Source organism: Chanos chanos, chromosome 4 (genome assembly GCF_902362185.1).
Source record: "Chanos chanos chromosome 4, fChaCha1.1, whole genome shotgun sequence".
NCBI lineage: Eukaryota > Metazoa > Chordata > Actinopteri > Gonorynchiformes > Chanidae > Chanos > Chanos chanos.
In genome coordinates, this window is record NC_044498.1 from 14,232,973 (window position 1) to 14,293,271 (window position 60,299).

At 41.2% G+C, this 60,299-nt stretch overlaps 1 protein-coding gene across 1 annotated transcript; it reads right to left on the reverse strand.

Moving 5' to 3' along the window:
- Window positions 1-24,416: 24,416 nt before the first annotated feature.
- On the reverse strand, window positions 24,417-49,654 carry sipa1l2 (signal-induced proliferation-associated 1 like 2). Its single transcript, XM_030772095.1, has 21 exons — window positions 48,304-49,654; window positions 47,470-47,597; window positions 46,294-46,482; window positions 44,453-44,627; window positions 44,009-44,112; window positions 42,726-42,883; window positions 41,486-42,071; window positions 39,945-40,219; window positions 37,981-38,220; window positions 35,842-35,979; window positions 35,049-35,143; window positions 34,842-34,948; window positions 33,049-33,470; window positions 31,739-31,957; window positions 31,137-31,190; window positions 30,697-30,826; window positions 29,056-29,275; window positions 27,705-27,836; window positions 25,487-25,607; window positions 25,022-25,103; window positions 24,417-24,563 (listed from the first exon to the last, which is right to left on the reverse strand). The coding sequence occupies exons 1-21, from the start codon at window positions 49,652-49,654 to the stop codon at window positions 24,417-24,419; spliced, it is 5,073 nt and encodes a 1,690-aa protein (XP_030627955.1).
- Between the last annotated feature and the right edge of the window lie 10,645 nt (window positions 49,655-60,299).

A 60,299-nucleotide genomic window follows, 5' to 3' on the forward strand; every position in this document is an offset into this window, starting at 1 on the left:
TCCATGGCCCATTCGGCCCACATTCAGTCTTATTGGTTCTTCCAGGGAAAGAGGGGGCATGCAGGTCAGCTTGTCTCCGGCTATGCTGACCCATTGTTGTTTCCCGGTACCGACCCTGGAAGAGGGCAGTTGCCTGTGCACTGTTGTCGCAGGTGTCCAAGCTCCCCACAGGCCCAGCACTGCTTTGGCTCCCTTGGGCATGCAGCACTCACTACGGGGTTGCCCACTGGTATCTCGGCTGCTGCTCTCACCACAGGATGACGCATGGTTGGCTCGTTGAACCGCTGTTGTAGGGCTGCCACCATCTCAGCATAAGAGACCTCTTCTCAGTGGCTAGTGTCCAGCAAGGCTTGGCGAGCCGGCCCCTCCAGTGCTGTCGCTAAACTAGCTGCTTTCTGAGAATCAGTCCATCTTGCAGCAGCTGCCACAAGATTAAACTGAAAAAGGTATGCCTCCCAGCTGCTAGTACCATCATACCGCCCCAGTTTCGGAACTGCTGTTGTTGGCTTTTCAGGATACCTCTGGCTGGGGTTCACTGTGTGGTCTGGTGGCTGCATGAGGCGTGGGAGAGCGTGCTCCATTTTGTTAATCTGCTGCTGTAGGTGTTGAACCATCTCCGCTTAGTGCTGGAGCACCGGGTCCCCCTGGCCGCTGGCACGCACCGCCCTCCTCCGTCCCATGCTGCTTTCACTGCCTCTAACACCTCCACTTTCCTTGCCAGCTCCTGGAGGTTTTAAGCCACAATTCCCCACTGCTGTCTTTTCTCTAACTAGTAAGTTGAACAGTGCTGTTTCCACTAGGTTGCCATTCTTCAAACTTCAATGCTTGCAGCTGATGTGCAGGAGAGATCTTTGATCTCCTAACATCAGCCCTCACTGTAATTCTTCTCCTATTTAATCTTGCTTTAGGATCACAGGGAGTCACATATCAAATTCAGCTGCATTTTCCATTTCATTTCCAATACCAATGTAACACATTCTATTTTGTTGAAGGTCAATCATTAAACAAATAATTTACCAACATTTGGTATTTTAAGCATGAGATCATTTTTTTACACCACTGCTATATACCCACGTACTCTAGTTATTACCAGATCTCTGTTACAGTACATTTGTGCTACTGCCCTCTGGTGGATAAGATAGTGAGTGCAGACTGTGACCTCTGTTTCGCTTTATGTGACCAGTTGGTCTTCCTCATGGGTACAATTTGGGGCATCTAGCTCGCTAACAAACCTAACCTACAGTTTTAGTTCTGTCACACTCCTGAATAAAAGTGATTGAGATGTCATCAGAAGTCAACCTCTCTATATGTAGTTCAATGTATGTGAAACCCATAGTACTCAAAACATCCTGAGAATAGCAGGGCAGACTAGTTTGTAAAACTGTGTTTTGTGTGTATGGTTCCTGTTTTCTGATGAGTCATTCTGTATGAGTCTGACGTGTTGTAATGTATCCTTGGTTAGACAGAGGGATCCTTAAAAGCTAAGCGCTAGATGTTCCATCACCCTACATGTAGGTTATTTACGTCAGCCTACATTTCCCTATGTTCATTTATAAAATGCCTAAATGCAAACTTAAAATGGTGCACTCTGGGAAATGCCTCGGAACCCCTTTTTACTTTTAAATGGAGGTGCTTTCATTAAATCTAAAAGGCACATGAACTTATTTATTTCTGGGGTTTTTTCTTCTTTCCTATATTACAGTGTATATTGTTAACTGTAAAGAACACTATAGCTTAATTAGTATGTCCCAGAAAAGACTGAAATAACTGAAGTGTGAAGAGTAAAAGGCTTTTAATGAAAACTTGTCCTGGCCCTTCCAGCACATTTGTCTCCAGTTAAGTACAAATGTGAGGTGAAGCAGACACTTGGTCCTCTATGAATATTCATGTGTGGCTTCCTGCCTCCTATTTTTCAGGATTCAGGAAAGCTTCCCCAGGCTCCACACAGACACACACACACCCTAACCCTCAAGAGTTCTTCCTCAAGAGAAACAGTTTCTCAGAAACTGTAGTTTTGCATTCCCATATGAAAGTATTTTTTATAGCATTTTTCAAAATCAACAGCAGAAATAAGAGTGATACAAAACAATTATACACCCTAAACATTCAAAGACAGTTGTCAGATTGCTTGCATGTGCAATCCGAGGTTTTTCTCTTTAATTGTCTAGCCGTTCTTCATCTCTCCTGTGTTCAGTGTATGAAGCATGATATATTTCAAGTTTCAAGTTTCAAGTTTAGTTAGAGCCCAATATCATTGTTTACAGTCTCAAAGAACTTTACATTCCACAACAATCAAACTCAAAACAGGACGGCGCCCCCTGACTTAATCCTCATGGTGGGCAAGAAAAAACTCCCCAAAAATCCAGGTGTAACAGGAATATCAGGGAAAAATGGGAGAAATCTTGAGAAGGACCACAGAGAGAGGAGACCCCTTCTTGTCCAGACAGGTGTGCAATAGGTGCCGACCCAGCGGGCAATTACAATTTCAAGTAAATACAGAACACAAACAAAGGGGATGGCAATGCTGACAGGAGGCTGACAGGGGGCTGAAAGATTGTAACACCAGGATGGATCTGTCTGGAGGGCAGGAGGAGTCAGGATCAGCATGGCTACGGACATGAGGGCACTCTGGGACACAAGGCGGCCACCCACTCCACCATCAACAAACCTGAACGTTTTGGGGGAGGGGGGAGGGGGTGGGTGACAGCATCCAAACATCCCAGTTCACCAAACACTCTATGCCCGAGAACCCTCCCGATCTGCTCCCTTTACCTAGTAAAGAGCTATTAGCAAAAGGCTTGGCTAAACAGATACGCTTTCGGCAATGACTTAAACATAGAGACTGTGTCTGAGTATCAAACACTAATTGGGAGGCAGTTCCATAACTGTGGGGCTCTGTAAGAGAAGGCTCTGCCCCCTGCTGTAGCCTTCACAATTTGAGGTACCAGCAAATGGCCTGCACCCTTAGATCTAGTAGGCGTGGCGGATCGTAAAAGACCAGAAGTTCATTCAGGTACTGTGGCGCAAGACCATTTAGTGCTTTATAGGTTAATAGAAAGATTTTATTATCAATGCGAGATTTAATTGGGAGCCAGTGCAGTGTGGATAAAATAGAAGTGATGTGGTCATATCTTTTGTTTCTAGTAAGAACTCTGGCTGCTGCACTCTGGACTAACTACAGCTTATTTATACACCTATAAGAACATCCAGACAGCAGGGCATTACAATAGTCTAACCTAGAGGTAATGGAAGCATGAATTAGTTTTTCTGCATCATGAAATAACATTGCATTTCTTATCTTGTTAATATTTCTGAGATGAAACAAGGCTATCCTGGTAATATTTCATTCTTACTTTGCTGTTTTCCTTATGCTTTATGTATGTGCATATAGCAAGGTGAGAAAAAGTCAAAGTTTTGTTCCACTACTCAAAAACATCTTATTGTCACATCCCTACCTTTCAGAGCTGTTCACATATTTAAGGGGCATGGTCAGTAACCAGATCTGTGTAAAATGACTGTGTGTGGGAGGTAATTCTGCTTCACGGTTAGAGATGCAGGAGATGTGGTGCTCAGTGAAATTTGATGGAGGTGATTGAACTTTCATCTGTGTGAAAGGATTCTAATCTTGACTTTTAGCTGCAATGACGTGGCCTTTGTGACAAGGGTCCTTTCCTTCCACTTGACATTTCCATCATTGTGTGCATGTGTGTGTGTGTGTGTGTCTGTGTGTCTGTGTACGTATGCGTGCGTATGTGTATGTGTGTGTGTGCGCGCGTGCGTGCCTGCGTGCGTGTGTGTATCGTGTTGGAGAGGAGCAGAGACTTGTGACTGTTCAGAGAGGTGACAGCAGCTTATTGCGCGGAAGGGGATCAGTGTTGAATGTCTCCTGTGCCAGGACGGGGGAACAGACTCAGCCTTTTTGGCTGCCAACACTGTGGTCTGATGTGTGAATGTATGAGTACCTTTATTGGGCTTATACATGTGATTTTGATTTCACAGGACATTGCCTCTTTAGCAATGTGTGTGTATATATATGTGTGTGTGTGTGTGTGTGTGTGTGTGCGCGCGTGTGCACCCGTGTTTGAGTGTGTGTATCTGTCTGTCTATCTGTGTGGTGGATTCTCATGCATGGTTAATGAGGCCTTGTTAACCATGTCAACCTAGTACCAATTAACACAGTGATACCAGACCAAGGGTCAAAAGCATTTCATATGCAGGGCTGCTGTTGTCACGCGATGCATCACTGCAGTCATGCCCATTTTGAGCAGGAGGGGCATGAGTGCTTGTGTGCGCATACATATGTGTCTGTGCAGGCTTTTGTATATGTGTGTGTGTGTGTGTGTGTGTGTGTGAACGTGTGCACTTTAATAAAAAAGAGAGGATGAAAGACCGTGTACTAATCTGAGACTAGTTGTAAATCATGAAAGCTCCAAAAATATCATTTGATGCATGAGATGCTTGTAATGCATTCCAACAATCAGGTTCTGTACTGTCACATTCTATACTGTTAAGAATTGTTACATTAAAGGTGTTTGATGGCAGACAGAACATATTCATGATTGAGATATACGAATACTCTGTTGTGCTACATTTGCCATAATGTTCAAATGAAAAAATGTCATAATGAAACACATGAAAAGTTGCACAAATGTGTACAATAACCCAGAGGGTTAAAATAGCACCTACAGATTCCCAAAAAACTTTTTACATTTCAGTGACAGGAACAGACTGGCAACTTAAACTTTGTTTTTCTTTCATTGCACTAGATTAATTGCTTCATTTTTCTGTTATTTTAACCTGTAAAAAGTGAAATAGCCTTAGAGCAATCTAATATGTGCTGATTAACAGCCTAGTTATTTTTTCAGCTTTTGCAGAGAAATAGCTTTCACAGTGATGGAAGACATCTAGACAGACATTTGGCTGATCACGCAATATGTTTGTGTACTGACTGCAAGCTTTAACTCAAAGACTCAGCAGAAATGTCTGCAAGATTTAGAAATAAACAGGCACCTTTGAAGACTGAAAATTACTTCTCCTTGTGTGTTTTTTCTCATCGTTTTAAGCAGGTGGATGGAAGAAGAACTGGTATTGTCCATTAAGCAGTGCAGAAAGCACTTGGTGCGGTTTATTTCTATCGTCCTGTTGGCGTTAATTGTTCCCACACATGGCTGCTGATGGCAGTGATTGACAACTTCCCACTGCGCCCTTAGATCCATCCCAGCTTACAGTACAGTGGGAGGCAGTCAGCCTATTAATTATCTCTGTTTGACTCAGCCACAATTTGTGTTGTCTTAGTCCTGATGAAATCAAGTAGGTGACAAGAAGATGGGTTCACCGTACAGAAGTGTTTTGCTGTGTCACCTCACACACCCATCCTCTAGCTTTATGCGACGTATCGACAAGTGTCACAACATTGGCGATATTGGTCAATGTGCCACAAGAATCTCAGCCAATGGGGGTTTAAGTAAGAGGAGTAGGGGAGGGGCAAGCTTTAATTTAAAATGCCAATTAAACTGTTCTGTTAGATAACAAGACAGGAGAAGTGTACTCAGCCTTGTGTTTTCATGAGCGACACAAAGGATTCAGGAGCAGGTAACAAAATTCAAGCTCTACTCTTCAAGAGTCAGTGGTTGTGCATCATTCATTGAATCTATTACTATGTGATATTTGTCTGCTGGGAAAAAAACCTGGTTGAAGAGGATGGACTGTCAGCCATTAATATCTGAGCAGCAAGATCAAAAGGAGAGGGCTCACAGTTTTTTTTTTTTTAATCTCTCTTAAGACATACTATTCTGACTCACATTAATTTAATACGCAATGACACACACAAAGATCTGACCCGGGCATGTCACTGGATGAGTGGTGATATGACAGTCATGGTCACACTTATAAAAACATTCAAACATGGCTGTCACATACTACTCTGAGAGGGTCAGCAAACTATTTCTATAGCGAAGATGATGTCATCTTTGGTGGGTGCCATTTTAAGGTCTTTTTTTCCCCGAAGCAACAGTAGCGCCCTGAGGTAATGTTTGCTGAGTGCGTGGAAACAGAATTTTCATGCTCCAGTTTCACCAGAGATCATTAAGAAGAGTAAACTCTACCTAATTAGGTACATTTGTGGTCGCCCTCCATGAAAACTGGGCAAACTCGTATTGGATATGAGATACAGATACAAAACACACCACGACTGTTATTTAAATCAGTCGGTTTTTTTTACAGCACGCTTCAGTGCTCTAAATTTGTATGTTCAATCATAACAAAATGAGGAACAGAACGAGACATGCAATAAGATGTTGGACCTCACTGAGAGTTTAATCGTCAAGGTCATCAATAAGTAAATTAGGTCACTGGACATGTCATACTGCCCACATTGTGGTGTTACCAGGCTAATTCTATATGCACAGCATAATGTGGAGCAGAGGAATGCATAAATGTCATATGATATCTCATCTACACACAGAGGCTGTTCATGCTGATGTGGGGGGAGTGCTGACCAGTATTCTGGTCCACTGCAGTCCAACGTGCTGCGTGAGCTGGCCGTTACAGCGCACTGGACTTTGGACATAACCAGTCCTGGCATTTGGCTTCCTCCGTGCCCATGGATCTGCTTCTGGCCCTGGGCTCATATTTACCCTCTGCTGCAGAGCTGCTGTCATCCCCTGGTCCTCCCTCCATACCGAATCTGATGTCTTAGGCTGTCCGAACGCTGGCCACCGGCTAGATTAACTCATGCTCGCTGGCAAACAACTCATGTTAGAATACAGTGTATACATTAGGCGCTGCTTGAATAAAATTTTCATCCTTCTGCTAGTTCCAGATTGTGATATATGCTGGGAGCAGTGCTGATACAGCAGAGCAGAAAGTGTACTTAAAAGTATCTGTGCATAAGAATGTGGCTCTGTCGAAAGGGGTTCAGGTGTTTTTACTGTGTGAATAGCTATGCATTAATTAACGGTGAGGAGCAGGCGTATCAGGGAATCACACCTACTGAACTCGTGTTAAACACCAAATCAGAATGACATCATCATACCTAAGTCAGTTTTCACTTCTGCCCTTGGTGTATTACAAGACTTTACGCGCCTCTCTGCCCAATCTATTTATGTCTGGTACATAGACATTGAAATGTACGGTGAAATGTGGCATTCTTCATGTTTCAGTTGACTGTTCCCATAACTGGACTGCCTGATGGTGATTGGCTTAAAAAGACTCCAGTGGATTATTATGGTCATGTCTGAAAGCCACTAATATGTTTTTATGCTTGCGCAGAACACTCTGTCTTTGAAGATGTTCCATGACACAAACTTCGTGATGAAAATAAGTTGTGATGTTAAACTGGCCCCGGTCTCATTAAGCCAAATTAATTCAATGTTCTTTAACATGAGTGTATAGAGTGGGCCACACTGAGTAAATGTTTCTAACAGTCAGGATTTCACGCATTGGTACTTCTGTTCCTAAAACCAGTTCTGTTTGTAAGATGACCCAGTTACACACACAGCTTTCCTGGGACAAGACCCCACCGGCACCCCCTTTTAATACAATATACATACTATGTATGTTTGCAAAATCCATGCTCAGTAAATTTATTCTTCCACTCTCTTTCATGGCTCTTTGTGCCATTTCCCATCTGAATAATTGAAACAATCCAGCTGTAGTCAGCTTGGAGACCTAAGCACACACTGAAGTTTGAGCTGTTGGTTCCCATGATGATGTGGGTTTGCTGCTGAGGATTTTGGAAAGACTTAAAGGCATAGTTTCATCATAGAGCCAAGGATCATCCCACCCCCATTGCTTTTATTCTGTGCCATTGTTTATTTGGATGGATGCTCTTGATAATATTCTTTTATGGAGATAAATTAAGAAACGAAACAGGTAAAACCAGGTTTCTGCCACACTCTTCCATACAGGAATGCAGTTACTGGTTTTATTATTTGTTAACTGATGTACACAGCACGCGTATGGCTTGCCTTCCTTTAGCTGTCTGTCAAAGTGCTGGTTAATTAGGAAAAGCTAAAGTGAAAAGCAGGGTTTCATTCACACTCACCCTCAAACCCTCAGAGGAATGAATTCCGTATAACGTCAGACCTTCTGTAGAAACCATGAATGATAGAAAGACTCATGATAACCAGTGCTGATACGGGGCACCGACTACAGGAATCATAACATTACATCATTTTTTTTTTTTTTTTATGGTTACGTCTTCGAGTCCGTTCTCGTAAGCAGAGAAACACTTTGGCAGCACCTGTTGTGTTTGTGTTCTCTGGGGAAGCATAGCAAACTCCAATGTGTTAATTTGATCACACTCGTGCCACTGTCGGTCTGACGCTCTCACATTTCACACTTAAGTGCAGCGTTCACTCTTCACACACTCACACTTATCAACACCCTACCAAGAGCTGCTATGGAAACCAAATTAGATCAAAAACTTGCTTCCACAATAGGTGTGAACTGCTGCTGAGCATTATGATATAGAGACCAACCCTTTGGATTTTTACTCTTATTTTGTTTTGATGGGGGCATTTATAAGAGCAGTTCAGATTACTACGGACATGAAATAGGTTCTTATGTTAAAACAGGAAACTAACATTTAATTTCAGCTCTTTCAGCCACCATGAAAGAAATATGTTCATGTTCTTGAGAAAAAAGACAAGAAAAGAAAAGAAAAGAAAAGGTCTCATCCTGGCTTACGAAACTGTTGAAAACAAGAAAGAAGTACACAGTCACTTTAACTGCTAAACATGTCTTAATGTATTTTTTCATCCTTCATAATACATAGGAGTGCTTGTGAGCTGCTGAAAGGTTTTTGCATTGAGATGCTATGTAGTCTGAATAAATTACAGCTCAGTTTCTAAGGCTGTGAAGACATTAACCTTGCTTCAGCTTGGCGAATACAGACGGCTTTTATCACTTCTCCTCTAGGTCACTCGGGTCAAACTGCGGATTAAAGTCTCAAAGATTTATATTTAATTTGGCTCTTAAACTCAATCTCATTACAGCCTCCAGACTCAGATACCACTTTTCATCCTGTTTTAAGACCACGACAGCATTGCTCGTTTTTTTGGATTTTTACCATGTTAACCAAAACATCAACCAGATTACCCCTGTTTTCATCGCAAATATTTATCTTAAAAAAAAAGAGGACCAAACAGCTGAAAACACTTAGTCTGACATGTATAAATCTATCAACATGTAATTATTTAGCGAAATTGTGAATCATACATAATTACAAGTAAATGCCAAAATAAATGAAACACAAAAACACAAAGTCTCTTAATAAGGCGTCAGACCACCACAAGCCACCAGAGCAGTGTCAGCGTACCCTGGCGTAGATTTTCCCAAGTGTCTCTAAGGATTGAGTGGACCTCAATCATGTCAGGAAAAGGCGTCCCACACTATAACAGGGCCACCGTGGGAAACAAACCCGTGGGCGTTTAGGTTTGTGTTGGCATGCGCCCCACACGCACTCATGTGCTTATAAACAGGGCGAAAGATGACTCAACTGACCATGTGACCTTTTCCCCCACTGCTCAGCAGACTGCTACTTCTGTTTTTCAAACCACTGTTCACATAAACACACGCATTTAGTTGGAATAAGTAGTTTATGCTCTCCAGCAAGACCAACGTGTCCTCCCTATGAAATTCTCAATGGACTGTTTTTGATGAAAGTGTGTGCTCTCGCACTAGAATGATATTTGCTGTCAACCAGTTCAGTGTGGCATGTCTTTTTTGCCTCGTATCGGGGAGTGTGAAATGATGACCACAGCTGAACCATAGCTGATGATGTCTTTCCCACAGACTTACCTATCCCACCTTAGCCATTGCTTATCATGAAACATACGCATGTTGAGCAGTCTTCTTTTGTATTGAAGCTCCTGATAAATGTGCCATAAAACCATCCTTGTTTCAAACTCACTGATCTGTTGCTCTAGCTATGGTAACCAGGAGAATGTGACTAGATCAGCCCAGCATTTTCCTAGGCATGATGTATGAGTTAACCACGAAGTACACTCAGGTGGCACTTGTTTTCAATATGGTTTGTATTCTTTATTTTCTCAAATGAGTGATATCAGGCTATTGCCTGTGGATTGCTAATAGGACACAGTCTATCTGAGTCATACTGTGTGAGGCACTGTCACTCTGGGCTCTCTAGATTACAAGGCCAATGTTTCCACATGGACAGCCTACGCTGACAGGCGAACCAGTGAAATGAACAGCCACTTGAAATAAAAATTGTTTATGTAATTCTTTTGAAGCGTTGTCATTTCCACACCAATCCAATACAGCAGTAATGCGATGCCTGTAATGAATTAAAACCGCGTTACCAATATACATTTTTTTCTTATAGCACGCTGAATGCATGTGTATTTTCCATATAAGAAACTGAAATCACTTACTACATGTTTAAATCAATGTCAGAGCAATAACCTGTAGCCTCTTAATAGATTTTACTGTTGTTTGGTGATAAAGATTGTTAGAAAATAAACTAAGCAACTTTTCTCTTGAGGTTTCTTCTCTCTCAGTGAGCTGCAGTGTGAATTTATGGTCTTTAACAGGTAGACCTGTTTTACATGAATGGTCCCCTTCAGGGTTTTTTTGTCCCTATTCAGTTAAACCGATCAAACTCAGGTAGCAGCTGTAAATAAATGTAACTGCTATTCCCAGCTGAGGGATATGTGGCACTGATATTAAGATGATCACGTCATACTTGGTAAAGTGATGCTGTCGTCTTTTGTTCAACACTTTTATCTGATCATTGCATTATTAAAACTAACCATCCCAGTTCAAGATGTCAGGGTTGTGTTTTACATAGTAGTAAATTTGCATTGATAAATATAAATTTTACTGTGTGGTTACCTTAAGACTTACTCATTTGCATTTGCAAATGCATTTGTGGTACACATTTTGAGCGAATGCTGAGCCTGTCAATTCAAGAATTTATTGACAGTGAATCAAGTTTGCCAATGTGTCGTTAGTACATTTTTGAAAAATGAGAAATTTGCTATGAGGGTCCAGTAATTTGTCTGATGGGAATATGATTATTCTAAAACCTATGTACTATCCAACCATCTATTTTAAGAATGTGATTGTAGATGTACCTTACATAAAGCGGCAAAACCTCATATTGATGTGTCGGTGAAGAGACATGTACCCCAGACAGACTCAGTCAGTATACCATGTACAAACACTGTAAAGGGGGTCATTCTACAGACATGGCAGTGGGTCTTGCCCTGAGATGATGACTTGGTGAACAGCTAACATATATTCTTTGGTTCAGCCATAAAAATAGTTTGTTTCCTCTACTGTCCTCCCATTGGTCTGAGTGAATCACGATTGCACATGAATTCTGTTTGACAGTGGTTTCTCTCTACACAATCAGGGCAGCTGAGGGTCAAACATGTTTGCGTGTTACAGTTTTATTTATTCTTTTATTTTGACTGCTGCTATCCAGTTCAATGTCATCAAATCTTTTGAAAAACGTTGGTTATTCTTTCTTTAAATATTTAAAAAAAAAATTCAATAAGACTATTCTTTCTGTTTGATTTAAAAAGATTTTACTGGATTTAAGGAATCAGTCCACCTCATCTTTTCACCTTAACCTTCAGAGTGAGTTTTAGGTCTTTCCTGACGAGTTTTGAACTAAAAGCTAATCTTAACTATATTATTTATGATGTCCTGTGAGGCCCATTTCAGCTTTAGCTGAATGAACAAAAGGTCAGCTATTTTTTGTCACGTTTAGGGTTTAATGACGTTAAGATTGGGGGGCGCGGGGACCATTTCTCCAAGCTAACGTGTGTGACTCAGTGTTCCACAACACTGAACACCACGATAACCTGGGAGGGCTTACTACAGCAAGAGAAAGCAGTAAGAGAAAGACGGACACAGAGAGAAAGCTTGTGTGTGTGTGTGTTTGTGTGTGTGTGCATGTGTGTGTGTGTGTGTGTATGCATGTGTGTGTCCGCGTGTGATAGAGGGAGAGAGAGAGAGGTGCATGAAAAGACCGATAGCCTTCCAAAGACTTCCAAGATGATGACAATGATGAGCAAGATCCTTGGTTCAAACAGCAGTGCTGACCAAGCAGCTGTATCTGTCTGATTCATTCATGGTGGTTTAAGGTTCTGTTTCGTGTCTGCGTTGTATATTATTACTGTCTGGGCTTTTTTGTTTTTTCTTTACTAGTTTTTTTTTTTTGTGAGTTGAGTGAGAAAAGTTCAGGCTTCATTAACAGTGCTGCAGATGTGAAACAGCCCCCAAGCCATGACCTCAGTGTGGGCATGACCTTGATGGCTGACTCACAGCTGTGGGCTCATGTGCCAGCAACTCCGGCGCCGAATTCGACAAGCTTTCCCCTTCGAGAACTGTCCTTTAATCACTGATGATTTTCAGGCTGCAGTTTGTTGTGTGTTCGAGTACAATAACCCACTCAGCAGGATACAAATGAGTTGTCTATTGATGTTATCTACAGTCAGTGTCCAGGCAATCAAGAGAAATATATTGTAGAATATAGACATAGATTCGTGAATCACGGGGCATAGATTCATGTTCATAAAAGTTGTTGATATAGTTCAATATTAAGTGTGTGCGTGTGAATGTGTCTGTTTGTCAGTATGTAAGTGTTAGGGCACATTTTACTTGTTAGCATGCAGTGCAAGAGTTTCTGTCTTCATTGCATATCATTTATTTTAATAGCGTGTTCTTATCCTCAGTTGATGTTGCCTGAAGATCCCCTGCTGCTGTAGTCAATTACATTCTTATTGAGCAGTAATGACTGGCTTCCGTAGCTGGTGATGTTTTTGCCCCTCGGGGATGGAGAGTTTGTCTTATAATAAAAGAGTGGAATTTTGTCCCTGTATTTTTCTATTTAACATTGTAAATAGGCAAGAATCTAACCATATTGAATCCCCTTGATTGCAACACATTGTATAACACTTGCAAATATGTCATTATTGTTCATTGGGAGCATATATAACATTCTTCTAATATCTCAGAATAAATCAGTAATGTTTTATGCGTGTAATATTCACGCATGGGTATATTTTTCAGACATGCTGATGTTACCATTTCATTCATTTGATCCTACAGTACAGCACAATTTTTTTCCTTTCTTAACATGAAACGTAATGCAATACTTCAGACACACAGAGTAAAAGCTGTAATAAAACAATGACCACATACGTACAGCTCGGGAAAATGGTGCAACTTAAAATGAATTGAAGACAGCTGATACTTTGAGGTGATCTTGGTGATGGGGCTTTAAAAGATAGCATGGGTTTTGCCAAGTCTGCATGAATGGATAGCATCAGCAAACTGAAGCACAGGGCTCTGATCTGGCTAACTACGCTTAGTAAAAGGAAGATTCTAACACAGCTATTCCCTTTGATGTCTCTGCATTCTGACTGTGGAGTACCACTGCATGCAGTGAGGCAAAATGTGTTCTATTTACTCCTCTGATAGCCCTGTGACCCCTCCCCAAGTTTCTAATTAAACCCCTGCCTGCCTCTCTGTCCAGACTTCCAGACCCTGCTCTGCATTGTAAAGCACTTAGCTCAGAGATGTATAATCCATGAAGAAGAGCTTAAAGATTTCAGATTTTTTTTTTTTTCAAACCATCCATCAACCACTTTAGTTGTTCTCCCTTGGTGACAGTCATAAATGAATTTTAGGAATAGGTGCAGTGAGAATACCCAAAAAAAGAACGTGTGGATTGTTGAAAGACAGAGACAAGATTTTTTTTTCTTGTGGAAAAGCTGATAATATGCAAAAACAAACACCTACTGCAGACTGTGTAAGACTGACAAATCAAGTACATTTAGATGTTATTTTAAAGCTCCAACTCACATACAGGATGTTTAAAAAAAAAAAAAACAAAGCAAAGAATTGGCTGAAGCCAGTAAAACAGTGCAGATGTCCAGGGGTAATAATTAATCCCAAGTGGAATTTTAGGGTCCAATAAAGATATTGTTTAAATTTCAGCCAAATATTTCTCTATACACTCAAAAGTGTTAGTATCAGCAACTAAATGCTGATTTCATTGCTGTTTTAAAACATATTTTGGTTGTCAACCTGAGACAAAAGCTGCTAAGGATTACTGTTCAACTACAGAAATGTTGGTGTCATTTACAAAGTAAGGTCATGCCAGGAAAAGGAGAGAATTTGAGTCCAGCACATCTGAACACATGAAACCCCTCATCTTCATAAATGCTACTTACCTAAAAGGTACACACCTGAAAATACCCATCACTACCATTAGAGGTATAATTAAAAAGTTTAAAACAACTGGAGCTGTGATGTAGTGAGGAGCAAGGATTCTGAAGCATTTGGAGAGAAACTGTGCGAAGGAATGGTCTCAGAGTCCTTGCTCTGTCCAACCCTATCAAACATGATAGAAGAAGACCCTGCGCTGTAATCTTAGAAAAAGAGGGAGTGTGCACACAAGTACTAACTGCAGGGGGTGGGGGGTGGGGGGGAGGCGATAATTGTGACACAGAGCGTTTTCAGCTTCAAGTTAATTTGGGTTGATTTTTTTTTCTTTTTCTCTGAGCAATGATAACACAGTTAAATAATAGAAATTCCCCACACTGCTTAGCATGGAAAATGCAATAAAGCAATAATAACAAATAACAAATTTTATCTAGCGCCTTTTTGCTGATATTAACTGAGGGTACGTATAATTGTGGCTCACTGTACATCCTGTCATGCATAAGATCAATGTAAAGATGCAAAGTAAGTCGAGTAACCTGTTATTTTAGCTCCTGTGCCTAAAGGCTGAGGAAGAGGAGATTTCAGTGACTCTGAAAGATGGGTGTGGATGCTGCTGCAGTGTCTCACTGGATTTGAAGGAGTGGAAGAGGAGGATAGCAGATGGTAATAGGGCCCAGTAGAATGGGATCTCAAATGAATAGCATCACAATGCTTAAGAAAGAAATGGACTATATAACACAGGACTAAAACACAGCAGCTTCATTCAGGTTTGGCCGTAATATATTTCCCGTTTGTGATGTTTCCATCCTGATACTCTGTCACTGTCAACCACAGTCTCTCCCATGACACACACAAACAAAGCTGAACAGATGTGATGGGCAATTACATGGCTGAAAACAACTTCGAGCCACAATCTCTTATGCTTGAGTTAAAATCAACAGCAGATGAGCATGTCTATCTCATATATTTGTTTTTTCGTATATTGGAGTCTGGTCATTTAAATCTGATGACTCTGGGTATAATCTTCAATTCTTCCTCTAACCCCAGCTTGACCTACTCTCAACCTCCACTGCACAAAGGCATTATGTTTGTAGTGTGAGCTCAATAGGATGCATGTACACATTTTTGACCTCCTAGTCTCATACAGTTAACAAAAGAGAATCTAACATATGAAGCTATTTGTTTTGGATTTTGTCTTGTACGACTGAATATTTAACACACAACAACAAATGCTTTATTGATATTCAGCATAGAAATCTGTATGTATAGCAAGTCTATATGTTCAGCCCAGCATTCAGGAAGCCTTCTATGTGGTTCTAGTTTTTATCAATATATTTTTGATAAGGGTTTCCCAATATACTGCATCACTCGATTGAAACAGGATGAAGTCCATTTGTAGTGACGGTATCCATCTCAAAAGATGACTAACTTTAAAAGGAAGCTGAGTTGTGACTGAATCACAAAAGAAAAAAAAACTCCATCATTTAGACTGTGCTTTGCCCACTGTTTTGTAGTGTGATTCGTTGAGAAACACAGATATCATTTGAATAGAAAGAATGTCAGCAGTGGTGTCATGTTGCCAATGTAACATGAATAAATGGATCTCAAAAGCAAAAACCAGAGGGTGGGGGTTATGGAGAAACATATTGAGGGCATCCTATAGCAAGAAAATGGCTCACCAATGAACAGTAAGAGCAACTCCTGAGGGATCCACCATGCTCCACACCAAAGCACTTAAGGGAAAGACATAAGCTAAATGGCCAAGAAAGTGTGTCAGGGGCTGCCTAAAAACAGCAGAGGAACACCTGACCTACTTAAAGAAAGACTGGAAGATATGGATTGTAATCTAGAGATGACTCTTTGAAGAGGAGACTACTCCTATTATGCATGAATCTACTGAATGTTCTCTCAATGGGAGAATCAGTTCAGAGATGGGATTGTATGGATTCTTTGAAATCTAACAGGGGGAAAAGCTTGAGTGTAGTATATGCTTAGACATAATAAACACATACTACATGGTGATAATTTAATTCAAAATGCAAAATGATATCAATCACAATTCGTTGTAAGACAAGAAAGTCTGCATTCAAGAGAGAATCAAATTAAGAATTAAGAGCAACCTCATTCATGAATATTCCCATTTCTCAATCGTTTCTTCACCCACACGCAATCAAATCTGCGTGATATCAACGTTATTACTATTTGTTATCCTAAAGATCATTAGTTTCCATTTTCATCCCATTCTAATATACAGCAAAATGGACAGGAAGAGCTGAATGATATCTGCAGCCTATCCCTATGGGTTCACTACCCCGCTGAGCTACGACTGTCCAACTGCCAATGCAGAGGCAAATATGGCCCTTGGGACCAGTCCTCATGTTCCACTTATAGAGCTGATGCCAGGAGGGGTCAGTCTGATACTATCAATAATGAGGCAGAGGCCCTGTTCAGTGCCTGAGCTACATGGCACCATCAGCATTTCTCTCTGCTGTTCAAGGACACACAGAGAGTTTGAGTTCTGAAAGGGTAGACACCTGCATTTTACATGAAAGATATTCCTTTTTTATGCACTAATTATTTGACACAATAATCCTTGAGAATTATCTGTAACACTTCATGGAACGTCAGCTGTGATGAGAAGTTACATACGGACGAATTGAACTGAATTGGATGGGACAGGAGTCAACGGAGTGGAAGTGAATCAAATTGAATTGATTACATTTGGTAGTTTGTCTCATCAGATACGGTGAGACAGAGAAGGTGCACGCAGGTCTGGTGAAAATAGGCCTTCTGAAGGTTGTATGTCGTAGCATAATGTAACTTTGTCCTTTCCCCAGGCAGTATTCATGGAACATTAATGTCAGCATGTATTCTCCACCTGCCTCTCCCAGGCCACCACATGACTCACTCCATTAGGGAAAAGCAGTGCTACATCATTGCCAGAATGTCTATGAATGAGTAACCACATTAAGAGATAAGCAAGGTCCATTTTGTTAGAATTTTTGTCCCCTGAATTCTGCCTCATCCTTTTTGATGAGATTCCTGGTTTTCTGTATTCTGAAATATGATGTTAAATCTAGTAGAAACCAAATTTATCAGTTTGTCTGGTTTTAGGTAGGGCATTCAATAACGTGTACGTTAATTTATTCTCAAATTATTTTTGTCCATAAGATTTCACTTATAAATTAGTGTCTCTGAAGATAGCATAAAATGTGATTTGATGAAAAGGTCTCTCTTCAGGTCAATTCCTTCAACAGAAAAATTTATATGAATCCCCTCTGCTTCTCTCAGGTTTAAACCCATTCTGTTCCCTGGTGAAGGACAGCTGGTTTCCCTCCAGCAAACACATGCTATGTCTGTGTTAGCGCCTGTCGGTGTGGTCTCACTTTAAGCTGCTGTTTCTGCTTGTGCTGTAATAGCAGTCCATGAGAGGAGAATTCCTGCTGTTGTGTTGAAGCACACTTAAAAGTAACAGGAATGTCTGCAGGCAGCCTCCATATGTTCCCATTCACTTCTCCATTTTCAACAATGCAGTGATGAGCCCAGGGTTGGTTTTGGCTCCGATCCTTAACATTCATCATGTTTGACTTCTCAGCTGTTAGAGTGACCTTTGTTTTCATGTAGAATCTATGAATTCCCACAGCCATTGCTAAACAATTTAGCATTGTGTTGGGCCTTTGCCGTCCTTGATGTACCAAGATGGAGAGAACAGAGTCAAAAGCCAAGAGTAAAGTATGCCATGCCTCCATTGAAAGAAAGACAAATATCCCCCCTCCCCTGCCGTTGTTCCAGGTCCTCAAAGTCAGACAGTACTGTACGTTTGCCTAAGTAAATTTACTCATGCTAATGGCTGACTTCGATTTATCCCAAAGCTGGTGAAGAAAACCATCTGTCTTGTAAGTCTTCACTGCCTATTGAGAGGGAAAAAAAATGTCCAAAGTTTTCACAAACACTCTCCGAGTCATTTACAAAACAGAAATGCAAATTATTCAAGAGACTCAGCTGAAGAGACCAAATGTGTCACAAAACTGTGCTCAGCAGGCTGCAGTGTGTAAACAAAATAAATAAATGCAATGAATAAATGTTCTCACGAACAGTGAAACCAGGCTCTGACAACAGCACAAAGCAAAATTCAGGAGGGTAGCATCCAAAAAGGAAGCAATTAAATACGCTGTCCTGCAGCGTGGTCGGAATGCCGGCCACACAATAAAGAGACACAGAATGAGGAAGGAAGATACCACTAAATATAAAAACCATGGCAACCCAGAGCAACGAGCAACCATGCCATGCCCCAAATTGGACAACAACTAAGAAAGGTCAGGCAGTCCTCATACAGTAATGTCCCCTCTGGGCATCCCATTTTGGCAGTGTCAGACTAGTTTGACTTTTTAAAGATGAAGAATTAGTCATTAACACACAAATAAACATTGCATAAATCTTTATATTTTTACTAATTTTAACAGTTCCATTACCCATCTCTAACTAGATTTAAATTTAGATTTACTAATAACTATAACAGTAATTATTGCTCATAGATTTGTACATTGGCTTACTTACATTAATTTACTTTACTTGTTTTGACACAGGTATGTATAAACATGTGTGCACAGATACAAACACACATTAAAGATTAGGGACCGAGGGATATTTATGGTTCCATCTTCATGAAACAGTTTTTCTCTGTTTCACAGAGGTGAAACTGCCCCATTTCTGTTACCTTGTAATGAAGATATGGATGAGTGAGTGAGAGTTATCAACTCAATATGTCCTTTTTCTTTTTCTGAGCTATTTTAGGAACTCATTTTTTCAGTGCTGGTGGAAAGGGTAACAGACAGCTCCATGGAAAAAGTCATTTTGCTCCCAAAAGAATATTTTCAGTTGCTTCTGGCCAGTGACCTTTTCAAAGCCACTGTTTACTGTTTACTTTGGATTGCAGATACTCTATATTAGATGTGACATACAAAGTTCAGATAGCAACAAGAAGAGAAAAACTTTCTTACAAAAATATACTGTAGATAACGGGAAACATTGAAAATATTGAAATGAACTGTTCACTGTGAGTACCGGTGCAATAAAGCCCATTTCATGAAAAATGTTGACATCCAGTTTTTGTTTAAACAGTTGAATGAAAGAGCAGTTCACATCTTTGTGACAATTAAATTTACCTTGGGAGTCAATTTTCTCTTTGGATGTACATGCTGTTTGTGCCAAAGCCTTTGATGTTTGTAAATGCAATAAATTGTTTCGCGAGAGACGAAGTGAACTGTCGTTAATCACTGTGTATAAGACTTTTGTTACAAATTAAACTGCAAACAGTGGGAAGTGAATCTTGGAGTGGACCTAGTTATGTTGTCTCAGAAAATAACAGTAGAAAGTGCCTGTAAAATGATCACAATATAGTTAAAAAAAATCTAATTTTAAAAAATAATCAAATGAATAAATAATTAAGAAATCCAGAAGACAAATTAGTCCGGCTAATATCAAGCACCCTGTAAAGCGCCTGCTTAAAAAAGTTGGAAATCGACCATTCTTACAGAATAAGCTTTGACATGCTTTGGCTTTTCACAATTTAAAATCAAAGTTCCACTGAAGAACTCGTTCATAGTATGTTTTACCTCCATCTAAAATAGATAGTGGTGCACTATGTATGATGTATTCAGTGTGTTTAAAGATTCATGATATAAAAGAAGAAAAAAAGAGGTAGAAAAAGCTTTACCGAATTACAAATAGCTTATTCTTTTCACAGAGCTTTAGATGTGCTTAAGGAGCAGTTCCCCTCTCTCTTCTTCTGTCTCTCTCTCTGTCTGGTGTGGTGTGTGGCGAGAGTGGGGGAATATAACACAATGGCTGATCCAAGAAGACGGCTTGGCACCATGGCAGCTTCATTTCCAATTACATGCTTTGTTGGCAAGGCAACCAGGTCACCCTCAGGGAACGACAAACAAAGTTACCATCAGCAGCCTTGGGAAAGATTTGAATTCAGTCCTTTTTCTCCCTCACTCCTCTTTGGAAGCTATTGTAAAACGTGATTCATTAGTGAGTAAGACTTCTCAAAGAAAAGTACTGTTCAGTATGGTTCAGATCGTTTCTCCTTGAACTTATCAATGTCGCCTTGCGTTGGTAGAGCACATGGTACATAGTGGCAAATATCCTGTAAACATGTTGGTTTACCTCTAAACAGAAAGTTACAACACCTCAGGGTTAAACATGATTCAACAAAAACTTCAGACAGTGTTTTGCTTCCCAACTTCCCTCTTTTTTTTAGTTCAAGAGATGTAACACATAACAGTGTGGTGTATGGAACTTGAATACCTGGAGAATAATGAATACTGGCTTTGCCAGAGGGTTTGAATCAGAGGAAGTGCAGCAAGCATGATATTCTAATGCTTTTCTAATAAAGATTTTCAAATAATCATAAACCACAGCTTGAGTGATCATCCCTGGATTGCCTTAAACACCTCACAGTTGCCCTAATTTTCAGTGAATGAATGTAAACTGAAACATCAGACAGGCCCTCAAACAGAGCCTTGGGGCACTCCACAGGCTCATTTTAAAAGAGGATGTCTTTTTCTGCCTCTCATTCATATTCTATAGCATAACTTGAGAGTGGATTGAGCTGGAACAATAAGAGATATCAGATGCCACAGGAAAGCAGCTGCAGCAGATCTTCCAAAGGCTTAATGATAAGCTCCTCAGTTATATTTACAGAAGCCAAAGACATAATGCATTTTGTCTTAACCTCTCATCATGGTCTGCATTACTAAACCTTGTGTGCCTAGTGTGATATAAAGTCACTACTCATCACTGTGATCATGGCTGTGGGACCTGAGATGTGGCTTGCTATTTAAGATAAGCCCACGGTCTTTGTTGTCTAGCAGCAAAGCCTGAAGATCAGTCCCAGAATATGCAGACAGTTGTCATGTGTATTATAATTATAAATGTGTCTTTGTAAGCATTATGGTGCTTTAAGATGTCCCAGAGATCAGAATGATTCTCACTGCCTATCTTATGTGGTCACAGATCATGAAGATTCACATTGTAGGGCTTCCTTTAAATTCTTTAAATGTTTGCTTTGGAGTCCTTGGAATGTTATTTCAGATATGGGGATTATACATTTGCAAGTATACAGTATATTACAAAATAAATTCCATAATAATGTCCTCCCAGTACATTTGTAGTTCCTTCTGTCATTTTGTGTGTCAAAGATGTTATGGATCTTTGCACTGACAGTGCCTCAGTGGGTAAGACCTCCACACCAGACAACTGGAGGTGTGCTGGTTTGAATCTCAGCTGCCACATCTTTCCTTGTTGATTTAGTACTGGATGACTGTTTGTTCTAATGTCTTTGCCTTTCCACTGATTGCCACTGTTGTACCCTTAAGCAAGGCATTTGTGTCCAAATTACTCTAGGGGTCTGCAAGATGTACATATATATATATGGAGCATTGTGCTGTTTACTGGATTTCATAGATGAAGGGTGATGATTGAAAGTAGAGATTTAATAACACGATAACATGATGAAAAACGGGAGATAATGAGGGTTGTGTGTGATTCTCGTGACATTCAGTGACCTCTTCCTGAACCATACAGAGTCATATAAAACTTGTCCTTTAATTATGCAGATTATCAAATATGCTTGCATGCACTCCAGTGAACATCATACATGTAACTATAATACTGAAGTAACGAAAATGAATCATCGTATTAGGGGCTGATTGTGAAGACACTCGGGTAAAATTCATCACGACTCGTTAGTGACCCTTCCAATCAAGGCATTCTCCCAAGAAGGATGAAAATATGCAAACTACTCAGTGGATTTTTGAGGTCTTTAAATATTTAATTGAAAATTATTATTTCAACAACCCCCGGGCTGTTCTGTTCACCCCGAAAAAAATCTTCACCTAAACAAATATGTGATTCAGCCTGCCTCAACAGTGGCTAGTGTTTCATTTGCGTTACATTCCTCTCTGTTCTGTCAATACCGCACTTCTGCATTTACAAAAATCTACGTCTGAAAACTTGTTACAAATGGAAAGAATATAGATGTAAATTCTTTAACACCTTGTTTAAAGATTGAAAAAGGCAAGACTAGTCTCGATTTGTGACGTTACTGGTTAAGGTGCTGTGGGAACTGTCATACATTAGTGCAGCCTCTCATTCTGTATTTTCAGACTACATTACTCTGACATTTCTTTACGTAGGTTTATTAAGTTTTACTTCGGATTTAAATATATACATTACATTCATTACTTCAACTATGACCGATGCTATGGTCACCAATAAAATATTGCTCTGTCCCCAAGTTCAGACTCATGACACGCAACTCATGCCACTGGGAGAGCAGCTTCATGACCTCCATGGTCCCAAAGTAAGTAAAGTAGCAAAAAAGATTTACTGATTTTTTTTTTTACTTACATTTCCTGTCACTTCAAAGATATTATAGGCCTTTAAAAACAGGTCATTGACTCAATGAATTATTGAATGTTACGCAATTCAAGTCTCTCTTCTCCTTTAGACATCTCTGCCTCTCTAGTGCTTTATAAAGTTTTGGCTCTGGTAGCCAAATTTAGAATGCTAAGAAAACAGCTAGTAGGCTCCTAGATGGGATGTTGGGACAAAGTGGCATGTTTCATGTCACTTTACTCTGGTCAGCTCATGATGGAGGCACTTTGTCATGCACAGGTGACCCACATGCACAACACCATATCCAAAGTGCTTAATGAATAATGAAAGCCTATGACAAATAATGCCATCCAAAACGGATGCAGGGGATGTAGAGAGAGAGAGAGTACACAGCAGATACAGAATTCTTCCTGCTCCTTTTTTCCCCCAGCCTTTCTTCACTCCCTACAAGTCTCACAACATGAATGAACACAAAGACTGTTAAGTATTAGACAAGAGGTTTCAGTAATTTATTTATTAACCTTTACAAAGAGTACAGTATAGTACATCCAACATCTTATCACATTTCTTTCTCTGCACATTAAAAAGATACAGGTATTCCTTTACTGACATCCTAGATTTATTTTACAGAGCACACCTTTAGTCATCTTCCAGAAAAAAAAAAACATTTACACAGGATTAAAAGGCATTAAAAACAACATCCAGACCTCTAGCAGCATCCATAGATTGGATTTATATGGATATATTTATTTCTGGGGGAGCCAACACGCCATTATCAGCTATTATTCTTTTTGTAGTGCAGAAAGGAAAAAAAATTCTTATTAAAATAAAAATTTGGGGTTAAATAGCTTAAATAAGAGTGCTAAGTACAAGACACTTTTCGGAGGTACTTCACAGAAACAAACATAATTTGGCATTTTGCGTATGTGGTTCACAGGTGCTGGTCTCCACGTTCTAGGCTGACCACATAAGGTAAGATTTTGATTGGACAAAAGCAACTGGACACCCAGATAAGCTACTAGCAGTGGGCATTGCAAATGTATACAAGAATTAAGAGGGAGACGAGCAAAAAACGCCCCCCCCAAAAAAAACCAACCCATTTACCACTGATTACACCAGGCACACTTAGTCTTTTCAAAACCAACGTTTAAACACGACCATATCTTTGACATCACAAGTAGTGCTAATTTTATGAAACAGTTTTGTGACACCAGAATCACCATATTTATTGCTACGATTTTTTTTTTTTTTTTCAAACAACGGAGTACTTACAAAACTCATTACAAAAGTCGGGAATCCCTGTGGACGCTAGGAAAAGTGTCCTATTATTCTACATTTTAACAATTACAAGGGAGGACTGCCACACAGTCATGATTAAAACTTGAGTTAACAGTGTCAAAGGATTTTACCTCAAGGGATATTGGATCTTAATTCTTCAAATCTGTATTCTGTCTCTTATTACATTCATTTTCTTTTTCACAGATGTACGTACCTTTCAGTGCCAGTATGATGAACACAAACTTTTCACAACAATTCCCTTCCTTTCCTTAGTCTTCTACCTCTTGAGTATATTTGCACTAATCTCATGCTCTTTCTCTATTTACCTAAATCTCCCCCAAAACTCAGATACCAAAGACATGGTGACTCAGCATTAGTGTGTTAGCGTGTTAGGTTTGGACATATTCACATTCAAATGCTGAGAAAGTAAGACTGATCTAATTTTGCATCAGACAACATTACACTGATGCAACGACTTTTGGGTTGCTATGGTAACAGAGAGAGGGTTTTTTTTTTTGTTTTTTTTTCCCCTCGCCTCAAAGTTTCTTGTCCATTGAGTTGAGGAACCACTCTGTGAATCTCCTAAGCTGAGCGGCTGCAGTCTGACTCTCCTCATGCAGGCGAAGGTTATCTTGTCTCAGATGCTGCACTTGTTCCTGGAGCATAGCCTTGTCCTGCTGCTCCTGAATACAAAAGCCACACAGCACACGGAGCACATTATTATATAAAAAAAAAAAAAACTCAAAAATTTTGAGGGCTAAATTGAGTCTAATCTAAGTTTAGATTTTTTTTTGTTGTTGCTGTTGCTTACTTCATTGAATTGTGGCAAAGCATTTACACTGAGCACAAAGTGAACTACAAACATACTCACACCAACATTGGACAGTTAAAATAGAATTGCACCAGGTGGAGGCTTTCATAGTGCCTCAAGCTCAAAGTGAAATTATCAGGCATAACATCTCACAAAACAAGTTCTACGGTAATATAATAAGCAACTCTCTTTGGCAGTTGGAACAGAACTTCTATCAGTTAAGAAGAACTGATGGATCCAAAAGCACATGAAGCAACATTAATAAGAAGTGTTCTCAGTGCTCAGAGTTAGAGCTGCTGATAAAAATGAGGAACAGCGTAAAGCTTCTACCTTCTTCAGGTCGTTCTGGAGCTGTCTGAGGATCAGTTCCAGCTGGTTCACTTTCCCAGAGAGTAGAGTCGGAGAGCCCTCCCTGTCGACACACTGGACTATTATTTTATTATATGGGAATGACCATATTCCTAACACACAAACACGAGTGTATATGTGCATAAACACATACAGGACCACACATGTACAAGCATAAGCGGGCTAAAACACACACACGCACAAACACCTGTGTGCACGCACACACACACACACACACACGCACACGCACACACGCACACGCACACACACACGCACACGCACACACACACGCACACGCACACACACACGCACACACACACACACACAAGCACACACGCACGCACACACGCACACACGCACACACACACACACACACACAAATGGATAAAGTGCAGGCAATGTTTAAACTGACCTGGGCACAGTTGTAAGACTACACAAATGACTTACCCTGTCTCCAGAGCTGAGTCTTTCGCATGTTCTACTCTTCTGCTAATCACGTCAGAGTTCTCCAGTGCATGTTTAGTCTGCTCCTCTTCTGTTAAAGAACACAATGATAGCACACTCTGGTCTAGTAATATCAAAAACAACCCTTTCAGAGCTAAAGCACTGGTATTAATCTGGGTTTAAAGGTACCCTGCACAATATCAAACAGTAGAGTGACTCAGCCAAAAGACAAACACACACTCCAGACTAGAACAGTGGCTCACACAGTATTAGTAGGACAACAGGAATCCAGCAATCAGCAGCAGAGCTGTACATATGGTTGATGGTTGTGACAAAAACTAGTGAAGTAAGGAGCAAAGCCACAATCACTGGCCTTCCTCCCCAGCCCCAGATCTGACAGGTTTATAAAAACATAACACCCAAATGAACGTGTCTGCCCAGAGTCACAACCAAGTTTTGGACAATGAGTAGTATGAATATGGGGCTTACCAGCAAACAGTGGCTAGAGTTTAGGCAAAGGAGGCTCTTGTAAAAAAAAAAAAGCTCCTAAGCAAGGCTCTATCAAAAGTGTTAAATACATCCAGGAAAGTGCTTTGAGACGCAGTGGGGAAATCTCATTAAAAAGTTCTGCTCCATTTTGGCTCGACCAGAAGTGTTAAAGCTATCGGTTAAGGAGATTCTCCACACAAAGCGGCTAATTGAGTGAAGGAGTGTCACTCAAAGATCTTGAGGGTAATGAAGAGAGCAAAAGGGATTTTATACAGTTGTAGGGGATTTCAGGAGAGCATTGTCAGACTGGCATGTCATTAACCACTCAGCTGCTGGGAACACACTAACACAGAGCCATTACCTTCAAATCACAGAGCGAGGGATAACTTTAAAGAAAGGAGAGGTAGAAGATCTGTGAGACAAGCCTTCATACTAACAAGCCTCTACTCCAATTTATGGTTGCATTAAAAGAAAGATAAAGTTCAATTCCGGGACTAAAAGGCAGACAGGGTCATTTTCATTTTTCACTGTTAGAGTTGTCGCACATTTTCTCAGTCAGAGTGAGACACTGTCCTTGAGTTCTTCTTAGTTCTATTTATGCACGCTTAAATTATATCTTCATCAAGTCTACCACGTTTTGTATGGGCCTTGAGAACTCTTTAAGATGTGTCAACCAGGCATGGCTCCCTCACAAACAAAATAAGATTTCTCATTAGGGGCACCTATAGGAGTCAGCACATCTCACCTATTGTAACACCTCTTTCTTTGTCAAGCTCATTCATTTCATTAGCAGTGTCTCACAGTCACAGTAGGTTGCCAGGAAAAAGACGGAAGAACTGATTAGAATTACCTCAAACAAAGAACGGAAAATCGAAACCTTCAAATCCTTGAATTCCCATGAACGGCAACAGCCAACGGGGCAAATGTGTTTTTGCTACTCCTCTAATTATTAAAGACTGACTTGAGACTTGTGAATGTTTTATAACAGACGGGCTTACTTCCCCTTTTAACTGTTGTCGTGCAAATGCATTGCATGTTTAAATCTAAAAGAGCACTGGGGTAAAAGGCAAAGCAAAGCCAAAAGGAAAGACAACACAAACCAGAACGAAACCACAACACACTGACTGTTACATCTCACTGATGCACTTACTAACCATCTACTCTCTTAGAAAAACAACCTTGGCTTTAACAAAAAGAACTGTTCAACTCCCCCCACCCCCCCCCCCCCCCCCACCCCCAAAAAAGCCAGTGGAAGGCAATCATCTGCTGCATTCTCTGTTGTAAGTGGCTGAAGGTGAGAGAACAGCCATAATTGCACACAAGTAAAATGTCCAAAGCCCCAATGTGTAATTACAGCGAGCAGTGGCTTGAGTCATTTCTCTAAGTGGTGTCTTGCTGGGCTCATATTGTGATAATGGCTTTATTTCTCCATGCTGAAAATACGCTCTCCAGTCCTAATTAACACTCTGAGGAACAATGGAGTTTAAGGCGGTAACAGGAAATGAAGGGAAGTAAGAAAAGAGAAAAAAAAGGCACATTTGACATGGTCACGAGGAGTGTCAAGGGTGAAAAAAGCCAAAGGGAGTAAGAGCAAATCTATGCCAAATAGGCTGTAGACAGCATCAGGAATGTCTAGGGAAATTTAACTCCATCCTATAAGTGCAGACAAACAAATACAGCACGGTTTTGGGGTGATGCAACACAAATGATGTTTCTGCTTAACACGGCATACCTTCGAAAGCTCTGGCAGCATCCACAAGGTTGGACCAGTCCAGGCCAGAGGTGGCATCAGGCAGAGGCATAAGACCAGCGTCAATCAGTTTGGCTTTGTCTGCCAGAGAACTATCAGAGAACCACATCTCATCTGCAGAGATAACCCACATTTCAACATCAGTTAGTCAGATTTACAGGTAACACTGTAAATGCACCCACAGCCTGTCAACCCAAATCTCTTCCTCTTTAAGTCCATTAGCCCTGCCCAGGTCACAAGAGGGCATAGCCATGACAGGTTTGGTACAGCTGGATCTGAATTTAGAAAATGGCTTTTGACCAGCGTTGACCGTCTGTTATTGAGCTAAACACCACAATAATGCTATATATCTCTGTACAAAAAGAACAGCAAGATGGAAATAATGTTTTGATTCAGAAAATAAGTATATCAAGTCAAGACAACATACTGGATATAATATGTCTCTTTGTTAAATATTAAAGTACTTTGTATTGTAAAAATGGGCTTTAAAAAAAGATGAACACACTAGAGGCAGTATTCAGTGTAGGGTGAACATGACAGTTTGATTAGGAAAATACTGACATGGCAAAACGACTCAACATCTGTGACTGTTCTGCCTTAATGTACAAAATTGTCACTTGAGAGCTCTGGTGACCAAAAAATGCTGAATATTCAAGACGCTGACATACCTAAGAGAATAGCCCATCTACTCTGGCCAGTCTCTGCCAAATACCATCTAAAATGGCTTGTTTACCATTATCCTCGCCTGGCCAGAGGGACACAGACAATTAATCAGCTCAGCTGGGTCACATTTGGATGGGGGAAATAATAGTGATTTACACAGTCAACTTAAGACTCCATTTTGCCTCTGACCTGAGCAGACACATATGGAGTCCATGGAGGTGAAAAAGGGATTTGAATAATGGATGAGATTTCTGTCTCTGTCTCCTCTTAGTGCAGTTATGTGTCTCTGAAGGCAAAAACAGCTTTAATGTGGTATGTAGCATGTAAAACAGCCTCTAGGAGTGATGTCAGAGGAAACCCTGAGGACCATAAACCTCCTGACTAATCATACTTTATTACCTTAACAAACACCTCCATAAAACATCATGCTAAGGTTACCGCCATAAGATTCAGTGCTACACATTTTTGCCGTCAGTTCGTTAGTAAATGAAAACCATGGAAGGTGAAGCTATAGCACAGGAGAGAACTGTAATGGTGAAGTAACAGTTCAGTTCTTCTGAAACCTTTAGAAACTGTGAAAGCCTAACTGAGTTTAGTCACATGTCAGAGATAACTGATTTGTACCTGCATGCTAAACCGAACACACACAGCTGCTGGGTTTTGGACTCACTTTTTAGCTGGCCAGTTGCATGGTTCAGACTCATGCGTGGGGGCAGAGTGCTGTGGTAGGGTAAGGTGCTGCTGAACAGGATGTCACTGGGCAAGGCCTGGTCCAGCATGGAGCTCCGAGAACTAGCCAGAGACAGTGTCCTTCGATGACTACTGCACAAACTTTCATCTGACAGGGTCCGGTATAGAGTGCGGCGAGGAGACTGACCAATGGCTGTAATCTGATAGGCATAAGAAGATAAATGAAATGAAAAGTGTGGAAGATTAGAGAGAGAGAGAGAGAGAGAGAGAGAGAGAGGGGGAGGGAGGGAGGAGAAGAGGAGAAAGAGAGAGTGACGAGTGTGAGACAGCACAGAGGAAGTGGGGGAGTGCACTGGATACTGTAGCTGTATTGAATGTGACACTACATCTGAAACCTATTAGACTCATGGCAACCTCATCTATTATTTAAGGACGATGGCCACAGGCCTTATAGGGGGTCTCTGTGAGGGTGGTCTTTTATTACAGGGTCAAATCAGCATGAGGGAGGAGGAAGTCCAAAAGACAGGTCAACAGAACGGGGTCAGTGGATACTCAAGCTGTGCCTAAAATGCTAAGCAGAACAAAGGATTATACTGAAATGAACTATTCCTAGATAGTTATCAGCATTTGCACATTTCAAGAGGACACTATAGTGTATGTAGAGCACAACACTGAGTTAATGCTGTATGTCTAAAGTAAAAAGTAATAAATGACTTTAAGGCAGACTGTGAGCATTCTATAAATGATAATATAATGATAAATAATACATGAATAAATAGTTAAATAATTAATAGTTTTTAAAAATGTCATGTTTACTTCATTTCATTTCGCATAGCGCACAGAGATAAATGACAGTGACTGAATACATATCACTTGTTCCTGTGAACAACGTCCAATATACTGCAATTGAGAACAGCACTAGGCGTGTCCTGTCATTGTTAAGTTTGATAATAATCAATAAATCACAACTTTGATTACTTTGTCACAAGATTAACAAGACCATCAGCTGTTTCAAATATCCGAGAAATATTGAATAAGGCTCATTTGAAACTTCATATGTCTCCACATCCTTTCTGCTGGTCTAGACAGATGCTCTGATTATTGTATGTTGAAAGCAGGACTTACCTTTGTCTAGTCTGGGGACCTGATATGATGCACAGTGGCCCATAATGTTTGAAATAAAAATGCAACATTAACCTTTGCACAGGTTATTCTAACCTCACTGGGAAAAGATTAACATGGGTCACCTTACACTGGTCCTCAGCTCAGTGTGCTGGGTCTAATTACAGCTGAGAAGTGCACTGTGTAACTGCTATCACAGCCGTTTGAAAGGATTAAACAGAATGAATGAGTGAGTCACAGGATAGTGATGGAGCGGGATGATTGTAATAGGTGGAGAGGGTCTTCAGAGAGTAAGGATCTCTCTAAATATTGATAACATTGTTACTGGATTCACCAATCAATAAATTAATCAATCATTGGTATTAAACCAGGCATATTCTATATCACTATCTAATGGTTGAAGTATCTCTCACACCATCACGCTCTCTTTTATGCTCAAGAAACTGCCTGACATTTCTAATTTGTAAACACTAGTTTTGCATCAGTAGGTCCAGCTCACCTTGCCTCTGTCGCCATGACCCGGAGGGGTTTCAGATAGCAGCATCCTGAGGAAGCCCTCCTTAGAGAGAGTGTTCTGGAACTTTCCATCAGGACCAATCAGCTGAGATGGGTCTGCCAAATAAAGTTGTCTGAGAATAAAAAAAAGAGAATGGAGAGTTAATAACATGAGACAAAAAAAAAAGAAAGAAAAGGATGGGTAGAGTGCAGGGTGCAGGGTGCAGGAATGGCTTCTCCTTGTGAAATGGGAAGATAATAGCAAAGCCTGGTGGACACACAAGAAAGGGGTGGTACAAAAACATTAACCAGCAGGCAGACAAAAATGGGTTATTCAGCCTGGGATAGGAATTGTAAGCCAGGTTTCAGGAGTAAGGGTAGGTGATTCTACCGGGGCAAAGGAGAACAAGACGGCAGTTTGAAACTCAGCATATAACCTAGTACCTTGATTTCCGTAATAGTGTCTTTAGGAGAAAAGACAATAACACCTCTGATCCACTGAAAGAACAAGCCAAACATAAAAGAAAAATAAAATTAAAAGTTGATAATTACTACTTTCTACAGAGTAACTTTTTCTCCTGACACAACAAAAATATAGTTCTGTATCATACATATTACATGGATTAGGAGGACTTCAGTCTCATCCTTCTTATTCATATGCCAGCTCTGCTGATGCTTTAATTGTCAGGGTGAATCTTTGCAAGCCTTTGGGATTCTGCTCCAAGAACTGCTAATATAAAATGACAGGTGCCGAGTGGATTCTGTCGTGACTCCGTCTGATGGAAGTTATATAATATGTCTGTTGACATCGATCATTACTGGTAAGCTGCCAGAAAAGAATGTGTTGTTGGCTTGAAGGACCTGAAGCATGTCACTCAACTATATGAAAAGGTGCCAGTCAGTATACCTCCAAGAAATGTGTTGTGTTTCAAGTAAACTCACAGCACATAGCCAACCTCTGATTGATTCACCATGCTGTGGCTTAGCTTTCTCTTTCTAACTGTACTGTGAAGTTTGTACTTCAACACCAAAACTTCCTTCCTTACCCACAGTCTCTGGATTGATCCATTTCTTCCACTAACTGGTCACACTCAGTCTTCTTCCAACCGCTCAGGTACTTGTTGCTTTGTGACTGGCTGTCATGTTTGTCTAGACCACTGCCTGGGGCAGTGCCTGTAGGGGAGATGATGTAGACTTTGGAGGAATCCATGGAGTTGCTTTTCTTGGAGACACGTTCCAAGGGACTGCCAGAGTGCCGAGATCCACTAGGAATATAGGACAGCAAGATGTAATTACATATAGCGAAAGAGATCAGAGGACTTTTCATGGGTTTCCAGCACAAACATATGATCTTCTTCGGGTTTAGCAATTTACCTCTAGTCTTGGATTGGGGCAGATATACATAGGGCTGTTGTTAAAACAGTTGAACCTTATTAAGATGTTGCCGGTTGGTTTGATTCAGTATATTATTAATCTGCTCTTATAAAGGCACATTGTTCACATTTGACTAAAAAAACTAATGGAGTCATGGGGTAGTTTCTTGAAAACATGCGATGGCAGAGACATAGTAACACCTATAAGCAGAACAGCAGAGCCACACCTCCAGGCAGGGTAGCCTGCTTTAGCTTTAAGGGAATGAAGCAACCAGAGCTTTCTCTACTGGGCACAGGTCTGCAGTCTCATTCCAGCTTTGTCGCCCGATAGCCGTTTACTTGTCTAGTAGGATTGGGTAATGAGTTTGGAGGCTAACAGGTTTTTAGGGCATTCTTGTCATAGACAATTTGCTGTTACAATGTCATGGAGTGAGCAGAAAACACAGTGCTTGTAGACAGCCCTCTTACAACACAACCATCTCCATTAAGCCTCCTGCAGCTAGTTTCAGCTCCTGTTGTCAGGGGGCAGTTTCTTTGGAGAAGGAATACGGGTATAGTACGACAGGAGGCTTCAGGCAAAAAATGTGTTGTTTTGGCTGCCTATGTCTACTTATCTTCAGTCTACCATTCTGAATGACAGATTGTTTTACCACCAGCAAGCTCTGCTTTGTACAGGCACATTGGCAGGCACATTGCTACCAATGTTGATAAAAAAAAAAGATCAACCATTAACATCATAAAATTTGTATATTTTTATAGGACTTGTGTCTGAGACGGAAAAGGGAAGGAAGTGTGTAATTTCCATGTCAAATACTAAAATATAGAAAAAAAAAATCATATAGAGCTTTGATCCTGAACTTATATATTGTCACTTGTGATGCAAGTAATATACAAGAAAGCAAAGTTTGACACTGATCTTAAAACCTGGGCCCGGGTTTTTGTATGAGCATCAGAAAGTGATCTCATTTTCTTCTTTTCTCTACCTGGACAGGGACGATATTTCACTCAGGTCTCCTGTGCTGCCATCAGTGGCGTGTCCAGTGGCTGTGGTCGCGACATATCCCTGAGTGATGAACAGTTTCTCTCTCTCTTCCTCTGTTTCTCCTTCTCCCTGGTACTCCAGCCCCCAAGGGAGCCCTGACTCTCCCCTCCCGTCTCTCAACACCACCCGTGCGCTGTCTACCCCAGTTAGGGGCAGTGGAGGAGGAGGAGGGGGCATGCAAGGAGCAGTGTCAATGCCGCTGTCAGTGGAGGCACCCTTAATGTAGGTAAGACCGAGTGACTCGGGGTCCATGGGGTCACCAGAGCCAAAGCGCTTGTCGTCGCTGCCGCTTGATGCATTACTGGAGAGGGTGTTACTACTGGAGTGACTGGAGCAGTGACTGTGGGAACTCTTCTCCCGTGACTGCTGAGTAATGGTGAGGGACATACGTTACAAACGCGTTACAGGAGCATTACAACATCGTTTTAAAACACTGAGTGCTTATAATCAAACTCACACAGGTAATCATGATTTGCAACAGCTCTAAAACACTTAAGTAAAAGCTGTGCAGAGGGCTAACAATTTAAAAATTCAGACGACAGCCGACAAAAGTTGTCATTGAAAGCAAGATGTATGATCTACAATCCACACTTTTTTTTATCTTGGGAAAGCTCAAAATACAGATGTAATATTTGCATGCTGCATATTCAACATGTAACAAAATCAAAACAGGTTAAGAAGGGTCCTATTGCCCAATGTTTATACAAGTAGGCAGAGCTCCAGTTGTCCGACAAAAAGAATTGCCAGCCATTACAACCAATCTAATGGAAAATGAATAATTGATTATCCTCTTAAATTGCTTTTGCTGAATCTAAGCCATTTCAAATGACTGGGGAGTGGATGATATTTAAACTTAATGGCACTCTGCTAAGGAAGATTCTTCCACTGTCCACCATATCCTGACATAAAAACATCACGCACTCCCCTCAGCTAAAATCAGTATGGTAATTGCGGCCTAGGATTTTTAAACACTTTGAGTCGACTTTTCATAATAAAATTACCAGGCTAACATCGGTACATAAAACAGTCTACAACCATCATCTGAAACCAGTTAAACAAATGAGAGAAAATATGGGTAAATAAATCAGACGTTAACTACGTTGCCGTTAGCAGCGACGCAGTCAACATCAACATAGGGATGGCTGACCTTTTCATGCCTGATATATCACTGGGACTTTTACTCAGCTCTGCTGCACAGGCCCTCTCAGAGAGGAGCTATAGGAATGGAGACATCCTCTGGTTTCTACCAGTGACTCCCATAAGGATCCAGTGACTGCATCCGATATAATGCCCCATCTGCTATGCACGTCATCGGGTCTTACCCACCCCCTCTTTCCCTGCTCTCGGGTTGTGCGTGTCTAAACCCCTCCCTTGTATCTGCCCTAAAAAAAAATGCTATACATTTGCTATCCCATACATCTCACCCTGGTACGCTCAGTGCCTCCACCCTCAAACACACACGTGTATACACGCTGTTAGAGAACTGGGACTGCACATCATATCCACTCCTGAAATAGGGTTATGTACTCAAGTAGCCAATCAGGCTAGGCTCTTGTAAGCAGGAAACCAGATGCGGTGGGAACTCTTAACTAGGTCAGAGTGACCAGGAATACAAAGTCTTTATTCATAGTCAGCGTTCAAAGCTTTCCAACTGTTTACATTTTGATTTTTATCTGCAGGAATGAAATCCAAATCTGAGTTTGTTTTATACACTGTTAAGACTGAATGACTCACATGAGGGAACCTATTAGGTGAATCTTTAGGTCCTTGTCTCTGCAGGCCACGGTTCAGGATCTTTGTGGATGGGATGTGCCACTTGGCCTCTGAAAAAGAAGTCAGCACTGTTGGTCATTTCATTCATTTCACATGACACTCAGTGTGAGGCAATATCTTGAAATCCATTTACGTCCATGGAGACCAACAGAGCAAATGAGACCTTACCAGCGGACCTGGTCCTCTCTAGTTTGGGCTCCCTGTCACCACCCCTCTCTCCCTCTTTATCTTCAGGCTGCTCATGGAGTGTGGGTGAATGGCACCTGTATAACAAAAAGAGGAGACCAGATAGGTCAACAGAGAGCTTCTCTTTGTTGTGAGTTTCAGAGTTAAAATTACAGACGCTTTTCAGTGACACTGCATGCGTTTCAGTGCCAGCAGAAGAACAGTCTGTTGTAGAGCTAAACTTAATGTTCCAAAATACCACACACACACACACACACACTGAGTGACATAAGGCAATGGTCACATCTGTCAGAGGAAAATCGGTATTCTGCTCACTCTCACTGTCATTAGGAAATGCTAGTCTTGGCAATCACGTATAGCATTTCCTTCATGGTAACAGTATCTCTCAGGGAGGGATCTCCACTGCTGTGTGTTGACTGTTGTGTGATCACTGGGCAGTGCAGGAAACATGCAACATGAGCTGAGGGGTTGAGGCAACAGCTCTAGCCTGACGCTTGGTCTGTCTGAGCAGCTGAAGGTCAGGAAGGTCTTGCAAGACCAAGGGGCCATAACATACATGCCACACTGAGGGGGTATTAAATGACACTAGCCAGTCATTTTCTTTCTCTGCTTTCTTTTCTTCCATTTGATGCGGTTGGCTAGCATTCAGTACCAGTATGCTGAGGCTATGTACTCCTCTCTTCTGAATACTGTTATCATGATCCTGCGAGATCTTAAGGCTGCCTTAGCTCACACAAGCTCTTTGGCTATGAATACACATGAACTGTGTTTTTACCCTTCATAGGGTGTCTTCTGGGTCCACGTTCCGCAGGGGCCTGGATCACTGGATGTGGACTGGTTACTGGGAGAGCTGCAGTAATGTTGGCCTGGGTTACCCGTGGGGCTCTGAACCATCTCAAAGTCCTGCATTACCCTGCAAAACCAGCACAAAGATGGAAACAAGGAACTTGTTGAGAAAAGTAAGTTCTGTGGGAGCAGACAGAACAAGAAAATGATCTACCCACACTCAAAACAGAAGGGAGGAGACACTGTCAAAATAAGCCCTATTCATAGCTGAGAGGGTCACTGGCTCCCAGCTATCTGGGGCACATCGCTGCAAAATTCTGGAGGGAAAATTAGACACACACATGCAAAAGAAATGTCAGTCCACTTCAAATCATGTGCATATAAAATAGAGATCCCAGCAGCAGGACAGAAGAGCAAACTGGTTAGAAGGAAATAAAGGTGATGCTCTTTCAGATGGTGCACACAGACACACACACACACACGCACACACACGCACACACACGCACGCACACGCACGCACACACACGCACACACACGCACACACACGCACACACACACACGCACACACACACACGCACACACACACGCACACATGCACATACAGCAGCTCATCTTGAGGTGCTGGCAGCTCAACAGCACCAGGGAATCAAACTTCCAATTAACTGGCTGGAAGGAGCTCCTTGTATGGCTAAGGGAGATGAAGGGAAGGGTTCAAAACCTCAATGAGCTCACACAATCTGGTACAAAAGACATGCTCTTTTTTTTTTTTTTTAACTTTTACACATTCCTGCAGGCTACATGTGTCATCTTTAATGGTCCCGCTGTGGTCTGCTCTGGGTTTCCCCTGCAGTTTTCCAAGACAAACCAGCAAACGACAGTAAAAATGTGCTAGCAATCGAATATCACCTTTATAAATCATAATGCCAGCTTGTTTTTTCATGTTTCTCGCTGGTAAGATGTTGTGGATATCCCAGCCCAGTACAGCGTTAATGAGAAACAGGTGCTGTTTTTGTTACTGGTCTAAACATACACGCCATGGTAAAACCAAGCCAAAATTCACTCTCTGGAGACTGAAGTACTGAAGCATGAATTGTGTCAGACAGTCAAAAAAGTCTTTGATCTTGGATTATGATGGCAATAATGCTAAGACTGGGACCTTTTTAAAAATATAATTTGCATTCGTCATTAGTACTACCCTAAAATTGTTCTAAATGAAATGAAATCTCAGAACACATAACAGAAATGTACCCGAATGGACATTGCACAACAAACAGCTCAGATGTAAGTAAATTGGTATAATCCATCTGATTTTGATTTTTTAAGATCTGGATGTGTTTGCATATGCCTGAGGACACTGTGTGATATATGCTCTGTAGGCACACGTTAATACCAAAGGTTACTGCCACATAAATAGACATCTGTTAACTTGGCCCGATGACATCATGCATTGTGTGAAAGTACTGCCTAAGACAAGACAGGGACCTGACAGAACAGATCTGTCCAATCTTCATTAATGCAATGGTCAGTGCAGTCACACACTTATGCACAAAACTCACACACACATTAGCAGGCAGGCACAGGCACACGCGCGCGCGCGCACACACACACACACACACACACACACACGAAAACAGCTGCCATGGGTTCTGTGGAGGGGACATAGCACAGCAGGGATCCACAAAGACTGAAAAGGAGATCTTTGGCAACTAGAAGCTCCATAAAACATTCACGCACCACACGGCTCCACTGTCGGCCCCTCTAAGCCCTACGACATAACAAGGCTGTTATATTTTCTTTATCGAGATAATAACTGCTCTTCACAATGGAAAAAAAGAATTGTAATATGTGGTTTCTGGAATTAGCATTGGTCAGAGGAGGTTAGCAATTCAAAAATATGATTCATTTTCACACAATTTCTAACTAAACAATGATTACCATGTTCTAAAAAATGGACTGACATAACATAAACGGTCTACAATGGGTCCAATAATAATCCAATTACAATATAACCTCAAAGGAACAGACACACCTAAAACAAGTTCTAACACGCTGCTGGCATGGAGTCAGAGGGGAGAGGAGAACTCAGTAAAGATGCTGAGAATAGAACAGTGAAGACAGCTGTTATTACCTGGCACCATCCTGATACTTCTTGTCGAAGGAGGTGCTGCGGGAGATGGCTGTCTGGGTGTAGCGGAACATCTGTTGGCTCGGGGAGGGCCCCTGTGTGGGCGAATTCCGGGAGAGGGGCAGTGCTCCTGGGATCGAAGGCATGCGATGCCAGCCAGTGCCCGTCCTGAATGGGATGCCATCGCTGTCAAGCACTGTCTTGTACTCCATTACTGGGATCCGGTACATTTCTGAATAGCCCCTGTCAAAATCAAACCAAACAATTTGTGTTCTAATCCTAGTGACCATGCATCCACACAAAGTATCTTATTAGTTCCAGCCCATTTTCTTTGTTTTTTTTTTTGGCTTTTTTTTGATACTTCCACAGAGTTCATACTCATCAAAAGATGAATGACTCCACATCCATTACAAAAACAATATTTGATAATAGCACTAACTTGCCATCTTTGAAAATGTTTATGATGATCTGTAAGAGCAAGTATGGTTCTAAAAAGGAAGTATTTGTGCTGTAAATTATGCACACACTATAAACAGCACTAGGGTAAAAAATCAAATAAGCACCAACATTGGACATAACCAAATGTGTGACCTAGTTGCTTTACATTACTCATAGTTCTTTGTCCGACATACAACAAACACATCATGACACACTGAGGTTCCATCTGAACACATGATGATGTAAATATGAACAGTCTGCATTGGGATTCGAAGAAGCACATCAATAGATGGAGTGACCTAATGAGCCGATTAGTTCATGCACTCAGTGGCTATGGAGTTAATTGGCTTTGAATTGGCTTGGAGGAAAACAAAACTATTGTTGGTCATATTCTGGCTGAAAGAATGAGCAGCATTATGTCATCACAGCTGAGCTGTCAAATTCCCAGAATAGCCGGATTGATCAGCTCACTGCTCCATTCATTTACAAACCGCTGGGTTTATTTATACACTAAAACAAACTGCCATGAGAAAGCAGTCCATCTCTGACATATTTTTGACTCTTTACATAATGGTGACAAACTTGTTGATTTTAATTACATCAGTGCATAGAGACACATCATGCAGTAGAGCAATAGAGCTCTCTGTGGTCTTCAGATAAAAGACCTTTGACATCTTGATGACTGGGAGGGACTACGAAGTCATTTCATACACGCACATGAGCAATCAATCTATAATAGATTCTATAATACGATGATTCCAACACAAGGCAGTTTCAATTAAGCTTAGTTTCAGAAACACAAATATGCAGTTACTGCTCTTTTCACATCAGTGCTTGACAATCACGGTGGCCATATTTTTGCTCTGAACATAATATTTGGAAGAGAAAAAAATCTAATTCCACCACAAAAAGGAAACCTACTGCTGTATGAGAGACCTCTGGTCTGTGGCCTTTAGATTCAGTGAGAGAACTTGAGGAATATTTAAATCTCACTTGATACAGTCCGGTTCTTTAGCCTTTATTTCACTTAAACCCTCTTAGCAGCCACTGACACAGAGTAACATGACATTCAGGCATGTTTGTTTTGTCTGATTTTCCTTCTGGAGAGGATGGTGCAACATACCATAATATCATTCACAAATTAAAATGCAATAAGAGGATTAGTCTGCACATCTGCAGCAATTTCTGTAGTGGCTTCTGTCCATGTACCACTCTTTCATACCTTTGAGAAAACCAGACACAGCCCATCTGTCCATGAGTTATGTGCACATGCTAAAAGTTTAGTTATAAGGCTGTGGCACATGACCTTAACACAGAAAAAAAACAACCAAATCTTAAGAATCTACCATTTTAGATTACATAAAAAAAAGTTGCAGTCCACTGTGACTACAGCTACCCGTAAATGCTTTTTTTTTTTTTTTTAGGAGTTTGACATTTACTGAATTCACAGCCTTCACACATTGGCGTGCTGGTTGTCTTAGGTCTGTGAAGCGTGGTATGTGATACAGGTAGGTACAGACATACAATACCTCCTAGGGGTGCCATCCTCATATGGCTGAACAATCACCACGGTGACTGTTGTCGAAGTGCGCAGCAGGTCAATCATCTGCTCATGGCTGAGCGTTGCCACAGCTACCTTGCAGATCTCCACTAGCCGGCAGCCTTGACGCAGACCTGCCTGCCAGGCAAAACCAAAGGGCTCTACATCTGCCACGACGCCCTCAAAGTTGACGTGGAAACCCAGCTGACCCAGTGCATTTCTTCGCAAAATCATCTCAATCGCCTCACAACCCCTGGTGACCATCTGGAGGACACAGAGAAAAAATGAGACGAGTGGAAGAGCTTGTACCATTTGTCCACAACAGAAACCAACATTTTTTAACCACCAAAAAGGGAATTTAAAATTGGTCACTGGAACAGCAAGGCCTTCAGGGACAATTGTGGGTAAAGGCATTGTAAACAGCAGTGTTGCAGAACAATTTTTGATTAAAACAATCTTTGAACACAGAAGTAAACAATAAAGCTCAAAAGCAAAAAGGACATATGTTCTCCAGCAGAGACATGGATATATGAAATCTTAATTAATCCCCATTGATTGAAACTAAAGCTACATGGTTAATTTTTCTCTATGCTTTTCAAGTGAGGCCAAATCTAAAATACCTAACTTGACCTTACCTAGTGTTTGTAAGTATAATGTGTTTAGCACCTATTCCAATTGGCTACAAACAAGCCCTTCAAGAGATTGAAGTGGTTAAACAGGCAAACAGATAATCTTTCGCTCTATAAGTCAGTAGAGTACCAAAGCTCATAACTTAGATGGTCAGCAGATGTTGGCCAGTGTTGAGACTGTTACACCGAGCCTTAACCAAATTCTCCTTGAACCCCAGTGTATTTTACATTTGCTCTTTCATGTGCACATGGGATTCTGATTCATCTAAGGAAAGGCTTGGTAATTCATTGAGAATAGGAATAAAGTGGACTACAGTCTGGAGAGAAAATAATTATGTAATATTTAAAGATCTGAGAATAATAAATGGAAAGACAATGCAGTAGCATAAGGTGAAAACAAACAAACAAACAAATAAAAACCAATTAAACAAGCAAAAAACAAACATGATGTAACAGCTGAAAGGAGCAACAGTCAAATCCAATTTAAACAAATTTCTGACAACGCCAAACCTATTAAGTGGCCAGTAAACACAGGATATTATAATGGGAGACTCCTGCTGACTGATTGCACTGTGTTGGTCTGGCTCCAGGCAACAGCATAATTAACTCACTCAAATGTTTACCCATCATAAACTCCCCAGCACGTCATTAAAGTCAAAGATCAGGTTATCTACATGGTGAGATTTTTACTTGTGTGTAACTAAGCAGAGAGAGTTGCTGATGCTTACCCCCCCCCCCCCCCCCCCCCTCCACATGCTAATCCCAAAGCCTTTGACCCTAAATCCTCCCAAATCCTAATCCAATCACACAACTCCAAAGTCCAAACCCACACCTGAGTGCTAACACCAAAGTCTTTAGATAACCTCACATGAACCTGTCCTTGATCCAAAAATACACTCACCTCCAACCGCTGAGTGATCTCTCGCACATCTTCCCCACATCCATCCTGCACTGAGAACACAACAGAATCACCACGCTCATAGTACAGCTTCACCCGACCGGCCAGGGTGGACACGTTCCAACCAATCACATCTCTACAGTAGCAGTTAAAAACCACCTCCTTGGTTGCTTCCTCAATAAGTGCTACAAACTCATTGGAGATGGCCAGCAGGCAGCCTATGTCAATGGACAGGTTTAAATCCCTGGCTGCCACTGCCCATGTGATCGCCCCAGTGCTTTGGAGGTGGGCATTGATTCGTGGACGGCATCGCTCCTTCCTTCTGGCGCCCAGTGTGATGAAGCTGAACTTGGCCCCTGATGAATCAATGGGAGTAGCACTAGCAAAGTTCTCGGTCAGGTCTTTGAGGTACTCCTGGCGGGTACGTGTGGCCATGGCACGGAACTTCTCTGACTTGTGTACTGCATTCTCTCCATTGATCATCTTGGTGAGCAGGAAATCCCGGAAAACTGCTGACTTGGGGAATGTGACACCCTTGGGAATGGCAGGACCAAATGCAGGCACATCTTTGGATCTGGTGACTGCCACACTGGTTAACAAGAAATTCAATATATTTAAAATGCTATTGATATCAAGTAGTTTTAATTTAAAGCTGTTCAAATTAATGAGCATTCTAATGTCAGTTCATTTGTGGTACCTAAACTATGGTGTGAGAGGTTCTAAAAACATTCAGAATGATTCCGAGATCAATTTCACTATATTCCTTGTTTTATACAGACACTTCAGAAATATATTACAGACACATGAAAATCATCTCTCCACTAATACAGACTCAAACCTCTTTCAGTTATGACATTTTAATCAGCAGACATTTGAAAAGTCACACTACTGAGTAAACAGGATCTGAAATTGAATGCTCTTTAATCCAACTCCCACATCTAGAGGAGAGATTATATTAAACAGTCACAGTCATATGAGAAAGGCATACATATCCATTTTTTTCATCAAGATGATCTTTTTTTTTATTAAACCTGAACAGTTCAATCTTGTCTCTGTGTGATACACAAGCCTCACAAGAGTCACCTATACAAAGTTACAAAGTCTTTCACTGATGGGAAAAAACATATAAGTCTGAAAGTGGTGGCAGACTGATTGGGAGCTTGAAACAGTTCACTCTTTCAAGATGGACAGCTAGACTTGACCAAAAATCTCTGCAAGATCAAAAACTGACCGCCCCTCTCACCTGTAACACACGTGTTCTGTGCAGGGGTTGTGAACTTTGACTATGATGAAGACGTGCTGGAAGTGTGAGCGGATGTTCTTGGGAGTGAAGGGGAGGGCACCTGGCTCCTGGAAAATGACTGTGACAATATCATTCCCAATGTGCCTCTTCCTCAGCAACTGAACAGTGAAAAAAAAAACGCACACAAAACACACATTACGAACATTATACAACATGACAGCACTTCATGATATTTTACATCTAATAGGATCAAGTTTGGTCACAAGATTAGATAGGGTATACAATTCAGTAGACTCCCACACAATAAATTCGAGATGATTTTTTTTTTTTAAAAAAAAACCCTGTTCTGTACTGTTTCACATGCTGACAAAGGAGATAAACAAACAGGATAAGACACGGTTATAGGCTGGATAAAGGATAAAGGAAGGGAAGCTTTTCTGAAGATTCTCAGGGGCTTAAAGTCAGAGATTACCGATCTGGTCATGATCCCACACAGCGCATTGAAAAAAAATCCCACAAATCAGCCTAATATTGTTCGAAGATGCACGCAATATCTTTTCTCCTTCCCACTTCTACCAATGTTCCCCCAAACGTGCCCTGTGTTTCTAAATCTCTTCCCTTAACAAAATGGAGATACTAATTCCTTTGTTCAAATGATTAATCTCAAGGAGATACAATCAGCTGTGGTTTGAGGGCTATCACTAAATAAATCAGCATTGACCCTTTTTAACTCAATTTACTGCTGAGTCTGTCCTCACTGTTAGCAATTTTTACTGAATGACCAATATTTTCATGAAGAGTGAAGGTACAGGAAATTAATTTCATCAAGGCAATGTACCAGTCTTTGAGAATTACTCCTGCCCATTCATGCTGTTCATTACCATGGACATAAAAAAGCTCATTTCTAAGATATGGAAAAGCACTGTGATGGGAATCAGCATCTTATCTGTTGCCATGACAACAAAGTCTACTCACTATGTTTGTATTCGGTTTTTATAATCAACAGCAACTGGGACATTTGGCACGAGTTGATACTGGAAGTCTCTTATTACGACATAGAGTGTGATATACACTACGAAAAATACAGAGATTAAAGTTGTCATGCGTTCGGCGGAAAGAGAAATGGACAAGGTCAAAACAGGTAAACCCTTCACCTTGAGCAAAGACTGGTTCACCATGTTGCAAGGAGTGCTAGATCTGAGCTTGGAAAAATAAAATTAGGAAAAAAAAAAAATAAACCCCTCTGCAGGAGAAGTAATCTGTGGACTACACATTTGACTCACCTGTTGACGGTTGTTTGGGGTGAAGGGGAGCATAGTGCTCACGTGGAACATGAGTTCGTAGTCCTTATATGTAGTATAGAGAGAGTGAGTCCCAGTGGAGTCCGCTGCCATAGCAATCAGAGAGAGAGAGAGAAGAGTAGGGTACATTTAGAATAAAAATGAACAAAAACCTCTCTGTAATCTCCAGTGATGAAGCATGTGTGTTATCTTGCAATAATACTCTGGACTATAATCAAACATGTACATGATGCGTCAGTGTTCAGAGCTCAGAGTTAGATGTTGAGAGATGTATTACAGGTCAATATATAATATGTAAGATGTCCTTACTCAAAGGTGCTGAATTATTTTACAGAGGTTTCATAGAGGATTCTGATCTGTGTTGGTCAATGAGACTGTATGACTATATGTTTTAGTGGGAGTGTGATGATATCATGTTTGGCCTACTTTTATTGTCCAGTTGTGCTCTGTATTTGGTAAAGCCTTTCAGCCGCACCCTCTGACCTAGCAGGTCTAGGAACTCATCTAGGGCAGGGCTAGCATTCTCATTGTTGTACATTTCCTCCTCTGTGCTCTGGCCTGCTTGGCAGTACAAGATGCCCACCTTGTGCTGGAAATTCAGCTGGAGACAAAGACAGGAGAAGGTTAACTGCAATACCGGTAATCTCATCTGCTACTTAATGAGAGATCAGATTAGACTGAATAGATGTTATGGATCCAGAAATCTGGAATGTTTTGTCAAATGAAATCCAGCTGCTTTTGAACTTTTCCATAAGATTAAATTCAAACCTACTGAAAAAGCACTGATGTAAGTGTCTCTCAGTAAAGAGCGTTTTCCTGGTTTTAAATAATGCATAATTATTGTGGCTTTTAATCATGTTAAGCCCTTCTTCTGATGCAATCAATATGCATTTAGCACCAGGAGCACTGAAATAGCCGGTCTAAGTGTGCTATAAATCTAAGCATTGGGTTGAGACATGAAAGGACAATAATCACATGCATGCTGTTCTCTGACGCTGCTCCACTGGTGCTCCTGCATTATTTATGAGTCTAAGAGGTACTAGTGAGAAATAAAACCAGTTACTACAGACAGACACACTATTTTCATAATGTAATAACTGAGGTAATCATAACAGTGCTTTTAATATTGGAGCGATTTTTGTTATTCTTTTTCTTTTGTCACATTGTGCATATAGATTTCTGAATACAATTAATAATGTGATGGAACTGCAATTCAATATTCAGAAAGAGTCCAAGGCAACTTTGGTGCTATTTTGATAATTGCAACATATTTTTGCACCACAAATCACAATCCACAATGACTTCCGCGCAAAAACAGGCTATTTTCAGATAGAGGGAGAGCTAAAGGCTCTTGGTGACTAGACAACAAAGGAAAATGGCCAAAGCTAAGAGATGAGAAATGAGAAACGATTTTCTCCAATTCATACTGTAAGTGTTGGTGGTCACACTTGGAAGGTTCTCTATCAGGCAGGTCAAGTAGGCACAGTGTGTCGCTAAGGCAGTTGTCATGGCGATACTGTCTACGGTCCTGCCAGTAAGTAGTCGGTATGCCTTGAATGAAAACCTAGTGTCAGATAAGAGCTAGACTGTTGCTGAAAAACCATTAAAATCCGTAATAGTAGATAATAGTAGACTTTGAATGTTAATTTTGCATATGGCTAGTGTTGGCAGTGATGCACTGTGCCATGATGTATTCTTAAAACGTATTTACATACAGATGGGGCTGCATATTACGGAGACACTGAAGGGCATTACTTAAGGATTTTCTCCTCCAGCCGCTGCATGACTGCAGTATCGATCAAGCCCTTTCCACGTATCAGATTCCTTTCGGTCAATTTTTAGTAAAACTGCATGCCTATCTGTTCTTCCCTCGCCCTGAGGTGAGCAAATATTTTCAGTGGGATCGATAAGGGGAGCAGGTAAGTCAATAAATCATGAGATACCACTCTCCTGCAGTGTTCTATTCAATTCCCCGACTGACATGGCAGAGAAGCAGCCCTGACAAAAAAGGGCTTGGCTTCTTTGGAAATCTTTGGAAATACGTTTAGATGATCAGCACTGAACAATAAAAAAAGAATCCTATTTGATGCAATCAAATACCTTTTTTTCCCCAAGAGTTTCATAATGAGCCCTATGGTGTGCAAAGGCAACAGAGCGTTTAGGTGATCTTTGCTGCACAAATCATGAAGAACTCTCTCGCTCTCTTTCCCTCTTTCTCTTTGTTCCTCCATAAACCTATTTCTGAGGCTTACGACAGTAATACTCACCCCCTGCTGATCCAGTTTAAGCAACTGTTCAGGGACTTTCGGTGAATTAATGGCCAGTCTTAGGCAGTTGATGTTAAGTTCGGGCACAACGTACTCTAGCACCTCCTTTAGGGGCAGACCTCTAGAAGTGCCATGCTTAGCCGTGGAGGGCACGGCATCTTCCAGAATGGAACCTCGCAAAGTGGTGAGCTTGGGAAGACATGACAGAGAGACAAGAGAACAACAGGGAGAGAATAGCTTACTTCATTTGGATGGCAATTTAAAACTGGGCAGTATTACAGTTCATTATTCATTCCTGCATACACTTTACATGAGACAAGCTTGTTGAGGTTATACGCGACATTTACACTGATGCCTATGGAATCTTAAGTGTACTGGTTCTGGCGACACACCCAGCTAGTCTTCACCATAAATAATTGAGTCTAGTTAACTGAGCAAGATGTTGCACAGGCGTTTTAGCTTTTACATTAGAATGTTGCTGTGCATTCACCCGCTCTCAGAGTGAACTATCTACTCACCCCTATGAAAGATTCCCCAATGCCAGTGCTTATATAAAAGATCTTCTGTGTTTTAAAACAGTTCATTTGGATAGTAACAGAGAACATAACTGAAGTGTAGAAAGCCATGGATTGTTGTAGATGGAACTGTATTACCATGCATAACAATCAATATTAAAGGACTGACATCAGTCATGTTACGTTGGTGTTTTTAAAAAAATCGATGCTGTTACAACAACAGACCAGAAGTGCTTTGATTCTGGTTCCATGGAGAATATAAAGAGGTCAGTAGAATATGTTTCAGAGATAACAGTAATCGATATGAACAGAGAGGTTATTTTTGCCCTCTTAAACTTTGTAAAATAGATAACAGTTTCCATTGTTCCATTGTTCTGTGCTGTGACTCATTCACATGACACAACTTTAGTCAGATGACACAAAGTTTTAACAGTCATGGTCAAGACCACTTCTGTCTAACTCTCTCTAATTCTGTGTGTGTGTGTGTGTGTGTGTGTGTGTGGTAAATTATAGGGGTCTGTCTCCAATATTATGACACCAATCTATGTGAATCTAAAAATGTACTTAGTTTATTGACCTAAACTGTCTTTTGGTCTACAGTCACAGCAGCTCTATTGTTCTGACTGATTGTATAACAAGTTGGACTACGGAGATGCCTTACCTCACAGGTTCTGAAAACGACACGGTAATTATACACAACCCCCTCCTTCCCCTCATCCAGCCTCTCTCTGCGGACACTGACAGCCACAGGCCCTAGATTCTCATCCATGCCAAAGTAGTTTTGATGCTCTGAGACAGAGGAGAATGGCACATTATCTCCTAATCAAGCCATCAGTAAAATCATTACTGCATAATACATCTTTAACTCAAATAAAATCTGATGGAAAATGTAACTTCAACAACATTGTCAAAACGATACCAATAAAAGTATATTTTCAAGAAATAAAGGTTATCATGTGGTTATTGGCTACAGAGGCTTTTCTCTGTGTGCTGGTAAACGTATAGCAGGGTTACCACCACACATATCTTCCCCACACACGTGCATTCACACACTCTACACAATACTCTAATAATCAGTCTCCTACTAAAAACTAAGTCTATATATTATACAATCTCTCACTGTACTTTCAATATCACTGTACTTTCAATGTGCTCATGAACATGGCAGAGAGTGAAACCATAAAGATTTTAGTCTTAGCATGCTCCATTACAACACATATTCATTTTATGCTTAAGAGTATTCTCAATAATTTAAAGGGATAATACATGCAATGCAGCACGGTCATGACCTCCCCGTAAAGCTCAGTGTCAAGAATCATTCCTCTGAGTTTTGGTCACATTTACCAAAGTGCATTTCCTTTATACTTGAGTGACTTCAAAAATGCATCATATATGTACCATTGAGGTATTGCATGGGAAGCAAACACAAATGAAGAATAATTTAACAGTAAGTGGCATACAGTGGTATAGCAATGAAGTCTCCTCTCTCTCTTACCTTTATTGTAGAAGAATTTGTGATAGTAGTATGCACCCATATCAACATGCTCAATGGAATAGCGTTTGACTATGGCGTAGTCACGATGAACTGCATAATTCTCACGAGGTACTTCAAGCACAGACACCCCAGAATTGGTACAGCGGGCACTGAGGGTGGCATCCAACAAATAACTCTCCCCTCCAGCACCATAAGAAGGGCTGGTTGGTTTTGTGAGTCCCAGCTTCCTCTCAGATTCACCACCAATCTCATTCCGGAAATAAGAGCAACTAAGAACCAGATCATTGCTCTTCCCATCTCCTTCATCAGGATCAGTGCTAGCTTTTTGACCAAGGTCCTCAAAACTACCAAGCGGTGACTCGCATACTGGTAAGACATCAGTATTCTCCCCTGGTACACCAGAGAGGTGTTGGGATGCAGCAGATGCCCCAGTGGTTGTGTTCTTCCTTCGGGCCAGGTTAGCACGATTAGACACTGCTTCGTTTATGTTGAAAAGAATACTCTGTACATCATAGTGGGCGAAGCATCTCTGGAAGCTTAAGGGCCGTCCAAGTCTGCCGCCATCCTCATGATCACCGAGTTGCCTTTGCTTGCCGTCACCCTTTGTGCTCTTCAGTCGTCTGAAAATTGATGTCTCGTTCTTGTCCGTTTTTTGCCTCTGAATGAGAGCCCTCTCGCCTCTGTAGAAGAGAGAGCTGTCTACATAGTCCAAGTTTGAGATGCAGACAAAGTCCCCTCGTGCTATCTGGGCTGCTGTCTGTAAACTTGGTGAGAGAGAGGTGTCATAGCGCAGCATCTCAGGAAACCCTAGCGGTGGTGGCGCACTTGGCTGTTCTGGGGAGTCTGGATGGTATCCCTTTGAGGTGGCCAAAAAGCTATCACTTGATAGTCCCTGTCGGTCGATTGAAGAAGTGCTGCCGTACTCTCGGTGGAGCGATGCACCTGTATTGGGGTTGATGGCAGTTTGATCCATGTCCTCTGCGCCAATGTCACTAATGGTCACATCACTGTTGCTCCTCTTCTGGAGTGGGTGAAACCCCTTGTAGGGTGGTTGGCTCATGAGTTCACCCAGCCCGTACTTGGTCTCAAGACAGCCACAGTTGGACAGTGATCCCTGGCTCTGCTTCGTCTCAGGTGTGGTTTGCTTGGGCTGTCCATTCTGGAAGCTTGTCACTAGGCTGTCATACCTTGGTGGAGGGCACTGGCTACTCTCCTTCCTCTGCGGCCAGTCTGACACTCTGGCCCGGACACCCATCTTGGGTACCGCTGGTGTCCCTTGTACATTTGAGATGGGAGGTCCCATATTCCCATTTAAGGCTTGAAGTTTCTTGGCAAACAGATCTTCAGTCATTACCAAAGTGAGGTTCTAGAATTTTCAAGCTGATTGGGCTTGACAAGCTGTAACTGCACCTTTCACATTAAATACACACATATGTAATGCACAATCTTCTGTTCCTGAGGTTCACAGGGTTCCTCGGTCATTTTTTAGAGCCCAAAGAGGATTAGATTGTCTAATAAGAAACAGTGGTGAAATACAACAAACACACGTCAAGGTGTTGAAATTTGCTGGCCCAAAATCCATGGGAAAAGACCAAATTAATGCATCTTGATTTCTCCTTCAATTACAACTGCTATCTCCACATGAGGATACACAGGAGATCTGGTCATTTCACAGGAATGTAAGCTTAGTAAACCCAGCTGGGATTCCTCTGACACTCTGAAGAAAAAAGAGAGAGAGAGAGAGAGAGAATATTAGGAAGCGACAAGGGGGGTGAGAATACAAAAGTGACCTTGAGAGAATGCAAAGCTCCCAAAATCCTCAGCTGACAGCGGCAAGAATAATGGCAATCAGCTTAATGAGGATGATCCTGTTCTGATAAGCTTTTTCGTCTTATCCATATGTATGTAATTCACAGAACGCCTTACTGTATCAGCAACTTTCGAACATGATCTTAATAGTGGGTGCAGAGATCAGTGCAGTGGCGTGTATTGTGTTCCTTATTACATCTGTCTTTGTCAAATTTTCAAATGTCCTACGGAGAAGGGGTGAATTTTAAAGATCGTTAAATGCAACTATACCAATGTTAGAAGAAAGAAGAGAGAGCATTCTACTTAGCGCATTGAGCTACTTTGCAAATTACATACAAGATTTGGAGTTATTTGTGTATGATTCATTTGCAGTGGATTCAAAATTGCTGCACTTAGTGTAATTGGTCAAAGGAACCAAAGACCAAAAATCACAGACAAGAAACCAAACAGTCAATAAATCATTGTCATTCTTCTATCTGTTCCTGGTCAATGTACCATATTCAAACTGAAATACTGGGAAGAATACAGGACTTCAAACAACCAAAAATGTCAACAGAGGTAGGCTGCAGCTTCAGTAATTCACTTGGCATCATTTATTTGTGATGGAAAATAAGACTAAGGGAACAGTGGTGGTTTTCTCCTCTGCATGCATTCAGCAGTGAGGCTCACCAACCTAAAAATAATCCTTTGACATCACAGGCTGATTAAACACCAAGAGGGTATATTAAAACCCAGGAAGGAGTACAGCCCTGTCTGTCTGCAACATACCTGCTGACCCCAATAACTAAGCCAAACCAGTCTTCTAAACAAATATATGTGTACATATCTCTTTCAAAGATAACAGCTGGTCAAACGGTCACCCCACCCCCATCCCAAATTCCCACATCTCTAACAATAAAGAGCACATTTCCAGATGAAAGGCGGCCACATCTGGAACCAAGAGCTAGTGACAGTTTTAATATGAAAGTACACCCTCCTTCTACCCTCCAAATATATGGATAATGATGAAAAGAGCTGACATGATTCAGTGCTGCACTAAATCTTTACCAACTAAATACTTCAATGAGTAGTGTGATTGCCTGATAAATATGAACACTTTAAGTAGTTTGAAGGACAGGCCATGTTCGGAATTTTCAGACCCAAACTAAATTGATACAGTTTATATTTCTTCATCCAGTCCTCATCTTGTGTTAATCTTCTGTTATTTGCTTGACCAAGAAATCTATTTTTTATTATAAATTAAATGTGGACACAATAGGGAAAAGAACAACCCCAATTACCCCAGGCTTTCAAAATCAAAACGTTATTGCGAAAGCTCATATTAAATACATGGTGACCATCATAAAAAACAAAACAAAACAACCAAACAAAGCAAAAAAAAAAAACAGGTTAAAAATCAATAGAAATACCCACAGCCAATCCATCATCCTCAAATTAGAAAGCACACATAGCACTCAGACAGTGCAAATGTTGTTATCTGCACAAATGACTACCTCATCTATTATTGATATACACTACTAAATTCTGAATGAGGAGAGAAAAAAAAAGAACATGAGAAACTCTCATTAAATGTCGAGCCTATGGCATTAATTCAATGTCAAAAATCGCACATGCATACAGTACAAACACACATTTTCCTCTTTGAACAAGCGTTTCCTGCACTGATCCAGCTCAGATCTGTGCATAAACCTACGTCTTCCCAAGCCTTTTAAAGATACACTGGTGCAAATAATATATCCTTCTTCATAGGTCAAAATGTAAACTGTGCCCCCGTAATCCAAACTGGGCAATACAGATTAATCTATATGACCAGTCTCCAGTCACAAATACCAAATGCTGCACACCCTTTAAAAAATAAATGTCTGTCACTGATAAGAGTCGACGGGGTAATCAATTGAATATCAGACAGTAACCCCCTCTTCAACCCCCACCAGCAGACAGGCAAAGCACACAGACAACTGTTTAGCCCAGACATTGTTCTTCCTAGTGCAGATGCTGTGGCCTTCATTGATTACCATTAGGACTGAGTGTCCTGTTTTCCCTGTAATGCTCACATGCTCATGCCCAGAGTCCAGCGGCGCTGCTCATTAATTTTCTCATAGGTCTGGGGACAGACACAGTGACCCAGGCTGCTCTGACAGCTGGATGCGTGTTATTCCAATATGGGGAGCAACATTTCATCTGTCTTTTTCATCTATCTCTCGGACAACCACCTGTGTGTCATATCGTCTACTGGAAAATCATTTTAGATACTAATGGTGAACGGTTAGATATTGGGATGCAATGGATGTATTTGATTTGGGCTTCAGAAAGCCGTAGTTATCGTCTACAAATATTCTTATTCACAAGCAATAGTGTAATTGATTTTGACTTCTTTTAAAAAGATTCCATTACTAACTTAGACAGATGGTAATAAAATGGTAATGGTTATCACATAGGTATACCTTTGCAAACACACATTTCATTTGAATTTCATGAAATCCCTAAAGAAAAATAATCATGAATAACTTAACATATAAAATAGAATACATTTTTATTGATAAAACACCATTATGACACATAAATCTAAAGTGCATGCTCAAATATATATTTCAAAGTAAACAGAATTTAAATTAAATTGTTTATGAGAACAGGCTACCAAAATTACTTCAAATACACATATGTAACACAGATCTGATTCGTGGAGAGACATGTTGTCATTCTGACTTTAGACTTCTACCAACCCTGTAGGTCACTGTTTTACATAAACAGTGGCTTTTGCTGTAAGTGTAAGTATGGGACAAGGCCTAGTAAGTGTGGTACAATGCAGACCAAACAATGCCAGAAAAGGAGGTCAATGAGCAACACGGGCCCATGTGTGTCGCCTGGCACAAACACATCACGTTCCCTCGTTCCAGATCCACAAAGAGAGGGAACAGAGAGCACATTTTTCCTCCTCCGCTCACAACCTTTAAGCCCTAATTTGTTAATCAATTCGCTGTGGTCTCTCAACACCTGATTGGAAATAAATCCCGTCTACTGTACTTCAAACCCACCGCTTTACTCTGATCCTGTGTTTCACAGTAAATAAAGACTGGCATTTACAGCGCAATCAATGAAGGCATGTTCACCAGCCCTTTTGAATTGCCTGGCTCACACAGTTCTTGCAGGGGCGGGAGCTGATTGGGCATATATCCAAACCAGGGGGGCCTTAAAAATGCAGCTTTAAGCCCCTCTAAAATACCCTATATGGACACATCCTGACACACAGCTCTGTCTGCCATACCCTAATAGATCTAACGACCCTCAGCTACACCAGCACGGACCTCTCACTGCACGTGTGCTCCGAGACCCATTTTAAACCAACTTTCTCATGTTCAACTTTCTCAGTTTCTGGTGTCTTTGCATATCTGTACTACCAATATACATCCATGTAGACTGTGATATATACATTACATGTCTAATATATCACAGTCCCATTGCATTCAGTGTTAAAGGTTTATTATACATGGTGCACATACAGATAACATAAATCACCCCTGCACTATTGTTCCAGTAAACTCCCTACTTATTTTTTCAGATTAAAAAGAAGATAAAGAAGACATTAGAAACACACCTAAAATAAATCAAAACGTTTTGACTTCTTAGGTGCAGACACTGATGTTCTACATCTTGTGTGTCTCGATTCCCGAAGCACTAAAACAAGACACAGCAGTCATGTTCTAATGCTTTTCATGCCAGGGGGAATTTCTTTGGGATTTATTCCAAGCCAAGGCATGCGGGTCCGACAGGATCGGTTCTCATTGGCATTCCTGCATGAGGCCTTTCGAACACTTTTCACAGTAATTCAGTGCATTCTTCTGACTTCACCCCATGGCCAAGCTAAATCATGAGTTAGCCTTAGAAGCGAGTGCACTCTTTTTTTTGGGGGGGGGGGCTAAATCAGAAAGAACAACGTGGTAGCCAAGCTGGAAACCATACAAGAGCTCACAGTAAGTGAGGCTTTAGAGAAAGACAGTAAACAAACAAAAGGAAGGAGATTTAGGACTTTCACACAAACACTGAGCAAGCTTGCGGAGAGCAGTTGAAAGACAGCCCCAGGGGATACACAGGGGGTAGTCTGAGGGGGTATACTGTAACTGGCCTTTGGCATTTGGGCTATTATCATTCCTGTAAGTTTACCAAACAAACAGAACCTCACTCAGCGGTGAGTAAACTGACATAGGCAGGGGTCAGGTTAAAGGGTGTGTGTGTGTGTGTGTGTGTGTGTGTGTGAGTACAGGGATAAATGGGCCAAAGGAGGTATTTCATTAACACAAAAAAACTGTAATTTTAACACTGTGATTAACACTGTAATTTTGAGGCTGTAATTTTAATCTAATTTCCCTTTCTCTTTGTTCGGCACAGCCAGAGGATGACGTTATGGTGGAATTGCTCATGTTGTTTGAGAACATCAAAATCTCAGTCCTCGACCCATCCACAGACCAGGAAACAGGCTTATCATTTGTATGCAGTACATTTTCAGCTGAATAGTTCTCTCCAAATATTTCTCTCACACTTTTTTCATCACTTGCTTGTGTAGACCGTTAAATGTTCATCTTGTATAAATACTGACTGAAGTCTTTCACACTAATGAGTGAAAATAAAACAGCGTTCAGCTCTGTCTGACCTGGGTGACTTGCATCAGCTGTTTAAACAAGGCAGGGAAGCTCACACCAGTCAGCATCTGGTGAGCCATCCTGCAAACACAACTGTTGGGGAGCCAGTTTATGGCAACTAGCCCAGTGGCAGACAGAACAGATAGTGAACATGGTGCTTTATGTTCTGTGTGCTGCAGTTTGACTCTCACACCGTGGGAGGCACCCTGTGGTGACTCCAGCTGAAATTTAACTGCTTAGAAATGTCTCATTCTATTTTCTCATGGCATTTTGCTTGCACCCTGCTGCACGGCAAATGTAAAGAACCCTTTTGCACTCCCTTTCTCACCACCGAGAGCTGTGTTTAAACCTGAAAGCCCTTCCACCCCCATCCTCACTCATTTTCTTTAACGGGAAACAAGCACACGGGCCCTAATGAGCTCTGTTCAGGCTAGGCTAACTTTGAATCTGATAATACCTGCCATATGAACTCCACAAGTAATCACACCATTAGTGGGAAATTCTGAGGGTATTTTAAATAACCATGAAGCATATTCACTTCATGCCTTTAAATGGGCTGAGAGAAAGGTTCTCTTGAGCTGAGAAATTTCACAGTCTCACAGTAATATTTCGGTCTTAGTCTTGCTGGACAGGGGGCAACAATAAATTAGAGTCATTATGCTGGACCTGTGTAAACCTCTCAGCCTAGATATTTAAAGCCCTCTTCTCGTTGTGCTTACATCCTAAAGATATATGTAAAAAAAAATTCATACAACTTTTACATACTTTTATAACTTCAGCCAAACTTTCACCAATTTCTCATAGAAATTTGGGCAAGTACTGAAATGACATCTCACCAACAGATCCTCTTGCAAAAATGCATGCACCCATACTGACATTTGAAATGAAAGGATATCTTGTATTATGTTGAAATTACAGCTCAACATCAATTAACGTTTCATTTTTAATAAACATGCCCTTAAGGTGTATGAGATCATCATTTGTGTTGCCACACACAACAGAGCCGTGTTTTGTATCTAGGACACCACTTGCACCTGATCAACTTCAGTTTTCAGACATGCATAGCTGTCTGCAACAACACCTCAGTCAAGAGCATACATAAACACAGACAAAATACAGACAAGCATGTGAGTGCAAACACATACATAGATACACATACACACTCACAGACACACACACACACACACACACACGCATGTACATACACACACACTCACACACGCATGCACACGCATACAGGCACACAAGCTGCTTGGCATTTGTAACTGAAGGCCTAAACATAGATAGATTGCGCTGAATCTGCTCAGACTTGGCTTACCTTCTACAGTTACATGAGTCAGAGGAAAAGCTGAGATGGGCATTTGCAAGCTAATGACAATCATCAGCCTCACTTCAGCTGCACCACTGACAGCACAACACACTGTTTTCTCATTGTTCAAACTCAGCTGGCTTCCTCAAAGAGCTTTTACAGATGTAGGAACTTTGAGGACAGATGCCTGTGGCATTGTCTGTGGGGTTGAACTAATTCCTTTTTGTGTCTGGCCAAGTTACCATTCATTTTGCTGTTTGAACAACGCGAGGCTTGGTGGAGAGAGAGAGAGAAAAGAATCTTGTGAGGGCTTCAGAAGGGCTCTGTGAAAGCCTTAACAGCAGGTAGCTTTTAGTGTTGCTGTATTCCGTCTGCCTGAATGAAGTCAGTAGTCCTAAGCAGTGCATGGGCCCCACCGTGCCATATACCTCTGTGAGTTTATTCACCTCAGACAACCACCATCTGGTCCTTAGTGGTCTAGACAGTAGCCTATTCCATCGGCTGAAAATACCTCTGTCCGCACAGTGCCACACACATACGCACACACACTCTCTCTTGCTCCGTGTCTCTCTCTCTTGCTCTCTCTCTCTCTCTCTCTCCCCTTCTCTCTTTCTGTCTTCCTCTGCCTCACTTAAAGGATTTCCTTCCCAATTTTTTCTTTCTAACAGACATGTCATCACCATATATGCAAATGTAGCCTATCTCTCAGCAGTGTCGTTGAGCATAGCCTACATGCTTTGAGCCAATCAAGACAACACAAACAAACTAGCAAAACAAAAAGGTTAAAAAACAGCGTTTCAGTGCCAGTAGGAAGACCAGCAGATAGTACAGCAATTAACATGAGTTTGGGAAAATATTTGCAACCATTTAAAACAGTCAAGACATGTTTTTTTCCCTCCCTTTCACAAAACAAAGGCTTGAAGAGTAAGAGACAAAAACAAGGCATGATGCTGTTGAGGTCAAAGGAAAGGAGAACCCAAACAGCAAATGCCTACATGTTTTCATCTGTCACACATTAATCAAACTCCCACTATCAGTCATATCAGGTCCCAAAATATTTGGCAACAACTCCTCAAGGAGGTGAACTCCTACTGGGCAGAAACCCACATCCTCACCACTGACATAAATGTTTGCTGTAAATCTATCAATAGCATGCAAAAGAGCTGAGAACTGAGATTAGACAAACTCTACCTGATGACAACAAGACTATGTTCCTGCCAGAAAGTTTGACATTTTCCTACAAGTCTAGACAGTCAGGATTAACTGTGTATCAGCTTGCATTGGTATATAGTCTTCTGCTGCATGGATCTGTTACATTGCTTCACAGTTTGTTTCGCTATTTGACAGAACAATATTGATAAAATAGGAGAGAGTGTATGTGTGTGTGTGAAAAAGAGAGAGAGAGACGGAAAGAGAGAGACAGAGAGAGACAGAGAGAGAGAGAGAGAGAGAACCTCATGCATCACCAACTGTCATCTTTAATGTAGCCTCTGTACCTCCTTTTGACAATGACCCTGCAGACATTTGCATGTGCATAGGAAACGGCCAACACAATGACATTCTGCGTATCGGCCCAACGGATAAAAACCCCAATTGTTTGGTGACAATCGGCCAGTCTGCGATGCAAAACCCAGAGAACTGAAATGAGTCAAAAGGCCTTTTGGCAGAGCTAACAGCAGGACTTACTGGGACGTCTTTACAAACTCCTCTTGTTTCTCAGGAAGGGCTTTCTTTTAAAGGGCTCTGCCCCCCAAAAAAGAAAAAAAAAATATCTGAAAAGAGGTGAGGAATCTAACATATTGAGCAATGAAATAATCCCCTGTAACGGCCATATGCTGTGCCTGCATTTTTCAGACTTCCTGTTGCGTGGAGGGTGGACATAGGACAAAGGTATGGAGAGAAGCCCCCACCCCCCACCACCCAGTCAGAGAGAGAAGACTGCAGAATTAATCAGAAACTACAATGAGGACGCTCGCTGAGACCAATCGGGGCCGTTTATATATACATGCACACATGCTGAAATCATCTGGCTTTGAGTTGGCATGCTGAATCTGCCTGAGCGAGACGGTCAAATTCGCTTTAACTCCAAAACCAACGCGGGTTAAAAATAATGAAATATGACTGACCCGCTCTGTAACGCAGAACCAAAGAAAGCTCCCTAAGAGTCTGGCAGCTGAGAGATGTTTCTCAGTGAATATTTAAACATCAAGCTGTCGGGCGGCTCCTGCTTTGTTTATTCCTTTCAAGGCAAAGGAGAGGAGAGCTTTCATTTGAAATTCCGCTCTCTGCTCATGCATCAACGGGAACACAGGCATATATCTGAATTTGTTCATGTTGTTCTCTGGTTCTCTGTCAGTGTGTCAGTCTGCAAGGCAGCAGTGCTTGTGTAGCCTCCTGCTCGCCCTCACCATGCTCTTTCTCTCTCTCTCTCTCTTTCTCTCTTCTCGCTCTTTTGCTCCCTCTCTCCCACCAAACGGCTAAAGCGCACACGGATCACTGCCGCTGTCTCTGCATGCTCCACTGCATGCTCCACAGACACGTCTGTGTTTTTAAAATAGCTCTACGAAGGTTAGAGAGTCAGTAGGTGGATGAAGTGGAGTAAAGTGGAGTGAACTGGGGTTTGGCAGTGGTGTGGTGGGGACTGATGTAGGAGGAGGAACCTGTGTGTGCATGTATGTGAATATCTGAGTGTTGATGTGTCCAGTATTGGAAGCCAGTTTAGATGGAGAAGGCACCGTAATGAACAGATGAACCGAAACAAAGGAACCTCTCATATAAAAGTGTCTTAATGTCTGAATCACCAAAAGCCACAAGAACAGCTGCACTGCTCCTTGGTACAGCTTTTACAAGTGTGTGGAACTCTATTTGATGAATGTGCTGCCATTTTCCATGAGAAATTACATCCTTTGGTGTTTTGCTGCTTGTGATGGAAAATGCCGGGCACTTGGGCTTTGTGTGTGGGGGCACTGTCATTATGAAAGCTGCCACTTTCATCAGGACAGAAATCCTTTACCAGAGAATGAAGGTGATCGCTCAGAACGGTTTTGTATTCACTGGCATTTACCTTTGCCTTATGCTGTTCCAGACTGAAAACGCTCGGTTTAGCATTCATACTATTATTGCGACGTCTTTTAAAAACATCTCTTCCTGGAACAATGCTTTCTAAATGGCAACAAATCTTTGAATGGCTTAAAAAGTACTTCACGCTTAATCTGTGGAATACAGTGAACTACAAAAGATGAACACTGGGGCACGTTTGTTCTGTTAGACAAGGTGTGCCTTTACTCATCTTGCTCTTGTCTGTGGAAAGTTTATGGTTTGTTTTTTTCCTGGCTCCTGGCAACCTCTGATTTGATTACTTTTGAGTGACAGCAATTTTTCTCTCACTGAAGGTGGAATGAGCTTGACAAATGTCATGCTTAAAAAACGCATTCTTCTGATGGACTACCCCTCCATTTTTAACACTTTTGAGCCAAGTTTACTGAAATGTAGGTACATGGGTAGGAATATGGGACCTCCTTGACCCTTTAACCAACTCTGTACTATACGCACATGTACAGTCCTGGGCCTAAGTGATAGTCAACAGATGTACAACCCACCCAACACTACTGTTAAGAGGTGATGTGCCTCTGCAACTGTTACAGAGCACTATGCCAAAAACAACAAGCCTAAGGCTCTCTCTCCTATATCCCCACCCCCACACTAACCTTCTGTCTGTATCTCTTTAGGTACATGTATGGGGTGGGTTCTCATACCCCTGTGTGAAAGACTCTAAGATGGTGCTATCACTTGGTGATTTATCATGACATATCTGCCCTGTAAACTCTGACAGGCTGTTAAAAGCCCGTAGCATTCTGGGTCTCCACCAGTCAGGCTAGTACACGTGGGCCCTGAGGAAAACAGACTGAAAGTGTTAGTGTGTAGTGTGTGTGAATGCATGTGCATTCATGCCAATGTGTTAGAGAGGGTGTGTGTATGTGTGTTTGGTTGGGTGGAGTGCAGTTAAGTGGTTAGATATACCCACACAATCAGAAAATCAGTGAATTGGAGGCTTTATTAAATGTAACCAGTTTATAGCTGGCAAAAGCCTTGTAAAGTCTCGCTTACCAGAGAGAGAAGAGAAAGAGGGCAAATTATTTCCATCCTCCACTTCATTTGTGAGGCAACGTGTTGTCTACTTAACAGAAACAAGCTCTTTTTTTTTCATTTGGTTGTGGCTATGGAGCAATATTACTGCCCTC

Bases quoted from the DNA above. Each gene is read 5' to 3' on its own strand.
- sipa1l2 (XM_030772095.1), bottom strand. From the start codon at position 49,654: ATGACTGAAGATCTGTTTGCCAAGAAACTTCAAGCCTTAAATGGGAAT. The intron at 35,144-35,841 runs GTAAAAACACAG...TTTGTTATACAG, and splicing joins CAGAAGACACCCTATGAAGG to GTGCCATTCACCCACACTCC. The intron at 31,958-33,048 runs GTAGAGAAAAGA...CTATATTCCTAG, and splicing joins GAAATATCGTCCCTGTCCAG to TGGATCTCGGCACTCTGGCA.